The sequence below is a fragment of the Malus domestica genome, chromosome 04 (assembly GCF_042453785.1).
Source record: "Malus domestica chromosome 04, GDT2T_hap1".
NCBI classification, from domain to species: Eukaryota; Viridiplantae; Streptophyta; class Magnoliopsida; order Rosales; family Rosaceae; genus Malus; species Malus domestica.
The window spans coordinates 18483284-18555372 of record NC_091664.1 but is presented as its reverse complement, the minus strand read 5'-3'; the positions used below and the strand labels follow the sequence as shown (position 1 = coordinate 18555372).

The 72089-nt window shown below is 37.2% G+C and overlaps 2 protein-coding genes and 1 long non-coding RNA gene across 3 annotated transcripts; all 3 read right to left on the bottom strand.

The window, feature by feature from the left end:
- Window positions 1–18548: 18548 nt before the first annotated feature.
- LOC103419305 (DNA-binding protein S1FA) lies at window positions 18549–21621 on the bottom strand. Its single transcript, XM_008357416.4, has 2 exons — window positions 21344–21621; window positions 18549–19047 (listed from the first exon to the last, which is right to left on the bottom strand). The coding sequence occupies exons 1-2, from the start codon at window positions 21377–21379 to the stop codon at window positions 18853–18855; spliced, it is 231 nt and encodes a 76-aa protein (XP_008355638.1). The 5' UTR covers window positions 21380–21621; the 3' UTR covers window positions 18549–18852.
- A 12372-nt stretch (window positions 21622–33993) lies between these two features.
- On the bottom strand, window positions 33994–36780 carry LOC103427547 (L-type lectin-domain containing receptor kinase VIII.1-like). The gene has a single exon (XM_008365602.4). The coding sequence runs from the start codon at window positions 36378–36380 to the stop codon at window positions 34230–34232; it is 2151 nt and encodes a 716-aa protein (XP_008363824.2). The 5' UTR covers window positions 36381–36780; the 3' UTR covers window positions 33994–34229.
- A 23816-nt stretch (window positions 36781–60596) lies between these two features.
- On the bottom strand, window positions 60597–61049 carry LOC139195166 (uncharacterized). The gene is made up of 2 exons (XR_011579800.1): window positions 60960–61049; window positions 60597–60888 (listed from the first exon to the last, which is right to left on the bottom strand). It is a non-coding gene; the product is annotated as an uncharacterized lncRNA (long non-coding RNA).
- Between the last annotated feature and the right edge of the window lie 11040 nt (window positions 61050–72089).

Here is a 72089-nt window from a genome sequence, read left to right as displayed (position 1 = left end):
TCCAAGGTGAGCGTGCGGTGCGAGGTGAATAATATAAGCACTAACACCATGATTGCAGGTTATGAGCTATCAACAATATACACATCAACAATGCACATGAATAACATAAAACTCACCTGATACTTACATGTGCGTCCACAGCACCAATTCACATATATATATGCATCAATTATCAATTCATATAATTCATATCATGCATGCATGGCATTTTAGAAACATACTTTCATTAAAACTCAATTTCTGGGAATTTCAATAGCATATAGGTATAAACAGAAAATACTGCCCACTCACTGATAAGTCGAAGGGTCGTAGCCCCCGTGACGTCCCTAGATGCGCTCGTCCTCGGGATAGGTATCACCTATATGCGAAATAACTTTAAAAACGTTATTTTAAAGCATATAACCAACAATTCGTAATAACTTCTCATACGGTGCTCAATTTGGGTATATGAATATACCACAGTGACGTCACGGACGTCGAGGAATTTTTAGAAAAGATTTCTGATGTGGCACGCGCCCTCACGCGCCGTGGGTGGCACGGACACACGCACGCCCACACGCATCTTCTTCCTCGCTAGCTCGCCCGACTGAACTTTCCGGTGGCCGGAAAACTGGGCAATTTTCAATTGCCTTGTTCTCCCTCGTTTCTCAACCATTTTCTTCGAATTTTATATCAATTTGAAGCCCTAAACATGTAGTTTCACGCTATACTACTTTATGGCTCTAAAAATTACGAAATCTCACCGGAAAAATTCCAAGAAAACCGGCCAAAGTTGAACCCAGTGATCTCGACGTCCAAAACCTTCAAACGAAGCACTCCGAGCTTCCTTAGGACCTCACTAAGCTCACTACAAGCTTAGAATTCCCTGAAAATCCACATATTACGATTGCATGAACAGTGACATAAAATGGAGGTTCAGGTTTCACGTGATTTCGAAGATTTCACTTCCTAAAACCAATACCAATCGACTCAGGAGGTTGAAAGGATGAAGATTCATACCTTTTTGGCGTTGATCCGTGAAAGTTCGAGGGTTTTGGGCTTCGTCCGTACGTTCGAGGGTGAGAGAGAGACTGAGAAAGTCGTGAAGGAGGAGAGAGAGAGAGCACGGGGGAAGGAGAGAGAGAGGGGGTTGATTGTATGTGTGTTGTGTGGTCCAACTCAAACCATCACCATCCATAAACCAAAGTCTTTTAATCCCTAACCACACAAAACATACAACCCAATTTTAAATCAACTTATATAATTTTCCAAAAGCTTATGGAAAATGTATATTTAGTCCCAAAAATATATGTCACACATACGTACCTTAGCAAACGTCGAGGGCACTCTTGTCCTTTCACGTCCTTAATAAAAAAATCTCGGGACGGGCTGTGACACTTCGGGCCAAAATAAAATGTGGGGAAAAATATAAAACCCATTAGGTCTAAAATAATTTAGACAAAAGAAATTCGGGGTCTAAAAAAAACTAAGCCACGGGTGGCTTGAAGAAATTGTTCCATGAGACCTAGGCCTAAAAATGGGTTGTGGGGTCTCGGGTGAGCTGCAGGCTCACGGGGAGAGGGATTGGGTTGTTGCAGGTAGACCCAAAAAATTTCTTTTTTTTTTCATGGGTTGCTTCAGGCAAGCCCAAAGAAAATTTTATTATATATATGAATGTATTTCGCACGGGTTGGGCCGTGACAGCGCAGAGCAGCAGCAAACCCAAAGGGCGCTGATGTAGGCCGAATGATAGAGCCCCATAGGAAAGGACATCGGTTTTGATCGACGGTGACACTGCAGGTGGTCGTGTCGGGGTTGTTGGGGCTCGGAGTGAGTCACGGTTGTCATGGACAACCACGGAGATAAAAGAATCTCAACGTTTCAACAACTATAAAACCCTAAGAATTGAAATCGAATTTTCGAGAAAATTCCGACGAGATTCCAGTTAATCTTGGTTCAATTGCCGACATGGGACGACTTCAGGTCGTCAGGAATATAAACCAAAGGTTTAGGGTTGTTGCTGCAGGCCATACCATGGTCGGGGACACCATGAAAGGTGTCGAATTTCTGGGTTTAGGGTTTTGAAGCTTCTGCTCCCTGGGTTTTTTGGAGAAGAGGAGAGCTGCAGGCTCTCGGTTTGGCGTGGAGACCCCATCTGCAGGATGGTGGTCACGGGTTTGAAAGAACCCTAGGTCCCAATTGCAAAAAATTTCTCTTTTTTTTTTCATTAATTCAATGAGATGAATATATAATTCAATGAATCACATATTTACTTTGATGCATATGCAAATAATAGTTTCAATGCAAGTACATATGAAAGATTCAATTCATGAAAAATATCAAATTCACAGAATTGCAGCAATTTTGGTTATGAGGCATACACAATTTATGTAGAATCTAAAATACGTTAAACGTAAAGTTGGGTCATGCATCATAGTGAATGTTCATGCTATCAGGGCTTGCAAAATATCGAGTTAAAAGCCGTTGTTTTGAAAGAACCTGATTGCGTGATGATATGGATGAACTGGTTTGATGCAGAAAAAAAATTCTCCAACTGTTTTGAAAGAACCTGATAACGTGTTGTGGTCTATTTTTATCTGACAAAAGGAGAGGGGCCGCCGGCACAGGAGAGAGGGAAGAGAGATGTGTGTTTGTAGAATTGTAGGGGAATGTGTGTTGTTATCCCTCCTCCATTGTGCCTTTATTTATAGTAGTAAAGGGAGAGAAGATATTCCTTCTTCTCCAAGTAATACAAGTTGTAATAGGAAATGATAACTAGAATCAAATCTAATCTAGGATTTACACAATCATGCTTAAACTAGGAACGTTCATAACAAACTTATATAAAGTTTTCAATTAAAACAAGTAAGCTATTCTAACAAAAAACCAACAAAATCGTACTCCATGAGGATCTTTAAATGACTCTCTAAATCAACATAATGAATAGTCACTCTATAAACTTATAGAGTTGGATAGATAACTTGACATTAGGCAACTATTCAAGAAATATTAAAACTCTCCAACTATATTCAATCTCTCATCTTAAAGTTCTCTCTTGACAAACTAACAAAATATCAAAGGTTTGTTAAAATAGAGAGTTTTATTTGAGATGTTAAGATAAACTGACTTATTAAACTAATTTTTCAACACTAGTGCTAGTTAATTTAGCAAAAAAATTTAGGGACACTTTGGATACGGTCCCTAACTACCAATGTTCTTTGACTGAAACCTTCATGGTTTTTAGTTTTTGATCGAAGTCCCTGGAATTAATGTAATAATGTATTTCTATGTAGGTTATTATATGTTTAAATTAAAAATAAAATTTGTAGTTATTTATATTAATGAGATTTTAAATAAAACCCATAATTTATGAGATTAAAATATTAAAGATGAATTATACTCTCCAATATATTGTGTGTGTGTGTGCGTGTGTGTGTGTGTGTGTGTGTTTATAAACATGGGTACATTCATCAAAACTAACCAAAAAATTGTTCTACCAAAACATGGGTACATTTTTCAAAAACACAAAAACACAAAAAAAAAAAAAAGATATTATGCTTAATAACATTATTAAATTATTTTTCTATTAAACTTGACATGGATACATCCTCAAATCAACGAAATAGACTGTACCCATGTAAGTATAAAAAATAGATTAGAGAAAAGATTCAATGAATTTTATATAAAAAAAATGGGTACATTTTATATTGAAAAAAGGGTACATATTTCATATAATAAATTGGTGTATTTAAGAATGGGTACATATAAGATTAAAAAAAATCATAAAAATTAATGGGTATAGACTTGTTTTAACTTTATTTTTTATATTTTGGAAATGTTTGAATTGAAAATTAATTAGGAGTTTAATAAGGGTGTGAGTATTAAAACTCTAAATTAATTACTAATTTTTATTATAAAAATTATGTAACTTACATGTAATTCATTAATATATTAATACTAGGGACTTTGATCAAAATCTAAAAATTGATAAGATCTTAGTCAATGAACATTAGAAACTAAGAACCGAATACTAATTTTTCCTTTTAAAACACTCAAGCTATTCAATCTCTCATCTTAAAGCTCTCTCTCGACGAACAAAATATCAAAGGTTTCTCAAATCAGAGAGTTTATGTCACGCACTGATCCCGACATACGTCCAGGATCGACACGTGACGTCACCAAATACTCATATATCTCACATACCCCATCTCCGGGATATGGCAAATCACAACTCGAGAATCAAATTGCAAAGTAATTTTTTGTTTACTTTATGGCTGCATCTAACCTCCTCATTAGACTGCCTACGTACCCTCAATAGGGATCAAGCCATTCGTAGTTCACTTATCACAAAATCAGACGTTTATTCCACTAAGTTCAAGCAGAAAAGCATAGCATTCTCAATCATTTATTATAACCTGACAACATGTAATTCCTGGACTCAAGCTACATAACCAACCCCCATGAAAGCTACATAACCAACCCCCATGAAAACATGATTTCTCTCCCATCCAACATATAAATCATTATGTCTCATCATGATATCGCAATTCACAACACATCATATTTAAGAGCCGACGAAACAAAAAACCATTCTCTAGCCGCATTAATTAATTAATTTGATCAAGTAATAACAATCATTCCCATATCTTCTAAATTCATACCTTATGAAATCATAATCGAATCATAGAAAATCCCGAAGGAGTCACTTAGACGTCCAACATCTTTTCTAACTCAATTCACAAGACTCTCGAAACCATTGACACAAATATATATAAAACTAAGGCAAGAGTGACACAGTTAGGCCAAGCCTACTTCTCCAAATAATGGGATTTTAGATTACTCCACAAAATTCAACAACCTCAGGTTCCGGACCACTCAACGGAACCAACCCAAATATGATCACCTATAAAATGTACCAGGTACAACCAATCATCGTCACCTCTAGAATGCGTTTGGTCCCCCATCGCGGATATACGAAGCAGAACCATAGGCATAATCTCATCGTGCAGGCAATGATCACCCATCGCGAATATACCAAGCATGATCACCCCTGAATACATATGGTCCCCCATCGCAGATATACCAAGCAGAACCATAGGCATAATCTCACCATGCAGGCAGTGATCACTCATCGCAGATATACCAAGTATGATCACCCCTGAATACATATGGTCCCCAATCGCTAATATACCAAGCAGAACTATAGGCATAATCTTATCGTGCAGGCAATGATCACCCATCGCGGATATATTAAGCATGATCATCCCTGAATACATATGGTCCCCCATCACAGATATACCAAGCAAAACCATAGGCATAATCTCACCATGCAGGCAGTGATCACCCATCACAGATATACCAAGTATGATCACCCCTGAATACATATGGTCCCCATCGCGGATATACCAAGTAGAACCATAGGCATAATCTCATCGTGCAGGCAGTGATCACCCATCGCGGATATACTAAGCATGATCACCCATGAATACATATGGTCCCCCATCGCAGATATACCAAGCAGAACCATAGGCATAATCTCACCATGCATGCAGTGATTACCCATCGTAGATATACCAAGTATGATCACCCATGAATAGATATGGTCCCTATCGCGGACATACCAAGCAGAACCATAGGCATAATCTCATCGTGCAGGTAGTGATAACCCATTGCGGATATACCAAGCATGATCACCCCTGAATACATATGGTCCCCCATCGTGGATATATACCAAGCAAGACCACATCCTAGCTCTAGGTAGTGACCACCCATCGCGTAGGTAGTGACCATCCATTGCGTAGATAGTGACCCCCCAACGCGGATTTACCAAGCAGGACCATCCATGTACCATGGCTACATGGTGTAGTTAGATCAACACACAAACCACTTACCCTTATCTCATCCGCTATGATTTACATCGTAATCACTTGCACTATCAACTTCTCATGATCACTATCTTATCATACAAGCATAAAAGTTCTACATAAACTTCTCATAAGATTTTGGGTTCACATCGTCATAAAAACAATTATTCACATCATACATATCTAACCACATTTCATTAACATTTCCAAGTTACAGTAGATTCACAATTACTAAACATAGATCGATGCTAAAACTAAAAATAACAATTCAATATGAAACACATTTAATCAACGAGTATAACTCAATATGGTGCCACTAATACATATATCGAGGCACACGTCAACTGGGAACGACACGTCATCGTGATGAGCCAGCTAAGCTCCATCAAGCCTCAACAACATACTAGAGGTAAACGACCTCAAGAGTAAAGCATGTTGACTAGAACGTCAACCGTCGATAAGGTAGGTCCATTAAGGTCAACAACCTAAGGTTATTCAATCCAGAAGATCCGCACATTGGATTTCTGATCTATAAGTTCTCAAAGATCCAACAACTGATAACTAGGGTGTTCACAAAATTATACGACGAACCAACAATCAGATTGTCATCAATCACACAAACAAATGGCGGTCCAATTTGATCCCCACCCCAAACAATTGAATTTCAGGAAACCGAGCTAGACATAGATTTACAGGTTCACTAGAAGGTATTTGGTACTTAGACAACACCAGTGGATGGTCCCACACACCGCTACACGCAGGGTAGTCAAAGTAGAGGGTTTAGTAACCCCGAATTTCTAACATTAACTAAATGAGTTCAAATTTACGTGGTAGCTAGAGTTCAACAAGGGAAACATTTTTCACAACTAGGCTGACGACAAATTCTAACCGGAAATCGTCTAAATTCACATGAGAAAACCAAATTTCTAAGGTTCTAAACACCCAACTCTAAAACAAATACTAAAGCATGAACAAAGCATACCAACTTGAAGATTAGGAAGAGTAGATGAAGTTTCATACCTCACTCGAAGGAAATGGTTGTCGTAATCATTGGAAAAATGATAAAACCGTCCAAAACCCACGGGCATTTGCTGCCTCGAACTGGAAAAATGGAAATGAAAAAAGAAAATGTAACACCACAGAGATGTAGGACTTGTCAAGAGCTTTCCATGGACACCAAGATCACCCAAAACGAAGCTCGGATGAAGAAGATATGAGCAGGTCAAGTTGGCGGGTTAAAGGGTTGAAATCACCCCAAAAACGGGTCAAAATTAGAGCCCTCCTTTTTTTTTTTCTTTTTTTTTTTCAGAAACCTTCTCCCCCTTTTATTTGATTGGTCATTCTCCTTCTAGCTAATTGGTCCTCTTATTTTTGCTTAAATCTGATTAAGCTTCTTCCTTATGGAAGTTTAATCGATTTAAAATCTATAGTTCAGTAAAACAACTTCAAATGTCTGTAATTATACCGTTATAATTCGGACTCGCAAATGGCTTTCACCAATACGTTCGTGGTTTCGAGATCTATTTGAAAATGCCACTTGTGACCTCGAAAGGTGAACGAGTAAATAATAATTTTCCAAACTTCACTCTTCATAACTAGTTTAATTGAAATCTAAGTTCAAATAATTAATAATAATTCTCGAAAAATAATATAAAATCTCAATAATACAAATACATAGATTATAACAGTGAAATCCAAGAACGAGATTTCACACTTTAATTTGAGATGTTAAGTTAAACTGACTAGCTAAACTAATTTTCCAACACTATTCGCTAGTTAATTTAGCAAAAATATATCAATGTACTGATAACATATATAGATAATACAACAAAATCTGATAATAATGGTATATAAAAAACAATTGTGATGTAGATTTGACGGAATACATGAAAATATGTAATGTAGATTTGATGGAATTTTTATCCAAAATGATCTCTGAGATTTGCATAACTCTTCACTTTGGTCCTTAAGATTTAAAATCGATAGAATTGGTTCATGAGTTTGTCCACAATCAATCATTTTGGTCATTACATGAAAAATCTCCATAGAATAAGGATAAAATAACAAAAATACTCTCAATTTTTGTCAAATCATTTTGGCCTATTGTTTATTATGTTGAGGGTAATTTTGTTATTTTGATCTTTATTTAACATAATTTTTCACCAAGGGACCAAAATGATTGATGAACAATCTCAAGAACCGCTTATATTGATTTCAAATATCAGGACCAAAGTGAGGAGTTAAACAAATCTCAAAGATCATTTTGGCTAAAAAATCTATAAAAAATAAAAACTTGTGATATAAAGGTAAAATATAAGAAACAACAAATATGTGATGGAGATTAGGAGCTGGATAACCCAGCCAACAAATTGAATGTATAGTCGAGGAGGACGAGGGGAAGAAGAAGAAGAATGGGGCAACGAAATTAACACAACAAGAAGAAAATCACCAGCCTTCTTAAAACATTGGATAAGTGCAAGCATTATTACTCTCGGCTTCGGGTTCGAGAGTTGGTGTCCATTTTTTTTTCTTTTTGTCAAATGATAAATTTTGTTAGATTAGATGTTAGATTAGTCACTCATGAGATTCGAACGATAGATTTTTTATTTCTTGTTGAACGATAAATTTTCTTAAAACATTGACCGCCATCCATCACTGGTTTTAGAATACAACATACTTCCCAAAACCTATTGATACACGATTTTGAATCTCTATTAAATGGTAGTAGAATAAAATTAACAAGAATAAGAGGGAAAAATAGCAAACTGTTGAAACTTATTAATGTAAAGTTTAGAGTCTTTGTTTTTTTATGTAACAAAAAGTTTAGGGTAGGGGAGGCTACCCGATCCCAGGGCCAGGACATACCACAAGCCTCTTTGAGGAATTATGGAGTCTTAGCCTTTTTTGTTTTGTTTTTACATATCACTTACCAAGATAGATTTCCAGTGACAGGACTTGAACTTAGGCCTTTAAAACAAGGGGTATTTAGATTTGTCTCCAAAAAATCAACTTGGTTATTAGGTTAAGTCGAGTATTATATTTTCTCCATTTTTATTTCTTTTATACTCATTTTATATTTTTTAAATATTAGAGATAAATTAAAAATCTTCTAAGAATCCATGTGCAGAACATATGACCCTAAAACACATATGAAACTTAACTAAAAGGCACAAAAACATAATATAGATACAAGTAAGTCACATTAATTTGTAATATACATACAATTAAGACACATTAATCTATGATATAGGTTGATTATAAAAAAGAATTTATCATATAGGCAGATAAATAAAATTAACATGTGATAGATGCTGATTAAAAAAATTTAAACTAAAATCTACAAATAGGGTTTATAGCAGGAAGAAGAACAAAAAATAACAAAATAATAATAATTAAAGAGATAATTAGAAAGAAATTTAATTTTTATAATAAATTTTATCACTAAAGAGAAAATTATTTATAGTAAAATAATTCTAAACTTAAGGGATTCAACTTATTTTTAATAAATTGAAACTATTCCTAATATTGGGTCAAAAAAATGAACTTATATAAGGTTTTCAATTAAAACAAGTAAAGCTATTTTAACAAAAAACCATCAAAATCGTACTCCATGAGGATCTTTAAATGACTCTCTAAATTAACATAATGAATAGTCACTCTATAAACTTATAGAGTTGGATAGATAATTTAACATTAGGCAACTATTCAAGAAATATTAAAACTCTCCAACCATTCAATCTCTCATCTTAAAGCTCTCTCTTGACTTATTTGGGATGTTAAGATAAACTGACTTATTAAACTAATTTTTCAACACTAGTGCTAGTTAATTTAGCAAATTTTTTTTATTAGCCGCAATAGTCAAAAGAAGCGTACGTAGTGTAAGTGTGTGAGAGAGAAACTCTCCACCACCACACAAAGGCCCAAAGAAGCGTAGGATGATGACTAGGGTTGGCAGTATCTTCCTACGTTACATGCATTGTTTATATAGTGTGAAGTGCTTGTGTGTAAAATAGTACACCAAGCAAGGGAACACCAAAACAATATCTATATTTATTGGTAGAGAGAGCAATGTAAAAGTTTGCAGAACCCTAGCTATGTACATCGCAACCATATACAGTAGCGAAGCTACGTGAGGACGAGGAGTGGCGACCGCCACTCCCTTTGCTGGAAAACATGCCTAGGAGCGCAAGTTTAGCCCCTCCGCTCTCGTCGAAATCAAGGGTCAGGTGCTAGTTCGATCGAGATTTGCAAACAAAGGTGGATCCATTCAGGGACCTGGGTGGTCCCAGGACCCTCCGCAGGTCCGAAGAAGTAGTTGTAAGGACCTTCGAGGACCACCCGAACATGGTGAAGCCATGGATGAGAGGTATCAGCAGCGGCTGCTGGCTGTGCATGCTGTAGCAGATGGATAATGAAGAAGAAGAAACTGTTTCCTTTTTAAGCGAATGGGCCAAAACGACTTGTTTGGATCCAATGTAATTAAAAAAACATGTGCCCTTCTTTTTAATAGCCATGTGATTCTCTCTTTTAAATAGAATCCCCTCCCTTTTTTTTTTTACATGCCCCCTAATGCCCAATGCCCAATAAACCCAATGCGCTTTTTCCTCCCATTCCAATACCCTTTTTCCCACCACCACCTAATTTCATAATTTCTCTTTTTATTTTTTTTATTTTTTTATAATGTCCTAATTTTTAAATTTAAATAAATTTTTTAGTCGTAATCCAGATTAATAATATAGAATAATATAGAAAGCTATGAAAATTGATGTGTATTGAATGAAAATTTTAGATCCCTAATATATTATAATAATCATAGATTGTAATTGATGTTGTTTTGATAATAATTTGATCATGTGTTGGTTAGTTTATATATAGACACACTTTAGTTTCATTAACTGATATGAAAATATTGTTTAATGCATAGTTTATATATTAATTTGACCCCGCACATTTATCTTAACCTCTTACATTATCTATAAATATTGTATGAATTTTTAAAAAAATAATGTAAATATTGTTTAATGCTTATTTTATGATAAAAGAAATTTATTTAAATCCATCTAGGCTCTTGCCTAAATCTCACCTAGCTGCTCTTTATTCCGCCGCCTGACTAGTGCATAACGTTTTTTAGAATTAATCCTAACCAATTTAAGCTTCTCACATGGCTTTGATATTATCGCTTAGAACCGCTTTGATGAAGAGCCTGTTTTTTGCTATGAATATTGACTCAAAATTTTGCACTTTTCAATGTGAATGCAACCATTTCGATTGAACCTTGCACTCGTTTGAACTTCGCCCCTCCCCTCGGCAAATCCTAGCTTCGCCACTGGCAATATGAGAGTGGAAGAACAAGAATCTCCAAAGAAGAAAGATCCAAGGAGTTTTACTATCTCTTGCACTATTGGAAATTGTGATTTTAGTAGTGCTTTAATTGATTTAGGTGCTAATATTAATTTAATGCCCTATTCTATTTTTAAACGTTTAGGTGAAGGTGAGCTGAAGCCAACTTCCAGCATTATTCAATTGGTTGACCGTTTAATTACCTATCCTAGAGAGGTCATTGAAGATGTTATTGTAAAGGTGGACAACTTATTTTTGCCAGCAGATTTTATGTTTTAGACATGTATGAGGATTTGAAAACACCCATCATTTTAGGTCGCCCTTTCATGGCAACAGGCTTTACTCTTATTAACGTTGAAGCTGGAACTTTAACACTAAGGGTCCAAGATCAATCAATGATTTTTAATTTGTTTGAAGCAGCCAAACAACCAGCAGAAAAGCAAGAATGCATGCGTGTTGATGCACTAAATGGTTTACCTCGTGATAAATTTATGACCAGATCAACTGACCATCTGTCCATAAAGCCTCCAAATTTCATGATTGCATCGGTCCAAAACCAAAGCAGCAAAGAGTGCTGCATGATGTCCAACCGATTGACATTAAGAAAAAAACGTAAAACAGGCAGCCAAAGTTTTGAGAAAATACAACCTGGTGAAAAGGCATGGTTGTTGATTCCAGGGAGACAAGAATCTCAATGGAAAGGCCCTTGTATGGTTAAGCAAGTTTTTCAAAATGGCAACGTAGACATTAAAACAGAGGGCAGGGGTTGTGTCCTCAAGGTCAAGAAGTATCTACTAAAGCCACTCCTAAGGAAGTTCAGTGCAAGCGAATCAATGACTCTAAAGGATCTAGCAACTTAATCACTGGGATTCTATTATGTCTAGCTACAGACGTTAAATAAAGCGCTAATTGGGAGGCAATCCAATTTTCTAACTTTTTCTTTACTTTCTGCCTCTTTTATTTCATTATTTTCATTCTAGATGCATTTAAATTCATAGGCTGTCATTTCGTGTCAACAAAAAAAAAACAAAAAACAAAACAAAACAAAAACAAAATTTACTTGTTTAATTTTTAGTTTACAGTTAGTGTTTTCTATATTATCTCTGATTTCAACACTTGGGTTTTTGCATACAACAAACAAGACAAACAAGAACATCAACATCAACGACATCTGTGATTCACATAACAGGGATGGGAAGTTATACCTTTCTGTTTTGCTACGAGGCCAGTCTTCAGTGTAGGCCACTTGCTTTGTCCATTAAGCTGCCTTTGCCAATTCGGGGTTTTCCTGCAACAAAGTAATCAAGAGTCTGAGTTACAGTGAGAATGGATCCACCTAGCACAGTCAACTGAGGAAATAGAGCTTAGCAAAGGACATCAAAACCGAAGTTTGGGGGTGCCTGTGTTTTACCTACAGAATGGAGGAGTCTCGGATGATCATCATTAGATTTACAAATTTTAGGGTCGTGATGCGTATCTCTCGTTATCTATCTAAGTATTCTCACAGACAACAAATGCATGCATGTGTCAGCTCTTTAATTTTTCTGGGAAAATAAGCTTAATGGAACGAAATGGCAGCAAGGCAAGATTTTTACCTTTGGAGTTGGGGTTGTAGCCGAGATCTAGCGAGGTGAGCTCCATAAAGGGACCCGAGAGCAATGGAGGTATGGATAGATGTCTCACCTTGGCTGTTCTCGACGCAAGGGAGAAATGGCAAAGAAGCTCAAGGATGACAGCTAGGTTGTGTGAGGTTTAGAGAGTTATGGGGATATTTTTCCTCTTTTGAGAAAGCACGACACCACATTGATGTCGAAATAAGAATGGAGGAGCGGCTAGGGTTCCATTGTAGGGAAATGAGAAGGATGAGATAAAGGAAGAGCCTCTTTCGGGTTTCTAAATATACTCAGCAATGTGAGAGAGGGATGTTTTGAAATAATGTGAGAAAGGGTTGTTTTCAAAAATGAGAGAGATATCTGACCTTTCATTGGGAATCCTAAGGACCAACTGCATTGATGCTTGCCACGTGTCCAAAGCTGGTGTTTCCCATGTTTGTTCCAAAATAAGCGCTTTGAATTAAAGAGAGGGAGAGCCGTTTGGCTCTGGGCTCGAGGTTAGAAATGAGGAATCCAATATTTTCCACATACCGGTGCTAGGGTTTTGCTGCACATGTGCCGTGCACATGGGTTCGCGTGGGCTGTATGTGTGGTGTCTTTATTTTTTTTGGGCATTTGTTTTGCTGGGCTGGGTTTTACAACCCAAATGATATTCCATCGGCCCGTGTGTGTTTTTCTTCCAGACCCCACGTTTGTCTTCCAAATGGAGTCCAATTCCAACCCAAGTGTGTCCATATGAATGGCAATTCTAACCGTTAAACCCGATAACTGTGGATAACCGTCCGAATGGATTGGATTTGGATATGAAAATTTGGGTATGGTTTAGATATGGGGAAAAACCGTTAACTTTATTCGATTATGGTTTTGGATATGGTTACAGGGGTACCCAATCCATATCCGTACCCAAATCCGATCCAAATATTATATATATATATATATATATATTATTTTATTCAATTATGCCTTTCAAAGTCTTGGAATCATGCCCACAACGTATTCAATTATTCGTATCCCTATAGTACTAATTCATTATGCATGCATCAACCCCTATACTATCTTTATTATGCACCAAACATCATACATGGGGCATACCAACAACCTCATCAATTCAATACTCTTAATGTTATACTCAACCAAATTAATTCATTGAATTATTTTATATATCAATTATCAAATGTTCCAAGTTTATCAGATTCATCTCTCTTCAAGAGTCTCACTGTCAAGAAATTAGTGCATGTTGTCAGCTCAATAGGTAATCTTTCATTCTTTTTCATGTTATTTGATTCATGCAAATTCTCAATTAGCGTTAGTTTTTCAGTTTATTACATATGTTATGAGCCCATAGAATTATGCAAAATTAAATCAATAATTGTCTTCTTGTTTGTTGTTATATATTTAGTTTACATGTTAATTGATTCAGTTTCAGTATTATACCATGTCTTTGTTTACATATTAAAGGATTTGGTTGTGTTCGCAGCAATCAAAATGTCTAAAAGAAAATTTAAGTCTCAAGAAGAAACAATATCTACCCCAACTGATTGTAATCTAGCACCTACATTGAATCCAAGTGTTGTACAACAAGAAATACCAAATCAAATTGCCCAACCCCAAGATATACCAACTCTAAATGAGGTCGCTGGTGAGACTGAGGAACCTGGGGGGTGATGATGGTGAAGGTAATAATTCAAGACTTCACAGTTTGGTGTGGCAACATTACACAAGAACATTAGTTGATGGGGTGATGAAAGCAATATGTAATTATTGTAACAAGAAGCTTGGTGGGAACACTAGAAATGGAACCAGCCATTTGAGGCATCATGTGACGATATGTCCATGTCAGAGACAAAAAAAATTGAAGCAAACACTAACCCAAAAAGTAGGAGATGGGAAAGTAGAGTTGTATACATTTGATCAAGAAAGTGCAAGGAGAGCTCCCGCTCAAATGATAATATTACATGAGTACCCTCTTTCCATGGTTGAGCATGTTGGATTTAGAAACTTCATGAGTGTTGTCCAACCGTTGTTTAAGGTTGTTTCGAGAAACACAATCAAGAGTGATATCCTAAAAATATATGATTATGAGTGTTCGAAAACAATGCAATTGTTGGATGAAAATAAGAGTAGAATTGCCATAACTACTGATATGTGGACTGCAAGTAATCAAAACAGAGGATTTATGGTAATAACATCACATTTTATTGATGACTCTTGGACGTTGCAGAGCCGAATAATAAGGTGATATTTTTAATACTTCAATTTCTATTTAATTATTGTCTAGCTTTAGATTTATATTTCAGATTCTTTATTGTAACCATCTTCTTTGTAATTTTTTTCAGATTTATTTATGTGCCTTGTCCGCATACCGTCAAGACACTTTCAGATGTTTTGATGGAGTGCTTGCTAGATTGGAACCTTGATCGTAAGCTTTCTACCTTAACCGTAGATAATTGCACTACAAATGATACAATGATTGATCTTATTCTTGAAAAACTTTCTAGTAGTTCACTTTTGTTGGGTGGAGGGTTCTTTCACATGCGTTGTTGTGCACATATATTAAACTTAATTGTGAAGGATGGTCTGGAAGTGATTGGTGGTGGTGTTGAGAAAATTCGTGATAGTGTTGTTTATTGGACAGCAACACAGAAAAGAGAGGAAAAATTTGAGGAAGAAGCACGTCAGTTGAAGCTTCCAAGCACTAAGAAGATGGTGCTTGATTGTAAAACTCGGTGGAATTCCACTTTTTTAATGATTCAATCTGCTTTGATTTACAAGGATGTTTTCCCTCGTTTGAAACAACAAGAGTCGCAATATAAGTGTTTGCTTGATGATAGAGATTGGGAGATGGCAAGAGAGATTTGTGAAAAGTTAAAGTTGTTTTATAATGTCTCCGAGTTGTTTTCTGGAACTAAGTACCCTACAGCCAATCTTTATTTTCTAAATATTTGTGAGATCAGGTTGTCGCTAACCCAATGGCTTACCTCTAGACGTGATGAAATAAAAAATATTGCAAGAAGTATGATTGAGAAATTTGATAAATATTGGAGTGTGATTCATGGAATAATGGTTGTAGCTGCTGTATTGGATCCAAGATTCAAGATGAGGCTGATTAAGTATTTCTTTCCTGTATGGGCAATATGCTTCCAATTAAATTGATAAGATTCGCAAATATTGTTATGATTTGGTAAAAGAGTGTGGATCTAATCATATTTCTAACATGGGTCATCAACCATCATTCAGTTCATCTCATTTAAATCAATCTGACTTTTAAGAGATGAATCCTCTTTAATGGATAACTTTGACTTGGTTGTTTCTAGTACTATAAGTATTAATAATGTAAAGTCAGAATTAGATCATTATTTGGATGAGGTTGTTTTTCCTAGAACATCTGATTTTGATATTTTGGGTTGGTGGAAATCAAATGGGACTAAATATCCTATCTTAAGTGCTTTAGCAATGGATATATTAGCTATTCCTGTATCTACAGTTGCTTCCAAATCATCTTTCAATACTAGTGGGAGATTTGTAAGTCCACACCGTAGTAGACTTCATCCAAAGACATTGGAAGCCTTAATGTGCGCCCAAAATTGGTTGTGGAAAGAAATTCAAGGTACGCCAAAGCATTGATTTATTTTCATCTTATATTTGTGCATGTTCTTTAATCTTAATTTCGAACTTATTTTTCAAACTTAATTAATTAGTATGCATTCGGTTTTTAGAACTAATTTAAGTCTTTATGTTTCACAACTAGCTTCTTGTTCTAATGCACACGTCAGTTGCTACACTTATTTTGAAGATATGGATATGGATGAGGTAAGTATTGGCAATTATATTATATGTATATAACTATCTTCTTTGTAGATTATATGTGTACAACGATTCATATTAATTATTTCGTCATTTGCTTAATAATGTAGGGATCATGCTCCATTGATGGTTGTGAAGGAGGAGCACCATGAAATATGATACTGGCTTGGTGGAACTAGAAGCAAAGTGCAAATATCTCGTTCTTTTGTCATCACAAGTTTTGGAATTATTAGACAATTTGTTTTGTCTTCCTTTCGTATTTGTTTTTGTCCTCTTTTTCTTTTTTATTGGACCAATTTATCATATTGGCTTATCATGAACAACTTCAAATATATATTGTTATGTTTTTTTGTAATTGGATGTGGCTATTTAATGGCAGAAGTAGTATCTACTAAAATTTATAGTGCGTCAATTGGATGAATATAATTTTTAATTTTTTTGACGAAGATGGATATAACCGATAACCGATTGAAAATCCGTTACTCAGTGAATATGGTTATGAATAATCCCCGATAGTTATTTTGCGGTTATGGGTATGGTTAATTTTCGTGGTTATGGGGATAGATATAACATTTCCGTCCCCAAACCGAACCGTTGCCATCCCTATGTGTCCATTTCTTATTTTAAATTTTGGTTTGTTATGCACTTTCTTTTATTTTATATTTGTTTATTTTAATTTTGTCGTTTTTTTAGAGTCAGTTAGTTTTAGGTGTTATTTTTGTCTTTTATTTATTTTCCCACACCTCGAGGACAAAGTGTGAAATAAGTTTGGGGGTGGGAATTAGAATTTTTAGATTTTTAATTTTGAGTCAATAAAATTTTCATTCTTTTTAAGTTAATATCCATAGATTATTTTAAACGTAAGAACAAATGGACATGGTGAAGGTTAAACCCATAGTAGAGTATTTTCTATTTATCGTTGCTTAGACACTAATTCATGAGTTATACTTTGAAAATTTGCACATTCACTTCAACATGGTTTGTGGAGAGTGAGATTGAACACTTACTTTTAGTCTAAGTTTATTTTAAAATTTTTGTTCTAAGTAAAGTTAGTTATTGTTATGAATAAAGTAATAATTGTCTCATCTAAGGCTTTGTCTAGTAACCGGGCCAATCTTGCCTAACCAGCAGTAATTCTCACATCAAACGGTAGAGTTTTGACATGGGGCAGGGTGGTTAGTTGGTTTCGTAGCCTTTTCAGCTCGAGTTAATAAGTCCTTAGGGGTGTTCTACACCTAGTGCCCTAAAGCCCTTGTGGTTTGAGAGTCATTGACCTAAAGCTCGCTACATGGGTTGGTTCGAAAGCTTAAGTGAACTTACATTGCATAACCACTACTGTTACTTAAAGAAAAAAGAAGAAGAAAAACAATATATATATATATATATATATATATATATATATATATATATAGTTATTATGTGTGTGAAGTGTTAAATAAAGAGGACGAAAGGTAGGGGTTTCAGTCGAGTCTCCTTGGCTATGTTGGTTCACTTTACATCAAGCGAAGTTCATGAATTCTTTTCTAATTGATTCTAAATGGTTTAGACTATGTAGTGGGATTAGCAGAAACTTTTGAAAATATGTTCTGATTTTTAACATTTTCTATGGATTGCAACTTTGAAGGTGGAATTTTTTGTCAGTAAGAGTCATTGCTTGGGCTTAAAAATCAATAGGAAGCGAGGATTATGCTATTGCCAAAGCCGTACTCCACAGAACAGATGAAAGAGGTAAAAGTCGTTGCCACTATCTAATATAGGTGAACTGCATCATTGTGCGTGTCACAAACTGTGTCAATTTTGTTTATCTAATAATTCAGAACTAGCATAGTAAAATGGTCATGCGGTGTTACATCCTATTGTACAACCAAGCATTTGGTTGTTTCTTCCAGTGTCCCGGTTAATAGAAACAAACCATAAAAATGTCGTACCCAGTGCATAAGGCTCCTGCTTTGGTAACGGAATTCTTTCCAAGTTCTAACTATTCCTTCAACAAAGTTAAGGCTCAGTACAAAAGGGAAATTAAAAAGATAAAACTGTGTTTTAGTAACAGCATTCTCTCTCCCTGGTCTCCACGATGATACCGGGTTCACTTCACTTCCCAAAGTTGCAACTAAATTTCAATCCCCTCGAGTATTAACGTAAATAAAGAAAAACCTTCTGAATCCTAAACACATAAGGTGCTTGGAAAAACATCTGAACACAACGCTTTACGACGTGACGGAGAGCTGCAAAAGAAATCAAGTCTTTCATATTTACTCTCCTGGAGCAGAGACGCCTTGCTTCAGCCTCTCCTTTTTCAGCTTCTTCTTAGACACTGGCTTCTTCTTCTTCGGGGGAAGAGTTCTCTGAGCGTACACGTAAAGCGCGTAGTTTCCTACCAGGAAAATCATCAGCAGCCCAACAACAACAATCAACACTATCATTCCAGGGTTCAACCCTTTTGCATCCTGCAAAATCACCACTGTAAATTAGATTTCCAAGCAGACACAGACACACAAATGGACAAGGTTAAGGGAAAATGTAGAGCACTGCTGGAATCACCACTCAACAACAATCCCTAACTATCACACTAATTAATGTTCTTCATTCAACTGGATATTTAGACCCGCTTCCTATGTGAGAATACCTATAGAAGATGCAACGGCATCCAAGTTCCAGAACTATGTCCAATTGAATCGAATTGTTTCCCTATTTTTAAAGAGTTTTTCTATTTAACCACCACACCAAATTTTGACACCTTAATTTCCAATTTTGCCCTATTTCAAATTCGACGCCCACTACAGATATACAGAGGATGTTGGGAACACTCCCAGCATCGTACTTGCTTTTAATTTTGTTTGACACTCATTTTGGAGTAAATCCATCAGTTAATTTTCTAAGGGTGTAAATCCATCACATAGTTTCTGGTCCTTTCTACATAAATTTCTGAGCCAAAAACATCTAATATGAGAGAATATGTTGGAAAAACACATCTGTACATAAAAAAAGATTACAATAAGTGATAATATCGTTGGTGTGGCAGCAATTGGGAGAGAGTGCTGGTCAGTGTCTGGGGTGTGGTGGGTTTTCTCTAGGTTTTTCCCTTCTCTTTATCAGCTGTTGTGGGTTGTGTTGTATTAGTAAGGGTATTGGAAATTATGCTGTCAAAAAATTTCGGGGTGAACTAAGACAGACTGTGGAGTTTAAATAGAAAAACACAATTTTAAATTGGGTGCATCCCACTCCCAGCACATAATGAAAATATGGTTTTGGGAATTGAATTTGTGGCAGCAGCCAATAGGGTTTATCATTTTTATCGTTTCATTCCTAACAGAATGCGAGAGACTACTTTTTGATTTACCAGAAGCAGAAGATAAATTAGTAGCAGGTTATCAAACCAAGCACTCAGGTACAAACATGACTTATTTTATTTCTATATGAGAACTAGTGAAAATCCCACTGGCTTAGTCCTGCTATTCCTTCAAATAAATAAAAACAAAGCAATGTTTAGAAAACTAGACAGTGAAATATAACAATGTAAAGACAAAGGCTAATGACCATAATCTATCAGTTAGGACCCCGTATTTTTGTAAGGAACTCTATCTTCCTCACAAATCCTCTTTAAATGCACTATTATATTATGCCTACAAACAAATTGAAAATGATTTCCAGGGACAAATTACAAGTGCGAATTTTATTTCACAGTTTCTTCACTAATAAACAAAATCCAAATTAGGACAGAGCTTGTGTAAAGAAGGACAAAATGAGATTCAATCCCAATAGTCTTAAGACTTAAACTACGAGTCATCAATTGGAAGAATCATTGACAAGCATGCACACATGCACCCAACCACCTAGAAACTTTGCTGTGAAATAGAAAGTGACTCATAAAGGCCATGAAACATTAAAGGGCCATGGTAGAAACCCACTAGTCAAATAGACCGGTGACAGCCGTGAGACTCAAACTCATGGTTTGAGTTCAAATGGAGACCAATACCACCAAACCCATTCACTGGGTGGTTAGCCAAATATAAGTATGACAGATCGACAATAGACCTATTACATTTTCATCAATGGACAAAAAACCCGTTTCTATACGAATCGAAATATATACTCATGCACATCATTTCCACGTAATTACATGCATCTCAAGCTAAACAGACTAGCATCATTCACTAAGAAAAGCCAACATTTTACAATCATTCAACTTGAAAAACCAACATAATTATGCAGAAAAACCACCCGTGAGGATAACAATTCTGGGTAAAAGTTCCTTGTCATCTGAATCTCTTATCATGCATTGAACTCGCAGATACATACAAGAGCGTGAGAACATAAATGCATCAACAAGGAAATCAATCAATCAATAAATTAACATAACTCCAACAAAATTAAGGTGGCATTTGATTTGGCAGTTCTTAATTTACACCTAACACAAAAAATCCAATAAATACAGGCTTGTTTCTTAATTCAGATTCAATCATGGAAAATGTCCAAGATCTGGGTTTCATCCCAGTTTTGGAATACCAATTTTCAGATCACGAAAATCTTTCATCAAGAAATGTAACTCTGTCTAATCAACCAACACACAAGTCCCAGACATTTAATATGCCACTAAATTGAAGCATGCATGCATAAGTTTCGCTTAGCAGGACCTCAAAACAGCTGAAAAAACGAGACATCTAAATCCCAATTCCAGAAATACAAAATCCAAGATGGCTGATTAAATTGCAGGAGATAATTGGCGTTTCTGAGAAATCATACCGAAGGAGGGACCTTGTCCTCGAACTGGTCAGCCATGGCCGTCCTGCCGCTCTGAGCCTGAGAGACTTTGAGAGATCCGGCTCACCGTATCAACTGTGAACCATAGAGGGAAAGAGGGGTTCCGGAAGAAGTAAATACGAAAGGTGAGATCTGATAAGGTATGTAATTGGAAAGATGAGGTGTTGGACCAATCAGCTACGGCCAGTTGGATTGACTTGTCCATGTGATTGCTAATTTGCGTTCCAGCATAATGTCATGTCAAACACAATATATCAAAAAATATTTTTATTTTTTTAGCAAACAATATTAACAACGCTTAAGAGAATGTGAGATAGATGACGTTGTCAATTAAAAATAAAATTTAAATCTTTTAATTTTTAATAGATATGCCAAATATTTATTTTATTATATATTGAGCTACATAATTACATTATCTATTAAAAATTATTAAAATTGATTTTAGTTTTGTTTTTCTATTGGTTGTCAATAGGATTCATGCGTTAAAAATTTGAATTATATTTAACTTCTTCTTTGTTTATTGCAAAAAAAATTAAAAAAATAAGAAGTCAAGTAACTCAACTACCACATTATATATGACATATTCACATCTGAATGTTTTGTATTGAATTTTGGGGTTAAATGGGCTTGGAATTGACGATCGGCCATCAATTTTTGAGCTTTTATTGAAGATGGGCCATCAGTTACTTGGGCTTTTATTGATTTGTTAAAAAAGGCTTATAAATTCTCCCCCTGAGTATTTGATTAGTGATCTTCAAGATAAGGCGCTTATTTTTTTTTTTGTTTTAGTTCCTTAAGTTTTAATATATATGTAAAAGTCGAGAATCACACCAATTCCTGACAAGTAAAGCATGTCGTTACTACCGAACCTTACTTCCACTCCAAAACCTTGCAGATCCGAACCCATTGAATTTGCTTCGACAATTGATTAAAGGTTTGGCTCGAATACTTACACAAGGCGCTTAGTAATCCTATGCCCTTTTTTTTTCTTTTTTTTCTCAGAAAGGGGCTTAGGATTAAAGGAAAACTAATGAAAAAGGTTTGAAAACTTTGAGTTTTAATGATAAGAACAAAATAAATGGTAAAGTGAATAGTACCAGGATTGACTTTTTAGTGTAAAAATGTGGTTTTTCGTTAATGTAAACAGTACCGGAAGCTTTTTGTTAAAGTTCCCTAGGATTAAAGGTTTGACTCGAATACTTACATAAAGTTTTGGTGAACAAATATCAGAAAATTGGATTTTATTTTTTAATTTTCTTTTATGGATTAGTGAACAAATTAAATTAATGGGAAAACTAATGAAAATGACTTGAAAACTTTGAGTTTAAACGAAAATGATAAAATAAAAGGTAAAGTGAATGATACCAAAGATTGACTTTTTGGTGTAAAAATATAGTTTTTCATTAAAGTGAATAGTATCGGAAGCTTTTCGTTAAAGTTCCCTTAATTAATGGGTATTTATAGGGTTTTGGTGTTGGATTTGATTTGGATTAATTAATATTATTTTGATCATTGGATAAATTTAGTCGTAGGATCCTTCTTATTACTTTTAAAATTGATTAAATTGAATTTGAGCCATGTGATTGAAAAGAGATGTAACTAGACGCACCACTTTGGAAGAACCCATAGGATGCGACAACCATTAGACGCTAACAACGCTAATTCGGGCCATAAAAAGTTGGTTTCTATGCGGTTGCCGCAGACAATTTGTCTACCTATTACGTACTGGTTTGGTATTGAGGTGCTTTTATAAAAAGTGGGTATAAAAAAAATTAAGCTCAAAAAGGTGTTTGGTAAACACTTAAAAACAGCTTATTTTCATAGTTTTGAGTGAAAACGTGAAGTAGCAAAAATGAGTTTTGAAAAAAAATTGAAAACGTGAAGCAGTAAAAATGAGTTTTGAAAAAAAAATTGAAAACGTGAAGCAGCATAAATATTGGATTATATGTTGAATGTTGGAGTATGATTTTTTGTTAAACATTGGATTATATGTTTAAGATAAAGTTTATAAATATTTTTCTTTTAAAAATAAAGTATATTTAGCAATTCACCTTTATTTGTTAAGAAAATTAAATTAATGGCAAATCTAGTATTATACAATTTTTGGTCATTTCACACAGTCATAGCTGTTATACCAAACACTATAATACTGCTTTTTTTTTCAAAAGCAGTTTTACAAAAAAGTTTACCAAACACTCTGTTACTTTATTTCACAACTATTTATTCTCACAGCACAATATAAACAGTTTTTTTCTTCAAACTACACCAATACCAAACCAGCCTACATCTATTGCCCTGCTTCGGTTGGTCTTCACGTGGTGCATCTGTTGAGTTGGGGCCATTGGCCCACTTGATACCTTATCCATCCCGTGGGATAGCTAACCCAAAGTCTCCTCCCAAAACCCAAAATCCCAAAATTTCCACCCCATAATACATTCCTTAGAGAAGTTTTGGGCCCAAATTTTGGGTTTTTTTTGTTTCCCCCCTCCCCTTGGAGGCCCTTGGAGATAGCTTGAACAATCTCAACAATTCACACATAATGTATGTATAAGCATCAAAAGTGATTACACGAAATCAAACATCTTTGACTTGAAAATAGAGAAAGATCTGTAAATAGAGTAAAACACACAATAGTTCGTTATTTTCACATTTATTGGAAAATAAGAAGTTTATAACACATTATATGTACCACTCACCTCGAAATCTAGAACCTCGACAAAACAAGCCCACTAACAATCACAACACATCTCTAACCTAAATTGGAAAAGGATCCTCGCCAAATCCCTTTCCTAGGGATCCTAGGGATCCCATGATCTCATTCGTTCATCGTATATCGTGCGGTCAGTTTTCGTTAAGTACTATTTATATTTAATTTTAAAATTTAAATTTTGAAATGATTTTTGACCGCACAATATACGATGAACGAGTGACGGGATCCCTAGGAAAAGATCCGGCGAGGATCCTTTCCCACCTAAGCTCGATCTTTTATCTATATCTCTAATAATTAATTAAACACTCTTTGTTAACCAAAAGAGGGTGAAAAGACTACTTAGTCTTCTATCACACAAAAAAAAATGATGGGCAATAATGTAATTTCACATGTTCAAATTTTACTATTTTTTATTGAAGCCTCACCTACAAGTAATGTACCTCCAATATTTAAAATAAAAAAAAACCAAAAACAAAAACCTGCCACTCCCCCCACGTTCTCTCTCTCTCCCTCTCCTTCTCATTTTCTAAAAAAATATGTTCATACACACAAAGTGTATAGGTAAATGCTAGTATAGATATAATATAAGAATGTGTGTGTGTATTCCCACGTTAATTGCAACATTTGCATGCTGTATACAATTGAACTCTACTACTATTTATAGTGCCAAAAGCCGGCAAATTGAGTTGTTCTCATTGGGTACATATCTGACCTCAACTTGCGTAGTATGTTAGATTTTTCAGTATGATCGGCATACGAGGTGATACATCACGTATTATTATACAAATGATGGGATATGTGTGTTAAAAAGTTAATAACTTCAAAAATAAATTTTCCCACAATTTACCTAAAAACACGTGATATACCACCCACATTTCCGTCACAATGAAAAATTTCTCGCATGGTATAAATCGCTCAATTAATCAAGACCTCATGCTAAATATATGGACCACGTCAGCTCGCATGTAATATTTATGCCACATCAACTCATAGATTCACCATCTCTTGATTTTTAGGTTATTGGTTGGCCGCCTCCTTCTACGCACCATTCCACGCCAACCTTCTAGGGTTTATTAGTCATCATGCCAGTTGTTCATAGCCTCCCATGGTCATCTTTATGGAGTGCTAGACTTTCTATCTTCTTCCAAGCTTTTCCACCTTAACCCTTTATAGCCAACAATCCTTACCCATATACCAAAATGAAAATGACGCACGGATATTAAATAAATACATCGAATGAAATATAGAAATACACCAGCAAAAAACACACTCTGAAAATACAGGAAAACAAATACATAAAAGCAAATGAATTTCAACACAGTTAACCTCCACAGCAAAGAAAAAACCAAATTTAAAGAAAAGATTTATCTAGAAACACCAAATGCGGAAAAAATAAGCTTAAAAAGGAGAACCACAAACTATATAGCTAAAGTAGAATCACACAGAAACACAACAACACAATAGACAGAAAAAATTAACAATGTCATTTCCCGAAAATAAAAAGGCAACCAAATCATACACCCACAAATACCATTTAATTATATCTAACATTTTCAAATGTTTCAATAAAGTGTCTGATTTGCGAAAGGACTTCAGTGCTTGCAAGTTAAAATTCTTAAATTTTGATATATACCACTGTGATTGTCTCTAATTTCTATAATAATCAGTCAAAACCAAATTGGGTACATGACTTAAGAACACACCCAAGGTCAATACACTGTTGTAACACGTTGTAACCATCAACGTATGTATACAGATAAACACATCTGGGAAAAAAACCAAAAAATAAAACAAAAAAATCAGTAAAAAAGCATACTTTGAAAATATAGGAAAATAAATACATAAAAGCAAATGAGTTCCAACACACTCAACCTCTACAGCAGAGGAAAAACCAAATTCATAGAAAAGGTTCATCTAAGAACAGAAAATGTGGAAAAATAAACCAACACAGAAAACAAAAACCATTATTTTACAAAGAGTAGGCGCTATCTAATTTTTAGCAGTCATAGAAGCCACATCAAAGTACATGCACCGAGAGACTACACATTCGTTGTTTCTCTTGTTAAACAACAACCAACAACATGCATAATTTAAAAATAAAATAAAATACGGACGGATCTCTAACATGAGGCACACAGACATAAATTAGAATCAACCGGTATTAACACGGAGGTATTAAAAAACACAGCATCATAAAAAATCGTAATCAAATCAGCGAACAACAAACAAACCACTGATCTGGTTTTGCTCAGACTCTTGTTATTTAACGTGGTGTATTTCTAGGTTTTAGCCAAAATTCATCTTTGATGGGCTGAAAACACTAAAGCTTTTCCAAATCTCTGTAAGAGTGCAACCTCATATAACAACATTGCAGCCCTAGCCATTCAATGCTTGTAGTATCACCTAAACTCTTTATTTCATTGTGATTAATTTGAACAAACATTTATCATATTGTTGTCAATGAATTTGGTAATCAATTGTCTACTAACATATTAAGCGTAAGAAAGCCTTCTCTTTCATTCTTTATTTACTATTCTCTATTTCCTCTACTCTAATCTAAACACTAGATTCATCCAAGAATAGAAAATAAGTAAAAATAAGCGGAAGAAAGAGAAAGAAAAATGACATACCTGAAGCACAACCAGCATGAAAACGCCAACACAACAGCTGGGAAAAACGAACAACAACGTTTGCTAAAAACACAAAACACAACCAATCATACACCCATAATCACAACCACAACACACAAACGAAAAAATGCAGAGCACTATTTGTTAAAAATAAAATTAGAATAAAATCACACAGTCACACTCAAAATCCCAACACAGAGAGAAAACCCTAGCATTCTATAAGCCTCACCCCCAGAAAAAATCCAAAGGAAACAGTTAACTCTAAGGGTGCGTTTGTTTGCCCTCACTAACTATCATTGGACTGGATTGGACTAACACTTAGTCCAGTCTCGTGTTTGGTACTGGAAATGACTAGTTTTAATGAGATTAAGTGGGGCTCACAAGGACTAACGACCTTGCTAGGAGGTCTTAGCGAGAACCCCCAAAATGCTTCAAACTACTAAGACCGTCTCTTGCGTTCGCCTTCAACTGGGTTTGACGGAAACAAATCCAAGAAATCCAAGTCCGTCTCAAATTTCTTCACTAAAATTGCCATCGTCTCTACATGCTCAGAGTCGGAGTGGTCATGACAGAGACTTCGAAGAGGGTCTTGCAGCCCCACAAGAAATCCAAGCGTTCAAACCCCAAGACACCGCCGTCTCTCACTCCCTTAACTCCACAAACCCCGACTCCCCACCGGTTACCTGGCTGGGCCTTTGAGAATTGCAAAAACCCCAAATCTGGGAATTGTAAAAATACCAAATCTGGAAATTGCAAAACACCCAAATAGAAGGGCAAGAGGTGGAAAGGGAAAGAGAAAGGTTTGACTAAACTTGAAATTGGAAGAAGAAAAAGGAAAGGAGAGAGAGAGAGGAAAGAGATGCAGAGCAGAGTTCAGTTCAACGGAAACGATGTAATACATGAGAAATGAAAGGAAAGATACATAGAGTGGAGGGAGAGAATGAGTGAGAAAAAAAATTGCAGATTAATAATAGTAAAATATTAGTAAATATGAATTAAAAATTATATTTAAATGAAAAAAATAGTCCGTGACTTAGTCAAATACTGCACCAAACGCTTCTGTCACGCCCCGATCTCGAGATACGTCCGAAATCGACACGTGACGATAGACTGTAGGGGGATGCCAGGAAATACAAACTGGAATACTGAACTTAAAATAACAATAATCACGTATGTTTAAGGAAAAGTATATGGGTAACCTAACCCTCCAAGCTCTCAGAACTCTGTTTGCTACCCCAAAGCTCCTCGTATCTAATAATACTTGCACAATCGCCCCTACACCATCGGAATGGTGCACTGGGCAAACAACAACCCGGATAAGCGGCGAAGCTCGTGTGAGTGATAATAATACAACGTATGTGATAATATTAAAAACCATCCATCAATCACGGTGTATAAATGTCAAATATAAAATCATATTTTATGAAATCATAATCAAGTCACTGAAAATCTTGAAGGAGTCACCCAGACATCCAACGGCTCGTCTGAAACAAATCACAAAAGCTCACAACCATAAACTCATACAACATAATGAAAAGTAAGGCTAGAGTGACACAGTTCGGCCAAAGCCTACATCACTAAAGCTATCTCAATCGAACTCAATCCGAAGAATCAACAAAGCAATTAATTGGGTTCCGAACCACTTAACGGAACCATAATACCAATCGGGATTCCGGACAACTCAACAGAATCCAACCAAGATACGATTTCGGACCACTCAACGAAATCGTGGAGTAGAAGGGATTCCGGACCTCTTAACGGAATCTGAGTGAATACGATTCCGGATCACTCAATGGAATCGCGGAGTATAATGGATATCAAACTACTTTATGAAATCCAAGCTGGATACGATTCCGGACCACTCAACGGAATCGCAGAGCACAAGGAATTCTGGACCTCTTAACAAAATCCAGATGGAGCAGGGAACCAGACCACTCAACGGAACCCCAGCGGAAACCCAGTTTCAGATCACTCAACGGAACCGAGCGGAAAGCCAACAACCATAATGTACAACAACTTAAGGAAACGAAACAAGGCACAAGTTACTCAATTTACAAAAGCTCAATGAAGTGAAACAAGGCACAAATACTTAATTTAGAGTGCATCAACGAAGCGGGAAATGAAACAGCATCGAAGCAACAAATCCCCATCACAATGGGTTAACAGTCCACTACTAGCCCTCACATTTCATCACAACATGTCAATCATACAAATCAAACCATATCAATGGCTAAGTATTAAAAATAACAATTCAATAGAAAACATATTTATAAAACCAAGTCATATCCACACAGGATAACAATTACGAAAACAGGGTAATCACCAATATCACATAGATTAAAGTCACTCATTTGGAGTCCGCGCTAACGCACCCTAGCACAAGAATTGAGATGTCATGCACTATCATTGCCTGCTTAAAGTCCAAATGGTGGCCGAAAAATAGTCTGGAAGGTCATGAGTTCGCTGGAAATTGGGCAAACTTTAAATCGTTAAAATTTTCTCATTTCTCAACCAAATCACACGATCCAACCATGAAAATTCATCAACACATCATGAGGAATCCGATTATGGTGCTTAGAGGTCTCACCTTGGTAAGAATATATGGGAAATTGACTTGCAAAGTGATGACTCAAATGGAGGTTCTTGATTTGTTTGATCCCGAGGTAAACTCAAGTATCCAACACATGAAACATGTTCTTGGGATGATGGTGAACACATGAGGGTGTTTGCAAGGTCCAATTTGCTGGAAAAAAAATGGTGGTGGATGATGGCGTGTCTAGGTGAAGAAGAGTGAATGAGAGGGAGAGTAGCGGGAGAAAGAAGAAGAAGAGGAAAGAAGAATCCAGAAAAATAGGGACCAATCTGTGGGTCCCATGTGGAAGACAACAAATTTCACATGTGTTCAATTGTTAATTTACCAAAATGCCCTCAACATTTAAAGGTTCGTAGAATCTTTGTTATAACTCCAAATTACATTCTGTTTGTGCCCACGCGTTTGTCTCGACGAGTACTATCCAAATATATAAAGATAAGTGGAAACATACGTAGGGATCAAATACGCTGTAAATATAAAAGCGTCAAAACTAAGAATACGAAATACGGAATACGTGATTTAAAACAGTGAAATCCAGGAATGGGATTTCACAGCTTCACTAAGTCAATCCAACTTAGTCTAGTCTAAGCCAGTCCAGCTTAGTCCCTAAAGCTAGTCTAGTCCGAGATAGTCCGGTGCAACAAACACACCCTAAACCTCCAAAATTGGCTAAACCCAAATTCAAACATAAGACCTAACTCTAAATACAAAATTAACACAAAAAGTGGGAAAAAAGGGCAACAAAAAAGACACACAATTAACCACAAAACAGGAAGACTTGAAACGCCAAGAAGCCGACATGCGAAGCACATGAGCAAAGATGAGAAGATGAAGATAGAAATCTAAAAACTAAACAAAAAGTGGTGAAAGAGAAGCTGAAAAACGAAAGGTAAAAGTGAACAAAGAAATGAGTGAAAACGAAACAAAAAGGGAAAAACACTCTCAGCAGAAACATCGCTGATGATCAATACATGGAAGACATGGACCAAAAAAGCAGAGTAAAAAAAAAACCCGAAGACCATTTTGGGGGGCATTTTTGTCCCCGCATTGTCCATGAACAGTGCACCCGAGTTTGGGTTTTAGTATAGGTATAATGTATACAGAACAAAATAATAAATATGTATATTTAAAATATGCCTCCTCACATTGCCACGGGCCCACAAACCCACTTGGCATTTTGATTTAGCAATCTTCTTATTTAGACATTTTTATTTTGACTTCTTCAGCTCTTCTTTTTATCATACAATGTTGTATGATAATATGAACTGTTTATATTCTAGGTTATTATTAAAATATCATCTTTGCACAAAAAAATAAATAAATTCAAAATTGTATGGTCTATGTTAACTCACAATTGGGAGGTCAACACAAGATTAGTATCGTCACCCTTTAGAAGGCTCAGGATATAAAGCTAGATAATTGACAACAAGATTTAAGTGGGTCACCCTTAAAAATGGACTACATCCACCGTGGTGGCTTGATATATATATATATATATATATATATTGATGTGGATTACAATAGCTGTTTAAAAGTGTAATGTAATTTAACTCTCTTTCATGTGACCACTTGTAAGGGGTGATCGACCATTTTATGTAGGCAAGTGAGCCCTACAAGTATTGTGCTCTTAATTCTCTCACCGTCTTATCATTTAATGGGCTGAACACGTAGATACGACTTATAAGCTATTCCTCCATACTCAATTACCCACTCAACATGTGGAGAAGAAATGATGTTTACACATAATTACTTGCATGATTTCTCGGATCGATGCGTCTCGAGCGCATTTCTCGTTAGAAAGTGGTTGAAATGCACTCTATCCTAGCTAGGTCTAACAATATTTATGTCTCTTCATAAACTTCTTTTCTTGTTGATGGCCAACATATCGGAGGTGACATCTGGACAGACCTTCGTGCCAGAGAGTTGTTAGGTCTACCAATTGGCTTTAACGGTCGAAAAGTACTTTAAGTTATGTGCTCGTCTCTTCTTGTCAGTGGACAATCCAGGGTTATGAGAGGTGGTTGATGGTAGTCGTTTTTTGTTCTTGATGTGGTGCTTTGTCATCTGAATTCCTTAGGTTGGTTTGTAGGCTCAATATCTTGATTTTCTTATCTTTTAGTGGTCTCTCTCCAAGCTCATCTATTGGGATAAAAAACAACTACACATTATTTTAATGAGTCTAAAAGAATCATGTGTTAACATGATCTTTTAACATTAATCAATAAATAGACGAACCATGTTTTCACTTAAATACTGAAATCTTAACAATGCTAATTTAACGGTTAAACAACTTTATATTTGGTTGATTTTTTTAGAATTAATCTTTAAAGGGTGGCCTAAAAATTAGACAAATCTAATCATCAAACAACATTGCAGAACAAAAACAAAAACCAAGAAGCTAAAACAAGAAAATTTGAGTGTGAAGGTTGCAACACCCTTCTTAAATATGCAATAATGAAATCAATGTACCTAAATAAGCAGTATACATGTATTTTAGTTCAATATTTTCAGTGCTGACAAGATTCTAAATTACACATGTCAATTAACCTTATATAGGGTACCCGTCCAAAAAATAGAAAACAACGAGTTGGGTAAATTGTTTTATTTCTTTTTATCACAAAGAGGTACAAATGTGAAAAAAAAAAAAAAAGGTATCTGCGCTTTCTGCATTAAATGGATTCATGAACGTTATTAGTCACTTTCATATGTTCAGACCAAAATATAAAAATAAATAAATAAAATTGAAGAGTATATATATATTTTGTAAATTTGCACATTACTCTGACAAGGATGAGCTGTATCTGGGCCGCATGGGGAGCATAACGTCGACCGGAGAAATTGACGGAATTTGTGTTATTTTAGATACTAGAAAGTTAAAAGAAGGAAGTGCTATTTAATTACAAAGTGATTGGAGAATCGGTAATTCATGGATTAAATGATTATTTGTTGGTGCCAATATCAATATCGTGAAAGTTGATGTTTTAATCTTTTCAAGTTATTCTGATTAACGTTTCTTTCGTTCGACGTGTTAGTTTTGGATCCATAATATAAAAATTTGAAGAAAAATAAGAGATCACAACTCTTTTGACAAGCAATGAGCTCAGTTGAAATTTGGACGAACTATGTCGTTTAATGTGTTTAATTTGGATTTTAATATTATACATATTTTTATTATTTTATTATTTGTTTAATTTATCTCGTATTTGGAGCTAGGGTTACTATTTAATCAACTTTTTAGTTGTTGTAGTCCTTGTTCTACTTTGTTGTCTTGTGAATTTTCAATTTGATTTTGAGGCACTAAACTTCAATTCATGCCAGTTATGTTCTGCCATTGGTTTTGTCGGTTATTCTGCCAAACAGATCGACATTTCGTTTATTTTGTCTAGTATCGGCGTTTAAATCTGTTTGCATATGTGTTAAGTTTGATTTTTCTAACTTGATTATCCAAAGTTTAAGTACTTAATAATTATATTCTCGTTTTCGTAGCATTTTGTTGACGTATGCCGTTAAAAGTCTGATCTTGTGCTTTACATACGCGATAAAAATTAATTGAAAGTTATAATAGAATTGACGGTTGAGAGGTATTGACATGAATTGAAAGTTAAGGGAACTCAAAACTAACTATGCCTTCTTGTATTGAATTAATAAAATGATACGATAAAATTGACGATTGAGAAGTATTAACATGAACTGAAAATTAAAATTTAAAAGGTTCAAAGTTAAGCTGAAGGTTGAGAGAACAAAATCTAAAATTCAAGGGCATTTCTTAATGCTAGAAATTTATTTTTTACTTTATCCATTAATCATAACCAAAAGCTTGGGCGAAAGTGAAAGTGCAAAATATACTTTACCTAATAAGATTAGATGCCAACATGATTACATTTCAAAGATAAGCATCTTGTATTGAAGAACCAAAAAACAACACTAATTTTAGAAACGTTATAAAGGAAACGCAAAGCTCAAAGTTCGGGAAGAAAGCAAAAGAGAAAATTGAAAAAAAGTACCTTTGAAGATTTTCCGGCTTGAAGTTACGGGTATATCATGGCGTTGGTGCTGAGAATAACCAATTTTGCCTTGAACTTTAGTTACCGAAAACAAAAAGGAAAAATAGTCTATTTAATAATCATTATGCAATTGTTTTTTTGTGGTACATAAAATTGAATGGTATTAAAAATAAATGATTAAAATAAACATTAAAAAATGCAACAGTTGTAATTTGTCCGTTACACCGACCAGCACCAAGTCTTGATGAAAGAAGTTTCTAAAAAGCTAATATTAAATATTCATTCATTTCCTATGCTATATACTTTACCAAGCCCCCACTCAAAATCTCTAATTTCCACTTTTGACCATATAGGAATCGACATTGCTCGTGAAAAGAAAGCATTATATCCACACCCTACCTCCCTCTCCATGATGCTAATATTTCAACGATACTCACCAATCGACGTTAAGACAATGACTTCCACTCATCTCTTGATACCCCTCCTACCAACGTGACCCACTTCAATTTTTTGTCCAACCCGGAAACTTCAATGCAAGAGGACCTTCGATGCATGAGGGGGTCACCCTTAGTCACTAACAAACGAACTCGAACTCGAGTATTCAGATGAAGAAGTGAAGATTCTTGGTCGTTTGAACTATAAGTCATTTCGGATGCTGCAGAAGTACTCTTAATCACTAGTAGCGAACTCGAGAATTGAAATGCAAAAGTGAATACTCTTAATTACTTGAGTTACAAATCATTTAGACACATGTTAAACGTACTTAAGAGAGTATAAATCATGTATGTATATAAACAAACTCAGTACCAAAATTTGCAGCTAATTAAGTCCCTAATGAACCCTTTGCATGTTATTGTGTCATTAGACTCATTACATACAAAAAACAAATTAAATATCAAATTAAATCTACACCGTTAGATATTATAATTAATCAAACGATGTGATCACCGCCGGCGCCGGCGCCGAAGCTGAGTTCGGAGGAGGAGGTGGAGATGGTGATCATGCCATTGCAGTCAGAAACACTGTCCTGCAAGCTCAACAAAAGATGTGAAGTGCTGAAACTTGTACAAGGCTTCGTTCTTGGCACAATTGGGACTTGAGCTTCACCCACCAGCATCTGAACCACTCCTCTCATTGCTGGCCGACAATTAGGGTCAGGATGTGAGCACGCCAGCCCAACCAGCAGCACCTTCCTCATCTCCCCCTCATCAAATTGCCCCTCCAATCTCGGGTCCGCCGCCGTCAACAACCGCCCATCTCTGTGCAATCCCCACACCCACTCCACCAAATTACTACACGCTCCTGCTTTTCCTACCCCACTCACCTCCCTCTCAATTGGCCTCCTCCCACTCCCCACCTCAAGCACCACCGCCCCAAAGCTAAACACATCCGTTTTCTCAGTAGCTCTGCCTGTCAACAAGTACTCCGGCGCCAGGTACCCCATTGTCCCGGCCGCCACCGTGGCGTCTGGCGACTTGTCGTGCTCGATTTGCCTCGCCAAACCGAAATCCCCCAACCGGGCATTGAACCCTTCATCCAGCATTATGTTACTGGTCTTAATGTCCCTATGGATCACCTGATTTTCACATTCTTGGTGCAAATAGGCCAGAGCAGAGGCAACTCCCAATAGAATTTTTCGCCGGTGCGGCCATGGCAGCGGCGTTCTTGCCTCGAACAATGCCTTGTCGAGACTGCCATTCGGCATTAAATCATACACCAACAAAATTTCGCCCTTCTCGTGGCACCAGCCTTGGAGCCTCACCAAATTCCGGTGCCTGAGAGTTCCAATTATCGACAATTCCGACAAGAACTCGTTCTTCCCCTGACTGCTGTGGCTGCACCTCTTCACCGCGACAATGTCGCCGGTGTCGGATAATATGCCTTTGTAGACTGTTCCGAAAGCACCATGCCCGATGATTCTATTGGCATTGAAGCACTTAGTTGCTGCCTTGAGCTCCCTGTAAGTGAACTCCTTCGGCATTTTGATGATATCCGAAGCGAAATTCGAATCCGATTTCTTGACTTGTTTGACTTTCTTGGAGTAAACCCAGATTAAAACACCTGCAAACAGAGCCAAAACAAAAGCGGAAGCGGTGACAACTCCGGCTACGGCTCCCGGACCTTCTCTGCAGAGCTGGTTATGGCAGGAAGAAGACGACTTGCTGTTCTTCTGATTAGTACCGCTAGCATTACTAGAAGAAGACCCACTTGGCGGCATTGACGGTGGTGGAGATTTTACTGAATTGGCAGTTGGGTTCATCAAAGTAGTGCTCGGCGGCGGCGGAGACGGCGACCCGGATGGCGAAACAGGGGAATCGAACGACGAGCTGAAGCTCCACCACTCGACGCTGTGAATCTCCGTGCTTCCCTGGGTCGACCCGGAAAACCCAACGTACATAAAATCGCTGACGTACTGGGCTAGATCGAGGGAGAATGATAGAACCGGGTCTTTGGGTTTCAGATTCGAGTATGAAACCGAGACGGTGATGACCTGACTCGACCCGTCGTACTCGATCCACGAGTTCACCAGATCGCCGCTCTTGAGATCGATGTCGACGGCATCAAGATCGCTGACACGTGTCGACACCATGGAGTCCAGATCCAACCCGACGTGGTTCCCGTTGATGTCCTTGAACTCGACGTCCATGAGCGTGTCGAATTCGACGGCCACAAAACCCGACCCAGTATCTGGACCCGACTGAAGGCCGAGGAACCCGCCGGCGTCGCCGAGAGCGACGTCGTCGGGGGAGATGAGGAACGCGAGACCGCCGCCGATGGAGGAGGGGTTGAGGTTGGTGACGGAGAATGAGAAGAATGTGGAGAAGCTCGCCGGGACTGGGGAGGAAGGCTGGCGGAAGCGAATGGGTTTGGAGTATAAAACGCGGCCGGCGCCAGAGTTGGGAACGGCGAGGTCGCGGGTGAGCCGCACACTCCCATTGCTCAGGTGGGCATCGCCAATGAGCTTCAGGCTGCTCAGAGTCAAGGTGCCAAAGTCAAATTCGGTGGCGGCGACGACGGTGAACACGGCGGGTTTGGGAATGCAGAGAATCAGAATGTAAAGGAAGCAGTGAAAATCGAACATTGTCAATGGCGACGAAGAAAACCCATCAGAAAATTTTCTGTGGTATTTGTGGAGATGAAGAAGAAGATTGAAACGGAACGAATGAATGAACCACGGGGTTTTGGTGTTTCAGAGAGAGAAGCGAGAGAGTGAGGAGAGAGAGGGAGAGAGGAAGAGAGGAAGAGAGAGTGATGGAAGTTGTATTCTTTGCCTTAAAACAGAACAAAGAGGAGGAAGCAAACAAGGAATACGATGCAGAGGATACAGGAGAGAATCCAAGGGCGACAGGTGGACTGCCATTGCGCCACGTGTCCTTTTGCAACGGTTACTTTTTCGGTGGTGATAGACTAATGGATAGTGCAAGGAAGACTATTTAGTCAGCATTTGTAAATCATATAACGTGATTATAGATAATTGCATTTATATAATGTATTTATTTTCTTTTGTGCCATGTTACATATTTTATAAATTTATTCTAATAAGTTAATATATCTAAGACCATTTTTAATGGAAAGTTAAATTATAATTGATGGTTGATATGACAATCTGAAATTCTAATTTTATGTTTCTCTAATCGAGTTGTCAAATATTATTATTTTTAATTAATGTAGAGTTTTAAATGGTTGTATTTATTAAAAAATTGTTGCAACAAAATTGTATTGGTTAAAATATTAATGAAACAAAGGACCCACTATTAAGCTAATTAAAAATAAATTTGACATTGATGTCAAATTTAACTATAAACACAAATGCTTCAAATCCAATCAACAAATAACACATCAGTTAAAAAAAATAACTATGTCAAATATGCAAAGTTATATCTCCACTTAGAATTTGACATTTTATTTAGAGATTAACGTTATTCTAGACCAATAAGATAAGGAGGTCTTGGCTTTCTGGATTTTAGTTTGGGAGGCTGGCGCCATGAGCAAATATAGCAATGGGCTTTTACGGACAATTTCCGGTGGCACGTGGGGTGTAACGAGCATTTGTTGTCAGTTGTCACGCTTCTTTTGTTTTGTTTTGTTACCAATTATTTTGCTTTACGTGTTAGTCAATAACGTAGCCTAATTGTCAATAATTAAAGTTACTTGCATGGAGTTTTGAGATTTAACGCGGGTGAAAAACTGTTCTTACAAATGTTTTGTCACGTATTTAAAAGACAGCTACTAGATATTTCTCAATCCCCACATTATAATCTTATTCATTATAAAAAGTCAAAAAATTAAAATGATATCTTTCAACCCCCTATCATTCTTATAAAATAACCTTTAATATACCATTTATATACTCATTATTATTCGTAAAAATTGAAATACTATTTGTCCAACAATGAAGTCTCCTCTTACGATAATCTTCCAACAAATGGATGACTCTCCAATGCTCTGTTGTTGTGTGATTATGCACTCTAATAACTATCACCTATATCAAATTATCATTAGTTACTAACTTCTTACCCTTTAATTGGAGTGGACATTCACACTTTTTCGTTTCAAAATTTCTTCTATGCTCATTCTTTATTTAATTTTTTTGCGAATTGGCTTACATATTGTTCATTCCTTTCAAAACACAATGTAAGACTAGGATATGGGGTTTTTATCACAAATGGTCCATGAAATTGACCCTCACTATCAAGATGGTCTCTGAAATGAAAAGTCAATCAATGTAGTCCCTAAAAATAGGTGTCGCAAATCAATGTGGTCTTTCCGTCACAATTCTGTTAAAAATTCTGTTAAGTGCTGATGTGGCATATAAATGGGCCCCACAAGATTTACGGATTTTTTTTAAGGACAAATGGTCCCTAAAATTGACCCACACTATCAAGATGATTTCTGAAATTGAAAATCGATCAATGTAGTCCTTGAAAGTAGGTGTCGCAAATCAATATAATCATTCCGCCACAATTCTGTAAAAAACATTTGTTATGTGTTGATGGGTTTAATAATTAATTAAAAAAAACTTGTCTAAATACCTTTTTGAATAATGGAATTTTTTTTTCTTATATTAGAGCCTACTCGGAAGAGAGATCCCTTCCATAAATTCTCAAAGGCACAAGGCCTAAGAGGGGGAGTGGAAATAGTTTTCAACCAACAATAGACGCACCTCGGTTATAACCTCATTATCTCAAGGTAGACCTCGTCGTTCTTTACATCACCAAACCACCAGGTAAGCGCCGAACAAGCTCTCCAATATTAAGGTTGTGAAGATGTTGATCGCCTAAATGTTAACGGTAATATCTCATAAATGCTTCAAGATTAAGGTTGTGACGATAATCTACCAACAAATGGATGACTCTACAATGCTTTGTTGCTCTGTGATTATGCACTCTAATAACTACCACCTATATCAAATTATCATCAGTTGCTAGCTTCTTACCCTTTAATTGGAGTGGACTTTCACACTTTTTCGTTTTAGAATTTCTTCTATGCTCATTTTTTATTTGTTTTTTTTTTGCCAATCGACTTACATATTATTCATTCCTTTCAAAACACAATGTAAGTCTAGGGCTTCCATTACCTTATTGCGCCCAACCTTATTTTGGGGTCTTTTGATATGGGTCCAATTTTATAAGCTTGTTTTGATATGGGTCCAATGTATTACACTGTCATAGGTGAGGTCTAATAAGTCGAGCAATCATCCACATCAGCAATTAAAGTGTTCATACTTTGAAATCAAATTACACCAATTGCCATTGAATGTTTTATTAGGACTCTTCCAAAAATTAACTTGAACTTTAAATCACAGTTTCTACAACCCTAACCACTCCTGTTTTGAATATTCCTTGCGATTCCTACGGATTAGCATCCAAATTTGAATTTCGAATTCGTATGAAGCTATTAGAAATATAAGGAACATCTCTGCGGATGATGAAGGCAAACATGACAAATATCTGGTTTGGGTTTTTCTGGTATTTGCTACCTGGATAACAGGTATGGCACATCCCCACGAGATTTCAAATACATGATGCGCGAGCTTTATATGCGATTGTGTTATATAAGTATTGCTCCACTGGATTTTGACATTGATGGTGTGTTCAAGAGCTTTTGACATTACCAAGATGGAGGACTGCACCATATATTGTTGAAAACAAAAATCATGTAAAAATACATGTTTCTGATAAAAATAAAATAAAAATGAAAAATGTAAAATTACATGTTCCACCAGGATAGGTGTGGATGCAAACTTCTTCCTCCTTGATCTTGAACAATTTTGCACCTACAAACAAGGTTCTAAAAAACACTAGGCGCTAGTCGGACGGTGGGCTGACGCCTAGCGCCTAGGCGGCTAGGCAGAGTCCAGGCGGGGGCCTAGGAGGCCTAGGCGGATTTGTACTTTTTAAATAAATTTATAATATAATATATAAATAAGTCCATTTTTATACACAGAAAAATCATACTTGTAGAAAAAAATAAAATACAAAACATACAAAATAAATATTTGTTATAAAATATAAGTATTGTATAAAATTTTAGAGTTTTTTTAAGACCATAATTATTATTGGGTCTTATTTTGTTTAAATGTTTAAAATTGGGCATGCTACAAATCTTGAAGCAAAGTCCATAAACTTTTAATTAATAAAAAACCTACTAACCCTAAAGAACAAAGCCGCACCCACCCCCACCTTTCTCTCTATCTCATTTGCAGATTGCCGATTTCTCTCTATGCTATCTTTCTCCCCCCATCCCTCTTCACAGCAAATCGTCTTTCTCTCCTTCCTTCTCTCTCTTTCATTCCCTCCCTCTCTCTCTTTCACTCCTCCCTCGTTGGATTTTGTTGGAGATCTGAGGTCCGGGTGCGACTGAAGGTGGAAGGCAATGAGAAAACGGTGACTGCGAGCTCGAAAAAAGGCAACATAGTGACAAGACCGCCTAGCACCACCGCCTAGACACCGCCTAGGAGTGCCTAGGAGCACCTAGGAGCTCCCAGGCGGGTGCCTAACACATCCCCGCTTTTCTCCACCGATTGGCACCTAATCAGAGCGGCCCCTCTCCGCCCAGCGCTTAGGCAGCCGCCTAGGCCGATTTTTAGAACACTGCCTACAAAACAATTAACACCTTAGGTTAAGGCCAAAAGCCTCAAGCGCCCACGATGAATGGGGGGGACTTTGGCCGAAGAACCTCCGATGCCAAAGTTAGAATTTAGAGAGAGAGTGTTTAGAGAATTTTGGGATTTTTTGCCAAAGTGTTGGGATCGCCTTTTGGTGAAAATGGGAGCCTATATATAGGGATAGGCCGGTCCTCTTTGGAGAAAAGAGTGGCCGGCCATAGGTTGGTTTTTTGGAATGAATTTTGGTTTAATTAGCCAATTTCTTATGATTAATTGGCTAATTAAACATAAAGGGAATGTTTTGGTGTGTATGGGATTTATTAGTTAGCCAATTAGTGTAAAAAAGGAGAAAATGATAGAAAAAGGTAGAAAATATGATGGATTCTTTCTTGGATGGGGTTGGCTGGCCATTGATATGGTTTTGGGATTAAATGGGTGACTTAATTGATATTTAATGGATTAATTGGGTAATTAATCCATTAATTAACCAATTAACATAATAATTTGGAGTTTACCTTGCAAAAGGGAATTTGATGAGATAGACTTTGAATTGTTTACCTCTTTTGGAGCATCTTTGACTTTGTTGAAAAAAGATTGTCGACTGCTTGTGTGTAGAGATCCTGGTGTACCTCAGGAGTATTTTGGTCATTTTTGTCCAACAATCCACGTGTCGCCTTGTGATTATTTTTGGCTCCACAATAGGTAGTTACAATACGATAGGTAGTTTAGCTTGTACAAGGACTTATATGATAGGTAGTTTAGATTGTAAAACACTTATATGAGAGGTAACTTAGATTGTAAAAGATCAACAGAAATTTGGGTAATGCCGATAAATAAGAAACCTGACATAAGTAATTAAAAGCCTCCTTAAAATAGATTGATAAGTATTTCAAATGCTAAAAAATATTATCAAGAAATTGGAAAGCAGAAGATGAAAAAAACTGAAGAATTACTCCTTTTTATGATGGATAACTGATGATGATACAAATCTAAAACGTGGGAAATCTATGGACAACGTTTAAAAGCTATAAAAGGGTAAAATGGTGATCACAATGTAAAAAAGTCAACCTAACAACAAAAAGTGCTGACATGGTGTCCTAGTCATCGGACCTAAATAAAAAATAACTAAAAATTGGACTAATCCTAATGTTAGGCCATAAAATTGGACCTATTTCAAGTTACCCCTATTTTATATATATAGGCAAACTTATAACTAAAATAATTTGGGTTTTTATCACAAATGGTCCCCGAAATTGACCTTCACCATCAAGATGGCCCCTGAAATTAAAAATCAATCAATGTAGACCCTGAAAATAGGTGTTGCGAATCAATGTAGTCATTCCGTCACAATTAAATTAAAAATTCAGTTAAGTGCTGATGTGGATATAAACGGGCCCCACAAGATTTACGAGTTTTATCACAAATAGCCCCTGAAATTGACCCACACCAACAAGATGGTCCCTAAAATTGACCCACACTATCAAGATGGTCTCTGAAATTGAAAATTGATCAATGTAGTCCTTGAAAGTAGGTGTCGCACATTAATATGATCATTCCACCACAATTCTGTAAAAAAACATTTGTTATGTGTTGATGTGGGTTTAATAATTAATTAAAAAGGTTGTCTAAATACCTTTTTGCACAATGAATTTTTTTCTTCTTATAGTAGAGTTTACTCTGAAGAAAGATCCCTCCATAAATTCTCAAGGGCAATAGGCTTATCTAAGGCCTAAGAGGGGGTATGGAAATAGTTTTCAACCAACAATAGACGCACCTCGATTATAACCTCATTATCTCAAGGCAGAAATCGTCATTCTTTGCATCACCAAACCACCAGGGAAGCACCAAACAAGCTCTCTAAGATTAAGGTTGTGAGGATGTTGATCGCCTAAATGTTAACGGTGATATCTCAGAAGTCATTGCCAATCGGCCAAGTCGTCACCACAGGTGATCTCGATCCAGGTGCAATTTGGTAAGGGGTGTTGAAGTGTGTAAAGATGGGTGTATTATGATTTTTTTTAGAGAATAGAGAGCAAATGAGGTAGAGAGATGTGGACTGGGATCATAAGTGATTACATGATTGGGTTTTTGGGGTGACAATTTTTTTATTACTAATAAATTAGTAAGCCTATTTGTAATTTTTTTTAAATTTAATTAAACTTGTGTGACCCATTTATGTGTTACATTAGCACATAACAAAAATTTTGACAAAATTATGACGGAATGACAAAATTGATTGGAGACACATACTTGCGTGACTACATTGATCAATTTTCAATTTTAGGGACCATTTTGATGTCGCGTGTCAATTTCAGGGACAATTTTGATGTCACGGGTCAATTTTAAGGATCATTGTGAGAAAAAATGACTTATGGGGCTCATTTATGTGTCACATCAGCACTTAACATAATTTTTAGCATAATTGTGACAGAATGACCACATTGATTTGTGACACCTATTTTCAGGGACTACATTGATTGATTTTCAATTTCAGGGACCATCTTGATGGTGATGGTCAATTTCAGGGACCATTTGTGATAAAAACCTAAAACAATTCCTTAAAGTGAGTGGGAGATAAGACATTGGATGAGATACAACACCTTAATAAAAATGTACTATTTATTTGATGAGCAATTATCAATCACATGATAAATTTGTGACATGAGAGAATTTTTTAAGAAACCAAAATATAAATATTTTTTTTCTCTAATAAAAAATTAAAGTATAACAATAAGAAAGAGTGTTAAAATTGAAGATATATAGATACTCATTTACATTCACAATAAAGATGCTCTTGTAAAATGCATGTTTTATCATCTGGTAACGTGTGATGGAAGCTATGGTTATGGTGCTCTTAAGTAAATTTGTATACCTCCAAATCATTTCCTAACCCCCACAGCCTTCCTCAATCCCTAAGGGTCTTGTTTGGTAGCTGGTTGGAACATGTTGTGATTAATTAAAATGAACTTGAGTCTAGTACGTTGTTTGTTGTGACAAAATGCGAGATGGACATTACTTGACATGATGGGTTATGAATCTACAATAGAACAGATATCTAACTTGTCATTATACATGCGTTATAAGTCATGTCTTACATGACTGTCAATTCAATCACATTCCTAAGGCTGAATCTCATCAAACTCACTAAACGGACTTTAACAAAATATGGTGCAAGAGACACAATTGACGTATAACAAAAAGACTCTCGCACCATTTATTTAATTAACTTTTAAGTCTGCCTAAATGACCTGCCTAAATGACCTAGCTAGATATTGTGGAAATCATCACATCACAACATTTTAAATAGAGTACAGATTGATGAATCAGGATCCTCCTCATCAGGCCCATCGGGCCGTTCAATTTTTATCCAACGGCTACAAACAAGGGGCCCCTCTAAAAGTTATAATAATTATAGCCGTTGGATTCAAATTGAACGGCCTGATGGGCCTGGTCAGGAGGATCATCTCCATCTGCTCAGGAGAGGATCCTGATCCCAGATTGACATTGTATGGTATATGCACCAAATATGGAACATTGGGCGGTCACCTTCCCTTTGCTTCCTCATAAGCACAAGGCATGATGATGAGGCTGCACACACTTTAGGTTTGTTGCATGGGTTTGAGGGCTGTACTAGTTCCTGATAAGAGCATATTTATGCGACTTAGTTGGCTTGTTCTTGTGCATTTATGTCGTGTTTCCTTAGTTATTTTAATGTTTAAAGTCATTTTCATGTGTTTTCAGATTTTAAGGACAAAGTAGGCAAGAAGATGCATTTTGGAGCATTTTGGAGCAAAATGGAGCTTGGAATGCATGTCACATATTTGGAACCAAGGTTTAGACGAAATTGAAGACTTAAAGAGTTTAAGAATGTGAAGAATTAGTGTACAAAGGATCATGAATTCAGCCACAAAAGAACAAGAGCATCCTTGCCGTGCAATCCACATTGCATTCCCTTTGGATTCCCATGCATGCTTAATCATCATTGTCCCCTAAAATATTTCTGATTTCATGCCCCAATACACTCAATTATCACACTCAATTGCTGCATACCTCTTGTTCCCTTCACCCATCTGATTTCACACAACTTTCACAACCATTCCATGCACCAATTGATGCTCCATCATCCACATTTGGGATCCAATGCCTTGTGCAACACATGTTGCTGCACCTTTAACTAATTTCTGAAACATTTCACCTCCCCTTTTCATTTCCATGCAATGAACACAATCATTCATGCTCCCTAGCTGAAATACCACTCCATTTTACCCTCCATACTTTGCATCATTGCTCCATTTTCATCCTTGGACCATTGCACACCACAAATTCACCCTCCTTGCTGTGCATTTCCCCACTGCCTAATTTGATTCTCTAGGGTTTTTGGGGCCTATATATACATGTTTACAACCCTTGGCAAAGGGTTGAACCTCCCATATTCATCATTCATGCAGAAAATTCATCCATACTCACCCTAGGCAGCAAAACACCCCAAAAACACCATTCTAGTGCCCAGAAAACATAACAGCCACTCCACCTTATTCCACCATCTTTGCCGAGTTCTTTACCACCTTCCAACCATCAAACACTCCTCCACACTCACCCTAAACCTTTCCATACCATTCCCCATCCATTCTACACCATAAAACTACCCAAAACCTGTCCATAACCCAATCTGCCGCAAGCAAGGGAAAGGAGGAATCTTGGATGCACTTGCTGCCAAGTTGGAGCATTCTAGGTGTTTTCTTTCTTTGGATTTTAATGTCTAATTCATGTAATCTTTGTTTTGCTTTAAGTATGATTGGCTAATTTCGTTTTTGGCTAAGGGTGTATTCAAAACCATGATTATATATGCGAAATGAGTTGATTACTTCCAGTTATTGTTACATAAGTCGTGAATACAATTTGCTTAACCATTTGATTTAGAACTTATTCTTGTATGTTGATTGAGAGTGCACGCTTAATTTGCATGCTTGAATTTGATGCTAGGATATAAATTTGTTTCACCTAATCGTTATGAATTTATATTCGTAAGTAGTGAAGGTCGCTAGTCACGATCGTGTTAAGTAGATTCCTGGCAAGAGTATCATGCTTTTCATAGTTACGAATGCCTTGTCGATGCTTATGATTTCCAAAGAACGTAATGATTCTAACTTGTGTCTTTATCATGTTGTTCATATAAAGAACTTGTTAGGAATAATTTGTTTGCGATGAACAGATTGTAATACAAAGTTATGAAGAATCAATGGATGATGGAATGGCTAAGGGGTTCTTCTCCACACATGAAATATATGCAACGTAAATCAATTTCCAGTTATCAATTCAATAAGTTATGAACCTCAACACTCCAAGTTAATTAGGTCCGCTTAAATTAACCTTCAGATTTCCCTAGGATCATTGAATTGGATGAATATGCATCGCAAACAAATTATTCCTAACAAGTTCTTTATATGAACAGCATGATAGAGACACAAGTTAGAATCATTACGTTCTTTGGAAATCATAAGCATCGACAAGGCATTCGTAACTATGAAAAGCATGATACTCTTGCCAAGAATCTACTTAACACGATCGTGACTAGCGACCTTCACTACTTACGAATATAAATTCATAACGATTAGGTGAAACAAATTTATATCCTAGCATCAAATTCAAGCATGCAAATTAAGCGTGCACTCTCAATCAACATACAAGAATAAGTTCTAAATCAAATCCCCAATTATTTTGAATTCCTAGATTAATTGGAAAGTGTGTTGGTTTATGTTTTTAAGTGTTTTGGTACAAGTTAAAACCCAAATTGTCCAATTTGATGCTTTGTGTTCAAAACTGCCCAGAAAGTGGTTTTTAGGCAGTTTTGAGTGTTTGGTTGCTGTTTTGATTCTTTTGGTTCGTTTTAGTGTTTTAGAGTTTATTTTTGCATTTTTTTGAGTCTAATCTAGTGCTTTAAACTTTGTTTTTACATTTCTAAGTCAGTTTTCAAGTGTTTAGCAATCCCTCCTAATCCCCGGCAACGACGCCAAAATTTGATGTGAAAAATAAGTTAACACACAAAATTAAACCCTCTTTTTATCAATTGTAGCAAAGTATGTAAATAGGGATCGTTCTAGACCGGAGATTAGGAGGGATTGCTAAACACTTGAAAACTGACTTAGAAATGTAAAAACAAAGTTTAAAGCACTAGATTAGACTAAAAAAAATGCAAAACTAAACTCTAAAACACTAAAACGAACCAAAAGAATCAAAACAGCAACCAAACACTCAAAACTGCCTAAAAACCACTTTCTGGGTAGTTTTGAACACAAAGCATCAAATTGGACGAATTTGGGTTTTAACTTGTACCAAAACACTTAAAAACATAAACCAACACACTTTCCAATTAATCTAGGAATTCAAAATAATTGGGGATTTGATTTGGACGAAAATAAACTTAAATGGCAGATTGTAAGAGAAACAGATTGTAATACAAAGTTATGAAGAATCAATGGATGATGGAATGGCTAAGGGGTTCTTCTCCACACATGAAATATATGCAACGTAAATCAATTTCCAGTTATCAATTCAATAAGTTATGAACCTCAACACTCCAAGTTAATTAGGTCCGCTTAAATTAACCTTCAGATTTCCCTAGGATCATTGAATTGGATGAATATGCATCGCAAACAAATTATTCCTAACAAGTTCTTTATATGAACATCATGATAAAGACACAAGTTAGAATCATTACGTTCTTTGGAAATCATAAGCATCGGCAAGGCATTCATAACTATGAAAAGCATGATACTCTTGCTAGGAATCTACTTAACACGATCGTGACTAGCGACCTTCACTACTTACGAATATAAATTCATAACGATTAGGTGAAACAAATTTATATCCTAGCATCAAATTCAAGCATGCAAATTAAGTGTGCACTCTCAATCAACATACAAGAATAAGTTCTAAATCAAATCCCCAATTATTTTGAATTCCTAGATTAATTGGAAAGTTTGTTGGTTTATGTTTTTAAGTGTTTTGGTACAAGTTAAAACCCAAATTCGTCCAATTTGATGCTTTGTGTTCAAAACTGCCCAGAAAGTGGTTTTTAGGCAGTTTTGAGTGTTTGGTTGCTGTTTTGATTCTTTTGGTTCGTTTTAGTGTTTTAGAGTTTAGTTTTGCATTTTTTTGAGTCTAATCTAGTGCTTTAAACTTTGTTTTTACATTTCTAAGTCAGTTTTCAAGTGTTTAGCAATCCCTCCTAATCCCCGGTCTAGAACGATCCCTATTTACATACTTTGCTACAATTGATAAAAAGAGGGTTTAATTTTGTGTGTTAACTTATTTTTCACATCAAATTTTGGCGCCGTTGCCGGGGATTAGCAACTTTGCTAATCTCTTGGATTGTTTTCTTTCGAATTATTGTATTTTGTTTAAGTTTCTGTTTAAGTTGCTGATTTGTTTTGTTTTCTTTGTTTTTAGGTACTAGTGCATGACTCGAAGTTCCCGACCTATTCGTGAGCATATTTTGGACTTTGACGACGACTTCGAGAGAACTTTAAGAAGAAGGAGGAAACAACAGCACAAGGGGGATCCCACGACACAAGTGGGTGGAGAAGCGCAAGGTATAGCCATGGACAACCGTACGCTCAAGGAGCTTGCCGCCTCGGGTTTGGATAATGCCGCACCATTGTGTATCCAATATCCCATGGCTGCCCAAGGTAAAACCGAAGAGTTCGAGTTAAAGTCAAGTTTGCTCCACCACATTCCAAAGTTCCATGGGCTGTCCATGGAGGATCCGAACAAACATTTGAAAGAATTTGAAGTGGTGTGCTCAAGTATGACTCCGGTTACCGTTGACAGAAGTATTTTAAAGATGAAGGCTTTTCCGTTCTCTTTAATGGACAAAGCCAAGGATTGGTTGTACGAGTTGGCTCTCGGTACAGTTACATCTTGGGAGAGTATGAAGAGGGCGTTTCTGGAGAAGTTTTTCCCAACTTCTCGCATCATTCTTCTTCGTAAAAAAATAAGTGGAATTCAACAAGATGAAAGTGAGTCTTTTCCTACATATTATGAACGATTTAAATCACTTGTTGCTTCTTGTCCACAACATCAGATGAAGGAGGAATTGCTTTTGCAATACTTCTACGAAGGGCTCCTACCACTAGAACGTCAAATGCTCGATGCCTCGGCGGGTGGAGCATTGGTAGACAAAACGCCCATGGCTGCAAAAATCTTGATTGCTAATCGAGCGTTGAACGCTCAACAATACGAAGGTGTAGGCCAAAGAGGACCCCCACGGCAACAAGTGCATGAGGTAAGTTCCACTTCCAATATTCAATCTCAGTTAGCTAATCTTACTTCTCTTGTTTCACAGATGGCCGAGGGAATGAAGATTCAAGGACCCATGGTGTGTGGCGTATGTTCTATCCAAGGACATGCATCCGAAAAGTGTCCTCAACTCATTGAGAATGGTGGATGGGAGAACGCTAATGCCATTGGGTTTCAAAGCCAAAATCAGCCAAGACATGATCCATATTCCAACACGTATAATCCGGGGTGGAGAGACCATCCAAACTTCAAATGGAGAGAGCCACAACAAGCTGAACCACAAGGAGGCTTTAGGCAACAACCCCCGGGCTTCTACAACAAACCATACGCACCCCCTCAAGTCCAACCACAATCTGCCCCAAATACTTCAGGTAATGCTTTGGATAATGATACACTTGTTAAGTTACTAACCACTTTGACTAATGGGCAGGAAAATCAAAACAAAAGGAGTGTTGGAAGACGTTTTGGTGCAGGTTGATCATTTAGTCTTCCCAGCAGATTTTTATGTGCTCGAAATGGATGAATCAGATCATGCTCCTTCATTGCCCATCCTCCTTGGAAGGCCATTCATGAAGACGGCCCGGACGAAGATTGACGTGTATAATGGAACGTTGTCCATGGAATTTGATGGGGAAGTTGTTAATTTTAATCTTTCTGATTCCATTAAGTACCCTAGTGAGGACCATTCATGTTTCTCTATTGATATAATTGACTCTTTGGCGCAGGGATATCTTGAAGATTTGAATGACGATGCGCTTGAAAAAGTCATTACACGAGGAATGGAACTCACAACCAAGGGGGCAGATTCTAGGGCAACCCACGGCATACATGGACTAGGCCATGCCGTGCCCCCTAGTGATGAAATTTTTGAGTTGGTTGCTGCCCTTGAGTCACTACCTAAGCATGGTGGTAAGTCTCCTAACTTTGATTCCATTCCAATTTCGACTAACAAGTTGCTTCCATCCATCGTTCAGGCACCCATACTTGATCTCAAACCCCTACCAAGCCATTTGAAGTACATCTTTTTGGGGGAAAACGAGACACTACCTGCCATCATCTCCTCATTCCTCACGGCACAAGAAGAGGAGAAACTAGTTCGAGTTTTGAAGGAGTTCAAATCTGCCTTAGGTTGGACATTGGCCGATATTAAAGGTATAAGCCCTACGACTTGTATGCATCACATATTTCTTGAGGAGGGGGCCAAACCAACTAGAGAGGCTCAACGCCGTCTTAACCCTCCGATGATGGAAGTGGTGAAAAAGGAGATAATCAAACTTCTAGATTGTGGGGTGATTTATCCCATCTCCGATAGCCGTTGGGTTTCACCTATCCAATGTGTACCCAAGAAATCTGGAGTGACGGTTGTGGAGAATACGGAGAATGAGCTTGTGCCCACCCGGATTCAAACTGGTTGGCGAGTGTGCATTGATTATAGGAAGCTAAACACAACCACAAGGAAAGATCACTTCCCATTACCGTTCCTAGATCAAATGCTCGAAAGGTTAGCAGGTCATTCCTTTTATTGCTTTCTTGATGGATACTCCGGTTATAATCAGATTTTTATTGCCCCGGCTGATCAAGAAAAGACCACTTTTACTTGTCCCTTTGGAACGTTTGCATATCGACGCATGCCATTCGGTTTGTGCAATGCTCCTGCCACGTTTCAAAGGTGTATGGTTAGCATCTTTTCTGATTATGTTGAGAGAATTATTGAGATATTCATGGATGATTTTAGTGTGTTTGGTAATTCATTTGATAATTGCTTGGATAATCTCACTTTAATCTTGAAACGTTGTGTTGAAACAAACCTTGTGTTAAATTGGGAGAAATGCCATTTTATGGTTAAACAAGGTATTGTTTTGGGTCATATTATCTCTGAACGTGGAATTGAAGTTGATAAGTCTAAAATAGATCTTGTACGCTACTTACCCTCTCCCACTTCGGTGATAGAGGTTCGTTCTTTCCTTGGTCATGCAGGATTCTATAGACGATTTATCAAGGATTTTTCCAAGATTGCACAACCCCTATGCCGTCTCCTACAAAAGGATGTGTCATTTGAGTTCAACGAGGCATGTGAGAAGGCATTCAAGCATCTCAAGGAGCTCCTCACCACGGCACCCATCATAACTCCCCCGGATTGGTCCATTCCCTTTGAATTGATGTGTGATGCATCGGATTATGCACTTGGCGCTGTTTTGGGTCAAAGAAAAAATAAACAGCCACATGTTATTTATTATGCTTCACGCACTTTGAATGATGCTCAGTTGAATTATTCTACAACCGAAAAAGAACTTTTGGCGGTTGTATTTGCTTTAGATAAATTTAGATCATATCTAATTGGTACTAAAGTTATTGTTTTCACTGACCATGCAGCCTTGAAGTACTTGTTCACCAAGAAAGAAGCTAAACCTAGACTCATTCGTTGGATGCTTCTACTTCAAGAGTTTGACATCGAAATCAAGGACAAGAAGGGGAGTGATAATGTTGTTGCCGACCACCTAAGCAGGTTGGTGCATGAAGAAGAGGATCTTCCCATCTCTGAAACATTTCTGGATGAACAACTCTTGTCCGTTCAGGTAAGTGCTCCTTGGTACGCAGATTTGGTGAATTATTTGGTGACTAAACAAGTTCCTAGCACCCTAAACAAATTCCAACGTGATAAACTTAAAAAGGATGCTAGATTTTATGTTTGGGATGACCCATACTTGTGGAAATATTGTTCAGATCACGTTATAAGAAGATGTGTGCATGAATCAGATTTTCACTCAATTTTAAGTTTTTGTCACACATATGCATGTGGGGGTCACTTTGGTACCCAAAGGACAGCTTTTAAGGTTCTTGAATGTGGTTTTTATTGGCCTACTTTGTTTAAAGATGCTAGAACCTTTTGTTTAACATGTGATCGATGCCAAAGGACAGGTAATATTGGCCAAAAAGATCAAATGTCGCAGGTACCCATCTTTGTTGTTGAAATCTTTGATGTTTGGGGTATCGATTTTATGGGTCCTTTTCCTTCATCTTTTGGTTTCATTTACATATTACTTGCCGTTGATTATGTTTCCAAGTGGGTGGAAGCGAAAGCCACTCGAACTAACGATTCTAAAGTTGTGGCAGATTTTGTGAAAACTAATATCTTTTCTAGGTTTGGGATGCCTAGGGTGCTAATCAGTGATGGCGGGTCTCATTTTTGCAACCGTACCATTGAGGCATTACTCAAGAAGTACCATGTGACGCATAAGGTCTCCACACCTTACCACCCCCAAACCAATGGCCAAGCCGAGGTGTCGAATCGTGAGATCAAACAGATTTTGGAGAAGACCGTTGGGCCAAATAGAAAAGATTGGAGCTTACGGTTGGATGATGCATTATGGGCGTATCGAACGGCTTACAAAACCCCCATTGGTATGTCTCCTTTTCGACTTGTGTATGGCAAGCCTTGCCATCTTCCCGTGGAATTAGAACATAGAGCTCATTGGGCCATCAAGACCTTCAATTTGAATGTGGACCAAGCTGGAATTCATCGAAAGCTTCAATTGAGTGAACTTGATGAGATAAGGCATGAAGCGTATGAGAATGCTAGAATTTACAAAGAGAAGACCACGGCATTCCATGATAAGATGCTTCAAGGCAAGACTTTCGAAATTTGGCAGAAAGTGTTGTTGTTCAATTCCCGTCTTCGTCTATTCCCTGGTAAGTTACGTTCCAAGTGGGTTGGCCCGTTTGTTGTTACTAATCTTTTTGTGCATGGTGCAGTCCAAATTAAGAGCTTGAGAACTGGGCAAGAATTCAAGGTGAATGGACATCGCTTGAAGCCGTACTACGAGCACTTTGTGGAGCATGTTGTGGAGGAGATCCCACTGCATGCCGTGGGTTCCCATGAGGGTTGATCAATGTGGCATCGTCCGGCTGGAAGACGTTAAAGCAAGCGCTTCAAGGGAGGCAACCCATTTATTTTGCTTGATTGTTAATATTTTTGCTTGTTTAATTATTTTTGGGGTATGACTTTCTATTTTAAAACATTAACAAATATGCAAAGGATTTTAACATTAAACTTCATGGAAATGAACAGGAAACTGGGAAATAAAGAAACACAGCATAAGACAAGAGGGAGCCTTCACAATGGTTGCTTGGGAGAAGTCTCAGTAGTCGGCGGAATCTCAGCAGTCGGTGGAGCCACAGATGGAGGAGGTACCGGAGGTTGATCATTTGGAGCTTCACTACGCGGTACAGCCTCAGAAGACGATGGCAAATGCTGTTGGAACAAACCTACAAACCTCCGATGATCAAGTAAAATCTGACCATCAGATTCATGCAGCTGGTCAATTTTCCTCTTCATATTTGTGGCATAATTGTGTGCAAGCTTGTGCAATTGTTTATTTTTATGCTTGAGTCCTCTAATCTCCTCTTTAAGACTCAGTATTTCAGCCGCCAACGATTCAACGTGACGGGTTCGAGCAAATAGGCGTTGGGCCATGTTGGACACAGAACCTGCACACTGCACGCTAAGAGCCAGAGACTCCTTAACCGCCAATTCATCAGACCGTCTAGCGAGCAGTCTGTTATCTCTGGGGGTGACAAGGTTCCGGGCCACCACCGCAGCGGTCATGTCATTTTTCATCACCGAATCCCCAACGGTGAGAGGACCAGTAGGGGATATGAAGGACGGACGCCATATGTTGTCTGGAGAAGGAGGGGCTGCTCCTTCACCAAGGTTCAAGTCAAAACGACGGTCAGAAGGGCCAGACATTTTTTCAGAGGTGTTAAAGAAAGAGGAGATCGGACAAGTCAAGATTGTAGAAGTGCAAAACGGGAGTTTTTACAGGCAGAAATTCAAGAGTGCTTTGAACGTCCTGCATACCTCTATAAAAATCAGCACGCGATGGGATTTCAGAGATCGAAGAGGTGAGCTCAGAAATCGAAGAAGCCATTCAGAGATCGAAGAGGCGCCAGCTTTCTCAAAAGTTGGGCTTGCTCACAAACCACCAATTCCAGATATCGAAGAGTGTCAGCTTTCTCAGCCTCGTCAGCACCCATCACACGCAACTCAGCTTTGCGAAAATCACGGCAGTCTGTCGAAGCGTCGATTTCAACCATCTGTCTCTCTCAGCCTCGTCAGCACTTGTCACATGCAATCTCTGCCCTCAACGAAGCTCAGAACTCGAAGCGCAAATTCCGGATATTAAAGAGGCATCTGCTTTATCGAGACGTGTCAGCATCTGTCAAATTGCACATCTGCGTTGCGTAAATCACGCGCAATCTGTCGAAAATTTCTGGAGAAGCGGAATGCACGTGAAAACTACTGTTAAATTATCCCAGGCTGGCCGACGCGAGTAATGGAACAATGCCTTCCTAGCCATTAAGAAAATTCTATAAATGTTGAACTTCAAAGTGAAGCAGCCTCACCCAACTTTCAGCCTCACTTAACCCTTCATCCTCTCTGAAATGGCTTTCCAACAAACCCTCTCGAGTCACTCTGTATTTCTCATCCCCTGGGATACCCCTGCAAACAACCCATCCAGAGCACAAGTATTTCATATCATAAAGGTTGAGAGCACGAGTATCTCATATCATGCTTTCTCCCTGTCCTTTCTCCAGCCAGCACCTGCTCTCGAGTACTCATCATCTTGTGCTTTCTCTTCGTCTCTCACGTATAAGGGAAGTGAAGATGATACCTCGAAGCATGTGGAGACAACGTGCTGATTCATCCTCAACTAGGGACAAGGAGAAAGAAAGCAAGAGGTGGGCACTTGGAAAGATTGAAGAAAGAAACAGACCAACACCTTTACCTCGTGCCTGCCCGTTGTGCAGAAGAAACAAGCAGAGAAGAATGCAGCTTGCACAATCAACCCAGCAGAAGGAATCTGAGATGAAGAACTAGAGAAGCTGCCACATCTGCTTGGAGAACAAATAAGGAATTGCAACATCACCAAAGAGCAAAGCTTCGCCGTACAATTCCAATCCAGTTCAAGATCAAAGCTGTGGAAAGTCAACAAGATCAACTATCTCCAAAACCAGATTTGCGTTCTTAAACTCTACTCTGTCTGGTTTTTACTTTGCCATATTTGTCATGTTTATTTGTCGTTTGTTATTTGCTTGTTTTTGGTGTGAGTATATGCTTGAAACATTGAGGACAATGTTCGATTTAAGTGTGGGGGAATTGGTAACTATTGTTTTGCATGAAAATTCGTAGAAAATTATCACCCATTACTTCTAGTGTTGTTCCTTGCTGTTTAAGTGTTTTTAAGCTGTTTTGGAGTGTTTCAGTATGTTTTGACATAAAAATCCGAAAATTTCATAAAAATTTGAAAAAATTGTTTTGAAAAACCCAAAAAGAGTTGTTTTTGTGTGCTTATTTGTGTCTTAGGGTACCTTCCAACACAATGATGAGGATTTGGTTTTTAATTACATGACTGTTAAAGAGAATTATAAACATGGATGAAAGTTTGATATGCTCTTTGGTTTATACTTGGTTGTAGTTATAATTTATGAATTCACATGCAATCATAAAGGAAAAATTAGTTTTTGTAACATGCTTGAAGAAAGGAACTCAAACAAACGCTACAACCTTGTGAGACTTGAGCCTAAACGTTATTTGGAGAATTGATAATCTGTGCATTATGGTTTTCTAAAGTCGTTGCGTGATCTCATTTTTCTTTGCTTGGTTACTACTTAGAAGGCGTTTCATCATTTAGTTCCAAATGCTAGAACTCATGCCCATTTCATTCAAAGCATGATATTGATTTGCATAACACATATTCAAGATGAAGTTGTGTAGTTACCACCACCAAAGCCAAATTGCCGTGTATCCTACTTCATTATTTGTTTAAGTTAACCCCATTGAGCCTTGTTAGCCTACGTTCTTTGTTAACCCACGTTATCCTCACCTAGCCTAGATTAGGACCATCCATACCCTTGTTCTTAAAGCATAGTAAAGCATGATTCAAATTGAATTCCTTTTGATTATGTATGGCAGAAAATAAGTGTGGGGGAATTTGTTTCTCATGTAAGTAGTGTGCCATAGGCACGGGTGGAAAGAAAGAAAAAAAAGAAAAGTGTGAAAAGTATATGAAAAAAAAAAAAAAAGTTGAAAAGATGTGAAAAAGAGTCCTAAAGTATTGTTTGTTGAAGAAGGGGTCCAAAACTTTGAATTCGGCCCTAATTATTGCTTGAATCTTCCCGTCGTGTTTAAAAGTTGATTTCTGCAATCTAAGTGAATTCTAAGTTTCAAGTTCATTACTTTGCTTGCTATTGCTTTAAGAACGTTTGTTATCCCTATCCTTCATTTGTTAGCCAACACCCCAAGCCCGTTACAACCTTTGACTTCAATCTTGAGTGTTATGTGTTTCAATTTGTGGAGTTTGAATTTGGTATGAGCATATGGTGTCACTGGTTCTCGCATCTAAGTAGTAGCATTCCATTCATGAGATCATATCTAAACATGCTTATTAACTCCAGAAATTGCTTTCTTTGTGATACATATATGTGAGCGTTCGTTTTCATATCTACATCAATCTTCTCACATATAACTAGTATAGGGTGTGTAGTCAGAAAATCTGAGTGACAATTGAGTGCATATCTTGTAAGAAATTGAGTGAATTCTCTAAGGCATGTTACTACATTCAAAACATTGTTTTAATTGCTTAAATGTGAACTAGTAAGTAGTGACTATGATTAAGTATGTGCTTAAGTGTAGAGATGACTCAAATCTGTGGGGATGATAATCTTTAACATGTCATGTGCATTGGAAATCCCTGAGGCAAATGTTGGAAGGTTTAGGTTGTGTTGTATTCGTTTCGTTTCGTTTTATTTCTTTGTTTGCTCGAGGACTAGCAAAAGCTAAGTGTGGGGGAATTTGATAGGAGCATATTTATGCGACTTAGTTGGCTTGTTCTTGTGCATTTATGTCGTGTTTCCTTAGTTATTTTAATGTTTAAAGTCATTTTCATGTGTTTTCAGATTTTAAGGACAAAGTAGGCAAGAAGATGCATTTTGGAGCATTTTGGAGCAAAATGGAGCTTGGAATGCATGTCACATATTTGGAACCAAGGTTTGGACGAAATTCAAGACTTAAAGAGGTTAAGAATGTGAAGAATTAGTGTACAAAGGATCATGAATTCAGCCACAAAAGAACAAGAGCATCCTTGCCGTGCAATCCACATTGCATTCCCTTTGGATTCCCATGCATGCTTAATCATCCTTGTCCCCTAAAATATTTTTGATTTCATGCCCCAATACACTTAATTATCACACTCAATTGTTGCATACATCTTGTTCCCTTCACCCATCTGATTTCACACAACTTTCACAACCATTCCATGCACCAATTGATGCTCCATCATCCACATTTGGGATCCAATGCCTTGTGCAACACATGTTGCTGCACCTTTAACTAATTTCTGAAACATTTCACCTCCCCTTTTCATTTCCATGCAATGAACACAATCATTCATGCTCCCTAGCTGAAATACCACTCCATTTTACCCTCCATACTTTGCATCATTGCTCCATTTTCATCCTTGGACCATTGCACACCACAAATTCACCCTCCTTGCTGTGCATTTCCCCACTGCCTAATCTGATTCTCTAGGGTTTTTGGGGCCTATATATACATGTTTACAACCCTTGGCAAAGGGTTGAACCTCCCATATTCACCATTCATGCAGAAAATTCGTCCATACTCACCCTAGGCAACAAAACACCCCAAAAACACCATTCTAGTGCCCAGAAAACATAACAGCCACTCCACCTTATTCCACCATCTTTGCCGAGTTCTCTACCACCTTCCAACCATCAAACACTCCTCCACACTCACCGTAAACCTTTCCATACCATTCCCCATCCATTCTACACCATAAAACTACCCAAAACCTGTCCATAACCCAATCTGCCGCAAGCAAGGGAAAAGAGGAATCTTGGATGCACTTGCTGCCAAGTTGGAGCATTCTAGGTGTTTTCTTTCTTTGGATTTTAATGTCTAATTCATGTAATCTTTGTTTTGCTTTAAGTATGATTGGCTAATTTCGTTTTTGGCTAAGGGTGTATTCAAAACCATGATTATATATGCGAAATGAGTTGATTACTTCCAGTTATTGTTACATAAGTCGTGAATACAATTTGCTTAACCATTTGATTTAGAACTTATTCTTGTATGTTGATTGAGAGTGCACGCTTAATTTGCATGCTTGAATTTGATGCTAGGATATAAATTTGTTTCACCTAATCGTTATGAATTTATATTCGTAAGTAGTGAAGGTCGCTAGTCACGATCGTGTTAAGTAGATTCCTGGCAAGAGTATCATGCTTTTCATAGTTACGAATGCCTTGTCGATGCTTATGATTTCCAAAGAACGTAATGATTCTAACTTGTGTCTTTATCATGCTGTTCATATAAAGAACTTGTTAGGAATAATTTGTTTGCGATGCATATTCATCCAATTCAATGATCCTAGGGAAATCTGAAGGTTAATTTAAGCGGACCTAATTAACTTGGAGTGTTGAGGTTCATAACTTATTGAATTGATAACTGGAAATTGATTTACGTTGCATATATTTCATGTGTGGAGAAGAACCCCTTAGCCATTCCATCATCCATTGATTCTTCATAACTTTGTATTACAATCTGTTTCTCTTACAATCTGCCATTTAAGTTTATTTTCGTCCAAATCAAATCCCCAATTGTTTTGAATTCCTAGATTAATTGGAAAGTGTGTTGGTTTATGTTTTTAAGTGTTTTGGTACAAGTTAAAACCCAAATTCGTCCAATTTGATGCTTTGTGTTCAAAACTGCCCAGAAAGTGGTTTTTAGGCAGTTTTGAGTGTTTGGTTGCTGTTTTGATTCTTTTGGTTCGTTTTAGTGTTTTAGAGTTTAGTTTTGCATTTTTTGAGTCTAATCTAGTGCTTTAAACTTTGTTTTTACATTTCTAAGTCAGTTTTCAAGTGTTTAGCAATCCATCCTAATCCCCGGTCTAGAACGATCCCTATTTACATACTTTGCTACAATTGATAAAAAGAGGGTTTAATTTTGTGTGTTAACTTATTTTTCACATCAGTTCCATAATTCCATCCCAACAATTCCCATGCGATGGGATATGGAATGTACGAGTTATAAAGGAGTTCCATTAATATCTCTCTATGTTTTGCGACATCGACCTGTTTATTCGACTCTAGAATTACTTCATCTGTGGATAAAGAGAAGGGGGAAATACATGAAAGAAAAATAAATATAGAAGGGTGGAGGAAGAATGGTGGAAAATATATAAAAGTATTTGTACAAGAAAGATACACAAAATAAATATTAAAAACAAACGTATTTTAAAGACCCGTTTAATAACCATTTCATTTTTAATTTTTTGTTGGATATTTATAAACAATCAATAACAAATATATATACACACACACACGAATATGCTAATAAACAAATGAATAACAACATTATATATTGAATGAACAAGAATAATATAAAACAAACGAAGTGAAGATCGAGACTTGCGTACCGCAATATTCTTGAAACAAAAATTCGCCCACATTTTGTGCATGTAGTTCTATATGCGTCTATTTCACCAGGATTCAACGATCTAAACTAGGATTCCCGCACCAGAATACTTAGTTTCTGGCGAATTTCTTTGTGGTTCTCTCATTATGCTTGTATGGAAGAAATAATGATTTTCAATTGTTGAATGATATGCAGATGCATGTATCTATAGTAGCCATATACCTATTTGTAACATATATGATTTTGGGAGGTGATTGTTTAACATAAAGGGTGTGTGCCTTCATCTTTTCCTCGTACTTTTTCAAACGTTTTGCAATGTTCTTAGTGACACACCCGACTGGAGTTGAGGCATGCTGGCCGTGATGTAAAAATGTGAATAAATTAAAACCGAAACTAGAGCTTATTCAAACTAATAAAGTGAGTGCGCAATAGTGGGTAGAACCCATAAAATACAAATATTCAATGCATAGATGACAAAAGGGTGCAGTCGAAACTAATTAAGTACTTAATACACAATGAGATAAGTTCCTACACTTAAACAGGGATATGTCAGAATCATCGGCTAATCCTCATACGCCACAGAGTAATTCAGCTATCTAGGACTTGGAAGGGCGAAAAACAGAAGGGTGACTGGTAAAAACAAAATTTTATAAAAACCATTTATTTTCTGAACATACTAATCCCTCGCTGTCAAACATGTATAGTTTCTAGAAAATCATACTACGTATAGGTATGAAATCAAATGCAAATCAACAGTAAACCCAGAAGTATGCCACATCACAATATCTCAATAGTAAGATAAGTAAAATCAGGGGTTCAATCAATCTATACTAGCACACAAGTCGGAGTCGCTTAATGCGACCTGTACGACTGAACTAATGCTCATCAATGTATGCTAGCACACGAGTTAAAGTCACCTAATGCGACCTGTACGACAGGACTAGGTGTAATCATAATATACGCTCTAGTGCTACAATCACGTGAAGACTGGTGCTAATCACGATCACCTACGAGTTGGAGTTGCCTAATGCAACATGTACGACAAAACTGGCACCTACTTGGATCCAAGGCGAGCGTGCGGTGCGAAGGTGAACATACACATGAAAGATTGGCCTTGGCCCGGGGCAAGCACTAACACTGGGGTGCAACAATGATGAGCAGACTACATAAATATAAGCATGCCATAACAATTCAAAAATTATAGTCAACATAATAAACTTACCTGACAATAAACTTAGTTGCGCATCCCGTAGGATTATTTAGCATTTCACCACAATACAACATTTCTTATAACGTTATTTAATCATGGCATGATATGCATAAATCAATTCAAAAGCATTTATGGAAACTATAAAGTTTATATATATATATATATATATATATATATACACGAAAACAAATGCCTACTTACTGATACGTCGATGGATTGTAGCCCTTTAGCCTCACTTGTCCTCGTATGTCCTCAGGATAAGTCTCCCCATATGCGAAACAACTAATAATAATTAGTTAATTTACACATACACTAAAGCTAGGAAAAACCCCCCATAGTTTGCTCAAACAGAAGGTTTGAATATATGAAAACATTCTACTCGATGTCACGGACCCATACGCGTCAACCACTCGCCGGCTGGAGGCCGGACACACCCTTACGCGCCGCTTAGCCCACGATCACATGTGCGGCCAAGTGCGCGCCTGGTAGAGACTAACAGAAGTCAGGAATATTCTATCAGAGTTGACGGAGTAACAGAACTTAACGACGTTACCTGATGCCGTTAGAATATTCCGTCAACTTTGACGGAATATTCTTCGTCTTCTCCGGTGGAACGCCTCCATCCGCCGCCGTCTAGTTTTGCTGGAAACTATAAAACTTTGCCGGTTTCTAGGGAAAAATTCAAATCAGCCTGCTCATTTCTCAACTATTTTTTATTAAATTTATATGGAAATGAAGCTCTTAAGGAGTAGAACAAGTCTATACCTTTTGGAAGTCCAAAAATGGATGGGAAGAGGCCTGAAAATGCCTCAAAAGTCTCGACCTAAAACTCGACTATTTGAAACCGTGCTTTAACACGTTGGTTCTTCTTCAAACTTATATTAAGAGCCTCGGGAAGTTGTGTAGAGGCTTCCTAACATCCTAAAAACTTGTAACTCAGCTAGGATCACGTTGGAACAAAGTCCTCCGAGTCGGAGCTTCTGAGTTGACGAGTTAAAACTTGTCCATTTTGTGATCGGTGGGTACGGCTGGGTTCGTGAAGATGAGTGGAGTACGATGGTAGTGTGTTTAGGTTTGATCTGTGAGTTTTTGTAGATGATCTTTGTTGTTGCAGAGAAAATAGAGCCTCGGTGAGAGAGAGAAGAAAGAAGAAGATGAGAGAGAGAGAGGGGTCTCTAATTGGCTGAGAAGAAGAGAGAGGAATGTTGTATGATTGGGTGAGAGATTTGAAGATAGTAATTGATTGGTGAGGGGAATGGGTACACGGGACCGGTTCTAAAAAGGAAATGGGATAGGGTTTTTCAGATTTGCACAGTAAAAAGTACTCAGAAAATCTATCCCTTTATCAAAAACAGTGTTTCCAACACAGAATAAATTAGCCCACATGCGTGTACAAATCCACCCATTGTTAACGTACTTTAACGGAGCGTGACTTTTTCATTTGGGTCTAATTCACGTTCACGCGATCGTAACAACGAGTACTAATTAATTACGATAACGGAAAAATATAATTTAAGATCGGATAACCACGTCCACATCACTTGCCAACAAGGGCATAAATGTCAATTTACACATTACATAGAAAATTAGGGATGGGTCGTCACACTTAGACCTCAGTCTTGTTCATTCAATATACAGTGTTGTTATTTATTTGTTTATTAACATATTCAAATTTATATATATATATATATATATATATATTTGTCATTGGTTGTTGATAAATATCCAACATTTTTATCTTTTGTTGTTGGGATATGGTGAAATTAAGTATATGGTGTCAAGAAGGATATGAAGAAGAGTGAAGGAGTGATTGTGATATAGATGTAGAAGCAATGTACAAACAAGAGGTATAGAAAGTAAAAATAATAAACTAATGGCTTGTTTACGTTTTCCTAATTAAAATAGAAGGAATTGGATTGAGGAGAAATTGAATTGAGGAGTTGAAAGGAGGAGAAGTTAAAATCAGATTCTTGCTTAAACTGTTCACTTAAATAACCTGATATCGGAATAAGATTGAAAACTGAGTTTATATAAGTTGTTTACTATTTCACCTAAATCAGAATAGAATGAATATGATTACTCATATTCACCTTTGGTGAGAATCGAACCTTAGACCTCTCACTTGCGAGTGAAGAGGAATACCACTAGATAGTAGTATTAAATGGCAATTCATATGTTTATTAAGACCTACTCCAACCCTTGGAGTAAAACTCAAATTTTAGGTTCTAAACATACCCCAATTTGCTCCAACCCTTGGGGCAAATATGAGTTTAACCCAAAACTCATTTATGAGGCAAATTTAGATTATGATTCTTTCTGGGTTAGTGGGGTTGACCCACCATATATATGTATTTCTTTTAGTTTTATATTTATAAATTCATTGAATCCAACGACTAAGATCTCATATGATCAAATCTAACAGTGAAAAAAAAAAGATCTAACTGTCTAAATTTAAATCCAACAGCTAAGGTAATTAAAAAAATTATGTGTTTCATAGTCTTTCATAGTGTTCCACGAGTTTCATGGTGTCAGTTTAGTGATTTTTCAATATTTATCGGAATCTAAATATGTTTAGGTTAAAATGTTTATAAAATTAATTATGGTAGTCTACATATTTTGTTTTAAAGTTACTTTAAGAAAAAAATTGTTCTAAATTCATTATTTAATAATCCCTGTGACAGCCCATCCCGGACGTATATATTATTTATCCTTAAGAGTGTGGGAATTTCTATTATACCCTTGTTATTATTGAGTTGTGTGTGTGTATTAACTAAGGTTTTGGACCAATAGGTTCTATCCCTTATTATTTGGACCTAATTAGAACTAAAGACTTAAGTTTTTGGTTGGTTGACAGCAAACTAGACCACATACACACATACCCTCCCCTTATCCCATTGATTCTCTCTCCTCCCTCTCGCATTTTCTTCCATGTCCGTACAATTGTACAGACAAACCTTGAACCCTCCATTTCACGCACGGATCAAGCTCGTGGTTAGCCTCATCATCTTCATCTCACTGTCATGCACTCATCTATACTATTTTTAGAACGTGAAGACCTCATTTTCCCGAGAACCCGAAAACCCAGTTTTGGGTCACTGTTCATGCACTCGTGTTATCGAAGTTTTTATGAGATTTAGAGTTACTAGTGAGCTTTAGGACATCTTCACGAAGCTCAGAGAAGAAAAAAGAAGTGAATTGGACGTCGGGAAGTCGAGTTTGGCGAGTTTCAAGTTTGGCTGGATTATTAAGGTTTCTCAAGTGAAATCCTGTGGATTTCAAGGCTTGAAAGTGGTAAGGTTTTGTTCCTCTCGTCCTAAGCTTCATTTTGGTACAAATTTCATGAAATTTGGTTAAGAAATGAGCGGGAAATGACGATTTTGAAGTTTTTCGATTTTCCGGCGACGACATCAGTCACCAGAGTTTGAAGGTTGAAGACGACGGAATATTCCGTCAAGTTTGACGGAATATTCTAACGGCGTTAGGTTAGTCTTAACGGAATATGCTGCATTTTTACGGAATATTCTCTAACGCCGTTAAAGATTCTGTTAGGCGTGCTAGGCACGTGGCCGCGCGTCGGGGCGCGTCTGGCCGTGCCCTTGCTGGCGCGTGGGGCATCGGAAAAATTTTCTAAAAATATAGGGGTGTTCCTGAGGTTGAGTAAGTCATGGTGGTATATTCAAATGTCCCATTTGAGCATTGTATGATAAGTTAATTCCTAGTTTTGTGTATGTGCTTTAAATAACGTTTATTCAGTTATTTCGCATATATGTGAGACCTATCATGAGGACGAGCGCCATCAATCGAGGCTCGGGGCTACGACCCTTCGACATATCAATGAGTGGGTTTTTGGTTTTCCGTATATACCTATATACTTGAGATTTTTCCCAGAAAATGAATTTGAATGATTATACGTTTTGAAATGCCATGCAAAGTATCTACCTATTTTATTTATGCATTAGTAGTTGCATATAATTATGATTGGTGCTGTGGACGCATAGGTAAGTTCATAAATTAAAGATGTGAGATTACTTCAGTTATGCAAGTTATGATGTGATGTGATGAGAGCTTATAAACTTGCACCCGGTGTCAGTGCTCCTGCCCAGAGTTAGGGCACAGTCATTCATGTGATGTTCATCTTCCGCACCATATGCTCACCTTGGATCCAAGTTAGGTGCACAGCCTTGTCGTACAGACTACTTTAGGTGGTTCCGACTCATAGGTGACCCGTGATTATTCGCACAACCTTCACGTGATTGTAGCACTAAAGCATATTTACTTTACACCTAGTCTTGTCGTACAGACCACTTTAGGTGGTTCTAACTCGTGTGTAGGATTTGATTTGATATGATTGAGATTGGTTATGAGCTATATATTCAGTAGTGCAGTTTGAGTTAGAGAGATTTGGCTGATGCAATATTCGACATTGATATATGTTGCCTGGTTTACCTATAACATTGCATTGAGATGCTTTGGCATGGTATACTTCTATGGATTTTCATCTTGAGTATGATTTCTGATTCAGATTATTATTATTATTTTCTGGTAAGTTATACAGGTTTTACAGTGAGGGGTTAGAACTTTTGAGAAACGAAATGATTTTAAAAAGCTTTGTTTTTGCCCACTCACACTTTCTGTTTTGCGCCCCCCCAGGTTTTAGGTAGAAGTGCTTAGTGGATCACGAGGATTTCGACGGGGGTTTTGACAGAGCATCATAAATGTAGGATCACCCTCGAGTGTTGTATAATTAGTACTTGTCCTACTTGACTGCACTTAGGAAATTTATGCTCTGGTTGTGTATTTCACACTTAATCTTGCGCTAGCACCTTATCTTATTAGTACTCTAGTTGATTTGGTTTTTGTTTATTCGTAATTCCTTATATATCTATTGCTTCCGTATTGTGCACATGGCTACGTCACTCACGTGACGGCTAGCATGCCTCGATCGAGGTCGGGGTGTGTCAATCCCGACCTAAAAATTTAACCTAGAAGGCTTGGAAGAGAAAAATTGTTTCTAAGTTAAAAATTTTAAGTTTTGATCGAAGAGTTGGAGATGGTCTAAAGAAACGTGAAATTCAAGAAAATCAACCCAGCAAAAGGGAAAATTATAGTAATATCTAAGGGCATAATGTGTAAGAAAAATTGATTCTGATTCTTCCATACTCCCGGAATTGGATTACCACCTTGAATCAAGGAGTCAAATTCCTTCAGTATGAGGAATTAAATTCCTTATTTTGTGTGGGTCCCACCTTTCTTTTTATTCCCCCAAATTTAAAAAACAAAGGTATATCCAATAATCGGAATCCAACTCTGCATTTTGATTAAATTAGGGTTTGTAAACACGCCAATGGTGTTTGGCGCGCAAACAGTCAAACCATTATTGAAATGTACAACAAAAGGCATACCTTATCTTCCTGTTTTAGAATCCAAGATCAAGGATGTTCCTTCATTGGCCAAAATCGCTCAAGTCAAGAGTCAGAAATGCATTTCATCACATCCACCACATTTAAAACACTCGTCTGACCGAACTCGGTAGCGAGATGACACGCCCGCATCAACAATCAATCACCAAATAACATAGCTATCTTCTTAGTTGCTCAACTTTCACACTACTTAGGCTGTTTAATTTCCAGAGTCAACCGTTGCTATCATCTACCAACGGAAGGGTTTGAAATTAAGATGCATCATGTGTATATGGAGACATGGGACTTATAGTTAGGTGCTGTCTTGGAGATGCATGAGACATCTAATTATTTTAAGCTTTATGGAGTCTATGGACTGATCCGGGTTGTTCGATTGGAAAGAAAAGCTAGAACGATCGTCTAAGCCTTTTACGCGAGAATAAGGGGTGGTTTGGGAGTAAGGTGCTTAAAAAAAAAGCACCCATGAAAAAAAGCTGTGAGGGTTTTAGATGTTTGGTAAACTGAAAAAAAAAAAGGCTTATTTTGGAAGCTGCTGTGAGAATAAGCTGAAATCAAAGGAAAAAGCTGAAGCTGCTATTTGCAACTTTGGAAAACTGGCTTTTTTTCAAAGCACACGGAGCTACATTGCTCCTTTAATGAAAAGACCCACTATCAGACTAATTTTTTTTTCCAAAAGCACTTTTACAAAAAAGTTTACCAAACACTCTGCTGATTTATTTCACAGCCGCTTATTCTCACATTAGCTTTTTTTCAAAGCACAGCAATACCAAACCAGCCCTAAGTAGTGGGGGAGACATTGATGCTTTGGCAGCTTGACTTTAAGAGAATTTGAGTGCCTTTCACTTTTTAACCTTAGCTTTGAGAATGATTTGTGTAATAAGAATTTTATTGTTACAACAACATCTTGTATTAATAATGTAAGAACATAGGCGTACATATCCTTGTATATTATTGATGGAAGACGTATTGTTCTCGTAATTTTTTGCCCTTTGTTTTACGACTTCAGCTGTTGTGCTAGTTCCTGAGTTCACATACGTGCTTGTGTGCATGCGCATGCATAGTTCAAACACATAATCATTCTTGCTTGTTCATGAAGATGATGAATATATGAAACTTTTTGTTATTGTTCCTCCAAGATTATATTGAGCATGGACTAACATTACTAATTATACTACAAGTCTAGTGCTGTTACAATATAATGAATTATAGGTGTCATAAACACAGGCAAAAATCATACCATATATACTATATAATAAGAAAAATCATGTACTGATAAAAATATTTTTTTTTTAAAAAGATAGAACAAAAAATGTCGACTAATAAATATTTATTTTTACTTAAGCCACTTTTCAAAGATGGATAATCTATGTTATTTTTTATGGGAAATCAAAATATATATGTACTATTGAAGGATTTTTTTTTCTTCAAATTATCTGATTCGTAGGTTGTGATCAATATAATATGTTAAACTGCAGACATGACAAAATTAAACATCAAAGTTGTATTTCTAATTTGTTGTCAATTAGTTGTATTACTAATTAAATACAAAAGGTTGGAAACATAGCTAACATATATGACCTGATGGTTTGACTAGTTTTCTCCTTCTTTGTTTTCTTTAACAAAGGAACTTTATGTGGCCATGACAATTTTTAGTAAAGTAATCAAAACACTATAGAAGATTATATAAAAATTTGGTAGCATTTTTTCATAAAGAAAAATGTTAGAGAAAACATTTTTTTAAATCATATTTTGTATATACTAAATTATGTGGTGGTTAATGGCTATATTCCATTTTTAACGATTTAAAGAAGGAATCCAACCATCAGCCGACACATCAAGTGACCTACAAATATGATCTAAAAAGATAATTTCTCTAAAATCATCCCTTTATACCCCTCTACTTTCGAGTACGATAATGTTTTGGTGCATGTCTTCTAAAAAAAGTTACAGAATCATACACTTCTAGCCCCTATGTTAGAATAATTGTTAAGTTAATTTTGTTTTGGTTGTTTTATTGACATCTCACATTTTATTAGTTACACTCAGTTTCCGAAAACACTTAACATCTCCTTTTAAATTAAAAATTATCTTAATACACCCCACATAATTATCAGACTACCCTCACACCCCATGCTCTTCACATACACTCCACATCAAATTCATATTCATCTTCACAAACTTTGTTGCCTACATCATGCACAGAAGTACCAGACCTCGAATCAAGTACGAAACAAAAGTTTCCACCAGGTTTCTTTTCAATTTGCATATCAGTAACCTATATAATTCTTCAAATTTTCTTTTGGTTGAAATGGGTTTTCATTCAAGCAAAGACAAAAGGGCACACACCTCACCCGAACAGACTTAAGGGCAAAGGGTTCTAGGTTTGTTGCTTATTATTATATATTCAACTGTTGTTTGTTATTTTTTTTAGGACGAATGGTGCTTATTCAATTTAGAGGGTTTAGGTCATGTATGCATATATATTGAAGTGACGGAGTTTCACATTGAGCTTTCAAACTTTTACAGAAAACATGTTCATTCTTTTTTGGAAAAAAAAGTCATATTACTTAGGTTAACAGCTAATTTTACAGAAATTTTTCGAGCATAGAAGTAAATTTTAGGCATTACTGAAAAAAATGAACTTGGGGTGCATGTTTAGAATCTTTTTATCTTTTTAAGAATATTTTAGGGCTTAAATAGTCATTTTATTTAGAGCATATGATCCATTTAATATTAAATCTTTATGTGTAGTGTGTTAAGATAAAGAAACACAGTAGCCACTGAAACAGAATTGAAGGTTTTAGAGAGAGAGAGAGAGAGAGAGAGAGAGAGAGAGAGAGAGAGAGAGAGAGAGAGAGAGAGAGAGAGAGAGAGAGAGAGAGAGAGAGAGAGAGAGAGAGAGAGAGAGAGCAGGGAGAAGTAGAGAATTCTATATTTCTTGATTGGAAAGATACAACAACGATTCACCAATATAAAGGTGATTTGTACAGCTTATCTCTAGAACCTTATCACTTAACAGATTCTACCAATACTAACTCACTCTTATGCTTATCAACTGACAAGCGCATAAATCCATACCATCCATACACTCTATTCCCTAATATGCCCTCTCAAACTAATGATTGGAAGGTCTAAGCATGAGATTGCAACAATGAGTACGAAAGAGTGAATAGTTGAATCCCTTTGTAAGGATGTTTGCAAAATGCTCAGAAGAGGAAACAAACTGAACTAACAGTTTCTTGCTAGTTATGTCAAAATCTATATTCTAAAATCTTTATGGAAAGTAGTCCTTGCAATTGAAGAGTGAAGTATTAGGCAGTTGCACAAAAGACTCTACAACAACAACAACAACAACAACAACAACAAAGCCTTTTCCCACTAAGTGGGGTCGGCTATATGAATCCTAGAACGCCATTGCGCTCGGTTTTGTGTCATGTCCTCCGTTAGATCCAAGTACTCTAAGTCTTTTCTTAGGGTCTCTTCCAAAGTTTTCATAGGTCTTCCTCTACCCCTTCGGCCCCGAACCTCTGTTCCGTAGTCACATCTTCGAACCGGAGCGTCAGTAGGCCTTCTTTGCACATGTCCAAACCACCGTAACCGATTTTCTCTCATCTTTCCTTCAACTTCGGCTACTCCTACTTTACCTCGAATATCCTCATTCACAATCTTCTCCTTTCTCGTGTGCCCACACATCCCACGAAGTATCCCACAAAGCATCCTTATCTCCGCTACACCCATTTTGTGTACGTGTTGATGCTTCACCGCCCAACATTCTGTACCATACAACATCACTGGCCTTATTGCCGTCCTATAAAATTTTCCCTTGAGCTTCAGTGACCTACGACGATCACACAACACGCCGGATGCACTCTTACACTTCATCCATCCAGCTTGTATTCTATGGTTGAGATCTCCATCTAATTCTCCGTTCTCTTGCAAGATAAATCCTAGGTAGCGAAAACGGTCGCTTTTTGTGATCGTCGCTAGATTGCTCCGGTCATTAGTGTGGATAAGTATATAAATGGATAGAGATAGGAAATGAAACACCAGATGTACGTGGTTCACCCATATTGGCTATGTCCACGAAATAGAGGAGTTCTCATTAATTGTGAAGGGTTTACACAAGTACATAGGTTCAAGCTCTCTTTTAGTGAGTACAAGTGAATGATTTAGTACAAATGACATTAGGAAATATTGTGGGAGAATGATCTCGTAATCACGAAACTTCTAAGTTCCGGAGTGTGGTATCGTCTTGACTTGCCTTATCTGTCTCGTAGGTAGATGTGGCATCTTCTCTGGAAGTACTCTTCCTCCATCCAGGGGTGGTATCTTTAACTGGTGGAGATGCACAAGGTAATGTATCAATTTCACTTGAAGCTTACTTGTAGTTTCAGGCTTGGTCAAGCGCGATACAAACCATGTAGTAGGAGTCCTCCAAGTCGCCGAGCTAGGGGATCTGCTGAAAGAGGTGACAGACAAGGTAAGGAATCAGAGCTCCAAGCAATCAGTCCCAGATCATAACTTTGATTTTGAGTTCCGGCTGATTGTTCACATTCTCCCTATCTTGCAGGCAGCATGAAGGATAAAGAGAAGAAAAATGAGAAGAGATGATATGGGATACTTTTGCTTTTGAAGAAGTAACTTTCCACAGGCTTATTCTTGAACTGGGCTGGAGGGTTTTTTGGTTTCCTCTAGAGTATAAGGCCGACTGAAGAATTTGAGGGTCAAAACAAGTCCATCAAATCTATAGTACGTTCGACCCTGCTGATATGGGATACTTTTGCTTTTGACAGAGTAGTGGATGTATCGGCACGTGTGCTGTTACGCTTGTCTCCACATGCTTCCTTGTATCCTTCTCACTTGCCCTATATGTTCCTCAGGCAGATGCGGTATCTTCCCTAGAAGCATAAGATGTTGAAGATGAGTACTCGAGAGCAATGCCAGGTAAGTAATCAAGTAAGGGGTTCCAGGCAGTCAGTTCCTGACTGGAAGCTTGATTCTAAGTGCTGACTGATTGCTCTCTTTCTCCTTGTCTTGCAGGTAAGAACAAGGCCAAAGGAAAAGACAGGGAAAAAACATGATATGGGATACTCTTGCTTTTAACCTTGATGATATGAGATATTCTTGCTCTAGTATAGCTTGTTTGCAGAGGTATTATCGGGGGGAAAGAAAGCTGAATATTTCGAAAGGCTTCTTTGGGAGTGCCCTCTCAGATATGAGGAAAGGTTGAGCATTTTTGCAGGTCTGCCTGTCTGTTGGGGATGGAGGTCAACATATATAGGAGTCTCTCTAACAACAAGTAGTAATGCTATTCCTTTACCCTGCTTGGTCATAACACGGTAGTGGGAGCTGCCAGCTTCACATGTTTTAACTTTGTCAAAGCACTTTGAAAAAGTGGTCTGTGGTATCTGGAAAGCTGATGTTGCGTGTAAAGATTACAGACAAGCTTTATCCAATGAGATCCGGCTCTTGAAGTTGGGAAAGTGGTGCCTCTTCGGTTTTCGAACAAGCAATCCTGTCGGAGATCTGGCTCTCGAGATTCGGAGAACGATGCCTTTTCGATTTTTGAGAAAGCAATCCTGCTAGGGGTCTGGCTCTCGAGATTCGGAGAGCGGTGTCTCTTCGATTTTTGAGAAAGTAATCATGTTGGGAGTCTGGCTCTCGAGATTCAGAGGGCGGTGCCTCTTCGATTTTGGAGCAAGCAATCTTGTTGGGAGTGTTTTCTCGAATGTGAGAAAAGGTTGGGCATGTTTGCTAGTCTATCTTGCCACGAAGCACAGAGGTTGACACACCGGGACTTTCCAATTATCCAGCAGTGGTACTGTTCCTTTACCCTTATAGGTAATAATATGGTAGCTAGACCTTCAAAATTTATGTGTCTAAACTTTGTTAGTGCTGTTTCTTTGCTATTCTTTTATCCTTCTTGGTCAGAGCAGTATAGTGGGAGCTGCAACCTTCACGTGTCTCAACTTTGTCAGAGAACTTTGGCAAAGTTATCTGTGGTACCCATGAGCTAATGTTGCGTGTGGGAAGTGGGTGATTGAACAGTAAGATTCATGTGCTTTCTACTTCACCAGAAATCTTCGACATAATACCCATAATTTCCGCAAAGCTGACAGGTGTTGACAAGGCTGGAAAAGTAAGTGCCTCTTCGATTTCTGAGATCGGCCCTCGTGGTCTCTAAGCAGCCCAGCTTTTGAGAAAGCAAGCGCCTCTTCGATTTCTGAGATCGGCCTTCGTGGTCTTTAAGCAGCCCAACTTTT

What these genes read in the sequence shown, in the direction of transcription:
- LOC103419305 (XM_008357416.4), bottom strand. Translation starts at nt 21,379, where the DNA reads ATGGCTGACCAGTTCGAGGACAAGGTCCCTCCTTCG. An exon ending in AGGACAAGGTCCCTCCTTCG is followed by an intron (nt 19,048 to 21,343) that starts GTATGATTTCTC and finishes GTGATTTTGCAG; the next exon opens with GATGCAAAAGGGTTGAACCC.
- LOC103427547 (XM_008365602.4), bottom strand. Translation starts at nt 36,380, where the DNA reads ATGTTCGATTTTCACTGCTTCCTTTACATTCTGATTCTCTGCATTCCC.